This window comes from Phascolarctos cinereus, unplaced genomic scaffold (assembly GCF_003287225.1).
Source record: "Phascolarctos cinereus isolate Bilbo 61053 unplaced genomic scaffold, phaCin_HiC Scaffold_8;HRSCAF=390, whole genome shotgun sequence".
Taxonomy (NCBI): domain Eukaryota; kingdom Metazoa; phylum Chordata; class Mammalia; order Diprotodontia; family Phascolarctidae; genus Phascolarctos; species Phascolarctos cinereus.
Window position 1 is genome coordinate 7,215,824 of NW_027556291.1, and position 72,089 is coordinate 7,287,912.

General features: G+C 42.9%; 1 pseudogene; it reads right to left on the reverse strand.

Annotated features, from left to right (window-relative positions):
- Window positions 1-49,397: 49,397 nt before the first annotated feature.
- LOC110192350 (transcription factor E2F6 pseudogene) lies at window positions 49,398-50,188 on the reverse strand (annotated as a pseudogene).
- Between the last annotated feature and the right edge of the window lie 21,901 nt (window positions 50,189-72,089).

The following is a 72,089-nucleotide window of genomic DNA, read 5'->3' on the forward strand; positions in this document are numbered from 1 at the left end:
AATTCCATTCAAAAGAACTTCAAAATGTATCAAATATGTGGGAGTACTCCTACCATGACATATTTAGGACACATATAACTACAACTACAAAAAACTCTTTAAATGAAGGAAAACAAGTAATTGGAGAGATTTTAAGTGTTTGTGGTTGGGCTATGCTGGTATGAAAAAATGGAGAAAACTATCTAAATTAATTTACAAGTTTAGTGCCATACTCATCAATCTACCAAAGGGTTACTTTATAGAGCTATATGAAATAACCAAGCTCAAACACAATTCACCTGGAGAAGCACAAGGTCAAGAATCTTAAGAGAAATAATGAAAATAGAACTTATGAAAGGGGGCTAGCAATATTGCTAACTATACTAAACAGCCATAATCATCAAAACAATTTAGTTTGGTACTGGTCAAAAATACAAAAACCTCTCAGCTTATAGCACGGTCTATCCTAGCTCCCACTGCCTGAAGAACAAGTATGTTACACTTCACCTCTCCCTCTGGGTTATCCAATACACTTGGGGGAGGGGATGGGGGGTTGGTAGTGTCTAGACTCTTAACCAATGGCTCCAGCTCCCACCAATGGTGTCCCCTCGATTTTAAGGGTGGTTCCTTACACCTCAATTCCATTTAACATCTAAAAGTCAGATCAGCTTTTACAGAGGAATATTTACTTCAAAGATATAGGCGCCAGTCTGCCAGAAACTGTTTTCATTTATCATATTATATGTGCAACCCATCTGTAGCCTTATTCTAGGGACAAATGTCCCAATTGGCACAGTGGCTCCCCATTAGCCAGGCCGTGAGTCTCTCTCCAAGAAGATTTCAGGTATCATTTCTAGGAATCTTGAACAAGCAAAAGATCACAATATGTAAAAATATAGTTTGGCCTAACATTCCAGAATTTGTCACCATCCCATTCCCTCAGGAACATCCCTTCACTCTTAAGAGTGAAACAAAAGGATCTCCTTCCATACATATCTTCATCCTTTCTCAATGGAGTAAAGGGAGTGGGGTGAAGAGGTCCCAGCACTTTTCACTTAGAGAGGCTGAGGAAAGAGACTCAACAACCCAAAAGCTTTGGGTGGGGGGAAATAATTATCTTAGCCAGAGGAGAATTCACAAGATTAAGAAGTGCTGAACTTACTGAAAAAGAACAAACTGTATAAACATAGGGACCACTGTATTTGGGGACTGTCTCCTTATGGAGAATAATGGCAAGCTTCCTCTTCAGACATCATATTAAAGTTAAACAGCATTCTCTTAAAACATTTGTCCCACTGACCACCATGCCAATGGCTGCCATGTTTGTCCCCTGCAGAAGCTAAGTTTCTTGGAAGAGATCCTTCAGGTTCAGGTGATTTAACTGAGCATAAAAGTGTCTTTGAAGAGGTGCATTGCCTTTCATGGTATTTGATGCCTTGTATCCTCTTGGCTTTAAACTTTTTTAAAAATGGGCATCTGGCCATCAAGGATGACCCTGTTCCATCACCACCAGGAGGAAAAACCCACTACTACTGGGCTCCACATTGTCATGTGGCTGTAAAGGTAACTGCCACTCCTAAAATCAGACAGATTATTACAGAGGAGTAGGTCCTGTACTGTATTTAGAAGAGAGCTTGCTTTAAGCAAGCATAATATTTGAACAAATATTTGAATTGCCTGAACTTGAATTCGGCTGCTAAAAATTAACCTTTTGATGTTTATGATGAGGTTTAGGGTATATTGCATGAAAGAGCTAAATGTAAACCATATGCAAACCATATGGTTTAATGCATGTGCAAATGAAAATTATGTGATCTTGATTAAAATATACACTCCAGGAGGGAAAGGACTATTCCACATATATGCTTTCTTAATTGCTTAGGATCCTAGGCTGGGGGTGGGAAGGGGGAATGTTAATAAATGTTTTCTGACTACTAAGAAAAAAAAAACTATAGAGATTGAGAGGTGGCACAGGATTGGCTTTGCAGCCTCTGCTCCACCTGTGCCCCCCACCCCACCCTGACTTGGATGCTTGACACAGCCCTAGAAGGGGTGGGCCTGGAAAGAGATGGCCAGGAAGCACCTAGGAAAGGACCTCCCGCATTATTAGCAGGGCTGATCAGGGGCAGCAGCCCCCGGGGCACCTCACTTCCACTTCCCTCTAGGGTGGGGTCTCTGGCCTGGCAGGCGGCTCAGGGCAAAGCCTTTTTTTTTTAAGCAAAGCCTTTGATAAAGCCCTCCCCCCCCTCCTCCTCCTTCTTCTAAAGGACAAGAGGAAGCCATGTTGGCTAGAGGGTAAGACTGGTGGTGGATTGATTTGCTCCTGGCACCTGAAGGGTCGTCCCAGGTCCCCCTGGCAAGGGGTCTCCAGTTGAGTACCACAAGTATCAATCAGGGTTGTACCCACCAGCCGGTGATTCTAATATTCGCTGCCCTTGGCTTCTTTTTGTGGGGAGGGGAGTGTGTGTGGAGAATTTTGGGCCCAAGTCCGAAGGGAGGGGTGCACGGTGTGTGTGGGGGGGGGCATGGAGGGCCTAGTACATGGATGCAGACCGAAACAACGATTCCTGATGGCCCCTGCAGCTACCCCAGTATCCCATGGTGCCTTCAGGGCAAAGAGGGGCACGTGACCACAAGGCTACGTGATTAGAAGGGGTTCCCTCCCCCACTCCCCCCAACTCCTGCCAGACCACGTGATTGGACTACACGGGGGTTTCCCTGAAGGGCCCCTCCTGCCTCCAGATAGGTTTCTGGCTAGCCCCAGGGCACGGGGTTTTCCAACGCCCCTGTCTCCCGGCAGTTTCCAGGCTGGAGGAGCCGGAAGGGGCGGGGTGCTGCTTGGCCCTGCCCTCTCCCCCCACTTCCTTCCTGCCTCGTGGCACTTTCTCCTCACAAGCTTTCGAGGCGCCACAGGAGGCTGTTGCACCTTTGGGCCCTCCCGGGCTGGGGCCTGGCCCGCCCCGGCCCTCGGTCCCTGGGCCTTGGGGGCCCGATCCCCTCCCTCCCCCCACTGTGGGTGGCTCCCTGAAGGCCCCGGCCCCCACCCCCCAGGGCCTCCGTGGCAGGGCTGGTGGGTCCCTCAGACTAACAGGTAGGCCCAGGAGGTGGGGGGGGGAGTGGGGGCCTCCTGAAGGTGGGGTGGGAGTAGGGACGTTCTGGAGGTGGGGGGGAGTGGGGGTCTCCTGGAGGGGGGGGGAGTGGGGGCCTCCTGGAGGTGGGGGCAGAGCAGAGAGCTGGCTCGGGCGTCGGGGAGAGTGGAGTCGGCAGCTTTAGGTCGTTGGGGGAGAGGCACCGCGGGCGGGCGGCGGCCATTTTGTCTGTGCTTAGGCCCAGGAATGGAAGGGGGAGCCAGCCCCCCTCAGGCACCGGGCCTGGGGTTGTGGTGGTGACCTTGGCGCCCTCGGGCCTTGGGGTGGGGAGTATCAGCCCCCTGTCCCCCTCTGCCATGAGCCAGTTGTTGGGAGGGATGAGGTGGGGGTAGGGGGTTAGGTGATCTTGATTGTTCCTGGGCCTCAAACCTCTTGTTGTTTGTGGGTACCCTGAGATCGGGGCGACCCTTGGGACTTGAGTGGGGGGGGGTTGCGGTGGCCAGCCATCGTGGCTGCCTTTGTGGCTGCCCTGGAGTGCTGGGGACAGGCAGCCATCTTGGCTGTGCTGGGGCCTTGGGAGGCGGTGGTGGGCAGCCATCTTGGCTGCCTTTGAGCCCTGAACATAGGGTAGGAGGGGGGGTGGGGTGGCACCTTTGGCAGCTTTTGAGCTCTTGCTTTGACTAGGGGGGAGAGGGGAACAAGATTGGGCCGTTTTGGCTACCTTCCAGGCTTGGACTGAGGTTGGGGGGAGGAAGTCCTGTCCTTGGGGCTTGGGCTTGGAGGGGTTGGGCAGCAACTGGGGTGGAAGGGGAGAGACCACTCCCCTTGGGGCATAAGCCTGAGGTTAGAGGAGTGGGTGGCTTTTGTGCTAGGGGCCCTGGGGTAGAGGTAGGGGCCTCCTGCCCTTGGAACCTGGGCCTGGGTTTGGGGTGACTGGGGCCCTGAGCCTGGGATTGGCCACCTTTGCTGCTCTTGGCTTTGGGTTGTGAGGGAGGGTTCTGTCTTGGGGGCCCCCCTCTCTTTTGCAGGTGCAGGTCTTCTGGATGTCACCTCTGCCTGCCTTTCCTCTCCTGAGGCTCCTCTGAGCGTTGACCTTCTGTGGCGCTGCTTTTCTGAGGACCCAGACGGTCGACCCTGAGTGGGAACCCAGGGCAACACCGGGACACCCACAGGACCAACCTCCCCGTGGATGAGGAGCAGGAGAATGAGCACCAGCAGAATTAGCAGAAGCAGTGTACTGGGCCCCTCCCCATCTCTGTACTTGGGAGTTGGGGGGGCATTGCTTCTCTAGCCCACCCCCTCCTGTTGTGGGACAGGATATGGGGTGCCCTCCCCCACATCTCTGCTTTTTTTTTCCCCTTCCCTGCAGGCCTGGCAGCAACTGTGGAGGTGGTCTCCATGCTGTGTCTCTGTCGTGACATTAGGAAAAAAGTCAACCTGGACCTTGTGTCTCTGACAGCCTGTTAGGTCAGTCCAGTGCCCTGGGCCTAAGAAATGCTAAGAACCTGAACCAGGGATCCTCCAAAGAACATAGAGCTTGGGGCTGGAAGGGTGGGGCCTGAGGCTATGACTAGACTTGTAGTTTGCATCTTTCCCAAGGAGGGGTTGGTGGGGAGCAGAGGGGGTTCCAGGAGGTCATATTTCCTCAGAGGGGTTGATGATACCTTGGGATCCTTGGAGACCTAGGGTCACTTTCCCCTTGTTCCTCCCCTGTTCTTAGGCAGTATCTGGGAGAGACCTGTTGTCTCTTCTGCCTCCTCTTTGTTCTTCCCATGCTTTCTCCTGCCTTTTCTCCCCTTGCTGTTGATGTAGAGGTAAGTGCTTTGTGAGGTTGCTCTCCCAGTCCAGGTAGCCATAGCTTTGTTGCTTGACCTGGCTTGAGTCAGTGGGCAGCCTGAGTGCACTTGAGCCCCACATTTCCAGCCTGAAGAAGCACAATGGGGAGTCCGGCAAGCAAGGACCTCCTCTCCCCCCCTTCTCTCTCCTCCTTGGGCCCTTATTTTCTTCCTCCCCTCCTTCCTTCGTCGCCAAGATCCATGGCACCCAGCCTTCTGAAGTTGCCCAGAGGGGCGGCTTGTACCGAGGGACCCCTCTTTCCTGTCCTCCCATGTGCTGTGAAGTCAGGCCTCTTGGCTAATCCTGACCTTGGATAGCATTTTCATTGGTTTACATACCTTAGAACTGGCTCTTGAGCATGTCTTTTCTTGGAGGGGTCACTGTTTGACTTTCCTGTGTTGGGTCTTCTTCCCCAGCTAGACTCAAGGCTTGTATGCTGTTATTTCCTTGGCTTCCTCCATATATCCCTCATCCCCATTCTCTACCCTGCTCCTTCTTATTGCCGTCTGTAATTGTTGCTAACTTAGCTTATGCACTTCTCTTCATTTTGGCTCTCTTCCTTGTGTACTCCATCCGTTGGTTTGCAGGCACTAGAGGTAATGCTGCATGTGTAGACCAAGCCTGACAAGTGCCTTCCATCCCTTGCAACTTCCTCTGGGGATGGGAGACAGAGTAAAGGAAGTATCTGGGCTGGGAATGTTGAATCTTCCTCTCTAAACCACTGTTTAGATGTTGAAGTCTGGATGTTCCATAGGCATTCCAAAGTCTTCATGTCCAAAATGAAATCGGCTCTCCTCCCTCCTGCTGTCCAACCCCTTTCCAATACTTCACTTTGTCCATGGAGGGTACCACTGTTCTAGTCTCCCAGGGTCACATGGTCACCTTCCTTTACCTCATCTTACTTCTAGCTTTCTGGATGCTGACTTTTTGTCATTTACAGCTGTCTCCTTTTCACTACTCATGGCCCATCAGACTAGATGACATTCTCATGGTTTGTTTTCTGGCCTATTGTAATGGCCTTCAAGTTGGTCCCCTTGCCTCAAGTCTCCTCCTCTTACCCCAGCACCCCCTTGCAGGACTGGACAGTGATTTTCACTCAGTGTACTTTCCTGCTAAATCTAGTTGATGCATATTAATTAACACTCAATTATTAATTGACAATCTATATTGCTTTTAGGATATTAACCAATTGATCGATAACCAAGTGTTTATGAAAGATTACCATGTGCCAGGACCTGTATTAGGGCCTAGCAAGTCTAGTACAATAAATGAAACTGAATGAATGAATTCACTGTGTCAGAGAGCCTAAATTCAAATGGGGGAGATCACAAGTGTCCTTGTTAGTCTTTAGAGAATAAATACAGAGAGAAGACAGTACAATTAATACGGTAAACTGTGAGCTCCCGTTTGTATTTTAAAGCACTTCACAATGTGGCTTCAACTTTGCTTTCCAGTATCATAGTAGTAATAAAGTTGCCCAGCTTGTCTCCACCTGAACTTCTCTTGTCTAATGTGTATTTTAAAATGTTTCTTCAACTTTTCCTTCTCTTTTTTTTTTTGCATTACTTTGATATCTTGTCAATTGACTTGACTGTTCAGTAGAATGCCTTACTTTGCACTCAGTGAGTATTGTCAAGCAAATGCTCACAAAGCCTGTATCTGAAGATGTTTCATTCTGTCTCTTAGGTTCAAATCACCATGATGCCAGGGATGATCCTTTTCAGGCAACCTTGACCACTAGCCTTTCCTTGGCATAAGACTGGAGAGTCATGAAAGAAATTTGAAGCCTCCCGCTGTGCACCATTCTCCTCACCCTGGAAAAATGCTTCCCTTCTGAGGGGAAATATGCTTCAGGTATGGTAGAGAGCTATATGATAGATAGTAATGGCGTGCCACAGTGCCACTTCAGCAAGCTAGAAAGGTTTGTGATCTGTTAGAAAATCCTTTTACTCTGGGACAAATTTAACTTAGAGAAACCAAAGGACAGTAGTAGTTGACAAGAAGTGTGTAGCAATGGCTGGCCCCCCAAATGATGTCCAGCATTACTGAAAACCCCTTTGCCCAGCCCACCTCTGACAAAGTGGCAGAGGAGCAACCCCCAATGGCACATGCCAGAAGCCGGAGGAGAAACGTCAGTAACCTCTTGATTGTCCTTCCCCCCTCCCCACAATTCACGAAGGAATGTAGGAGAGGTTCTTGTATGGGTTTGAGTAGATGGCCCCCTATTCTTTTCTGATTCTGTGAGTCTGATCATTTAGCAAAACCACTTAAATGAAAATTGCTCTGAAAGTTACATTAAACTGTCCTACTTGCGTGAAAGGGCAGCCAGGTGGCATGGTAGATAGAGCTTTGGGCTTGGAAGCAGGAAGCTGCATCTTCACGAATTTAAATGCGGCTTCAGACACTTAACTAGTTGGGTGACCCTGGGCAAATCACTTCACCCTGTTTGCCTCAGTTCCTCATCTGTAAAATGAGGTGGAGAAGGAAATAGCAAATTGCAGTACCTTTGCCAAAAAAATCTCAAAAGAGGGTTGTGAGGGGTGGGACACGACAGAAGTGACTGAACTACTTATCTGAGAATACAGATGCCATTCATTAAAAACGTGTAGCCCCGTGTGGGGGAATAGTTCAGTTACGGGCCATTTTAAAGGATTACTTTGTTTTGGCATTCCGTATAGCAGGGGTTCTCAGCTGATGGGTCCTTGGTAGATTTGAGGGAACCCAAGAAATTGGGTGGGGAAACCACTGTATCTTTATTTACACTAATCTCTGACATTTAGCATTTCTTCCAATTATTTAAAAATTCTGTGAAAAGGTCTCTAGGCTTCACGACACTTCAGTGGGGATCCGTGACACGAAGAAGGTTAGGAACCTGTCTTCTGTACATTGTTTGAGAAGGTAACTATTTTCTGTCTGTTTTGTTAGCAAAAAAAAAAAATCATTTTGTTAAGAAGTTATTCACCTTCTGGTACTTGCAGATTTGGAAAACGTAGCCTGCCTGGAACCATAGCTTCAGATTGTAGCTGGATCATGTGAAATGGCCTTGTCTGTCTGGGTGTGTGGATGCATGTGAATCTCAAGAGGCAGCTGGTGAGGTGGATAGAGTGTTAGACCAGGAAGCACTTCCATCACTTGGGCGGGTGGAGGGGGGTGTCACATCCCAGCTCTAGTACTCGAGTGCTCTGTGACTGTGGGCAAGTCAGCTCTCAGAGCCTCAGTTTCCTTATCTATAAAATAGGAATAATGATGCTTATAGGCCATTATCTGTCTCCATAGGATGGCCAATGAGCTAATGTATGGAAACTGCTCTACAAATTTAAATGCTTTCTCCATGATTGTTAGAGAAGTATAGGAAGAGGAACGAATTATAAATGAAAACTTAGAATCCTTATTTAAATGTGAGGTTTTTGCAGGTATAAAATGCATTTCTTTAGCTTTTTCCCTGAGAAGATGAGATCAAGGACTGGTCTTTGCCTATAGCCCAAGGTGTTTCTTCTTCCGTGGTTAGTTCACATTAGAAGAAACTTGGTCTTAAGAATAAAATGAGAAAATGGGGGGGAGGGTTAGGAGGGGGCAGTTATGGAAAAGGAAGAGAGCCTTTGCAAGATTTCCCTAAGATGCTCAAAATTAGGAAGTTGGTGAACGGGAATTTTGGGGGGAAATCCGCCAAATGATAGGTGTTTTTGCTGTCTTAGTTTCCAACGTCTCTATCAAATGAGTAAATATTGGATGGGCAAGTTAACCCAATAAGTTGCTAAAAGTAACAATCTGTAATAAGATAAAAGATGACCACTGTCCCAGTCTGGTCCCAGCCAGCGTTTCCCAGCTTACTTCATGTGACTTCATACAATCTTCGCTCATCCCAACTGGCCAGCTAACTCCTAACTGCTCCCCGCACTTCACATTTGATCTCCCATCTCTCGGTTTCCCACAGATTCTGTTTCATGGCTGGAATATACACCTTCCTCTTAGGCCTACTGGAAACTTTCACTTCCTTCAAGGTCAGGTCAGATGCCAATCCTGCCTGGCTTCCAGGTTCTCTCCAGTTGCTAATGCTTCCTTCCTCTAACAACCTTCCATTTATTTACCTGTGCACATGTCATAGAGACACATGGAATGTCAGCTCCTTCAATTGATGGCCTCCAGATCGAAGCATACTGTTGCTTTTTTTTTCCTTCTGTTTTGTTTCTTCCTTCTTGTGGTTCCTCCTGTTGGTTCTAATTCTTCTTTACAACATGATTAATGTGAAAATATGTTTAATAGGAATGTATATATAGAGCTTATATCAGATTGCATGCTGTCTTGGGAAGGGTGGTGGGAAGGAAGGGAGGGGGAGAAAAATTAAAACCCAAAAGCTTATGGAAGTGATTGTTGAAAGCGAAAAATAAATTTTTGAAAAGATAAATAAATTAAAAAAAAATTGATGGCCTCTAAGGGCCTTCCAGCCATGAGCCTATGTGGGCAGGGACAGTGCTGGGTAGTTCACCTCGGCTCAGTTCTGTGTGAGGAACATGAGTGCCACATGTGCATTGATTGCACTGGCTTCATGCACTATATTTTGTTTCCTTTTATATAATTATATTGAAATAGAAGGAATACTATATTTGAAGTCAAGCAAAACAAGCATCTACTAAATGCCTACTATGTGCTAGGCACTGTACTAAAGACGGGATACCTAGAAAGAAAAAAAAACAGTTCCTACTCTCAAGGAACTCAATTGAATGGGACAACGTGCAGACAACTATGTAGAAACAAGATCTAGAAGGCATAAGGAGATAATTCTGTAAGGAAAGAACTAGCATTGATGGAGACTGAGAAATGCTTTTTCTGGCACTTGAAGCCAGGGTATAGAGAGGGAGAGAAACCCAGGCACAGCGGCCAGCCAGTGAAAAGCCCCAGGTTTGAGAGATGGAGTGTCTTGTGTAACATCCAGCATCACCAGATTGTAGAGTATGTGGAGAGGGGAATAAAGTGTCCGAAGCCTGCGAGGTAGGAAGGGGCCAGGTTATGGAAGATTAAAGAGCCACATGGAGGATTTTCTTTGTGACCCTGGAGATAATAGGGAGCCACTGGAGTTTCATGAAGAGGGTGTGACAGAGACGACCACATTGGGAAGAGCAACTTGCCAGGTGAGTGGAGAATGGACTGGAGGAGGGAGAGGCCTGAAGCAGGTCGACCCCCTGGGCATGAGGTGATGAGGCCTGCACTAGGCTGGTGGCAGTTACAGGAGAGGAAGGAGCGTGCATGAGAGATTTGATGAAGATAGCCTTCCCCGGACTGGCAGCTTTTATTTAATGAGAGGGGACAGGATTTGGGGAGATGAGAGACAGTCACACAAGACCTGGGTTTGACTCCTAGTTACAATTTCTCTGTGACCCAGGTTAAATGACCTTGGCTGCCCAGACCTCCCTGGCCTCTCCTATAACATTGAATTATTTCACAGGTTCTTAATTTTTTTGTGTCTTGGACCAGTCTGACAGTCTGGTGAAGCCTGTGGACCCCTGAGAGGAGTATGTTAAAACACATCAAATCAGGATTACAATGGAAGCCAAAGGTTAGTGAAAATAAAGATATTATTTTTGCTCATCTAAGTTCGTGGACTTGGTGAAATCTCTCTAGTCCCGCTCTCTAGGGCCCCAGCTTCAGAAGCCCTGGACCATGTGATCTCCAAGAGACTTTGCTGCTCTGACCCATGGCACTTCTTCAGTGCTCTTCCTGTGGTGGGCAGAGCTTGCTGCTAAGACAGATTCTTGATTCCCTGATATCACCTTCTGTTCTAATACAGAATTCAGGGTTTATGGCTGTTTGGTGCAGACGTAGATTACGTCTTTGGTGATCTCTATGTAGCCCACAGACTTGGAGCTGGAAGGACCCTCAGAGTCAGGATCATAGATTTACAGCCGGAAGGGGCCTTGGAGATCACGCAGGCCAAGCCCTTCATTTTATGGAGCAGGCAGCTTGAGGCTCAGAGAGGGAAAGTGATTTGCTCAAGGTCCTCCAAATACAAACCTAGCAGCCTTTGCGTTGCCCATTCACTTCCTTATCTAGTCTTTAACTCCGTCATTTGACAGAAGAGGAAACAAGACAGAGAGCTTCGTTGTGGCCTGAGGCCACACAGCTAGAGAGCAGCAGAGCCAGGGCTCAGGCTCCTGTCCCTTGGTTCAAAGTGTTCCTCCTACTTTCTCTGCTGCTTCTGAATTGACAGATGCATATTGGGGGTTTTTGGATACTCGCTATTATTCTCCCCTGAGTCTGCCTAAAAGTGTGGCTCCAAGCTGAGTCCCTCATGTGTCTTGCTAACTTTCCTTTTCTAAGAATCCTATCCTGAATGCTTGTAAACATTTTAGGAAACGTTAAGTAGCTACTATGTGCAACTATGACAGGCTTTTAGGATACCAAAGTAGTGCAGTCCTTGACACTAATGAGGGTGAGGTGAAGGGGGTAGAAACAAATAACTGGTAGGAGAGAAATGCAAAGGAAGAAGGCAGGTAAAATGTCTGGTGGGAGTGGGGACTTTTGGGGGAGAATCTTATATTTGGAGGTGTAAGGGACCTTAGTTGTCATTGGTGTTATGGGAAGTCCTTCATATCGTTGTCGAGGGTATCACCATCTTCCCAGTTCTTCGGGCTTGTAACCTAGGAGTCATCCTTGGCTCACTCACTCACTCTTCTCTCATCCAGCCATATGCAAGTTGTTGCCAAGGCCTGTTGATTTTACCTTTATAACACCTCTCACATATGCCCCTTCTCTCCTCTGATAACTTCCACCGCTATTGTGTAGGCCCTCCTCACCTTACATCTATAATCTTCTTGCCACTATTTTATTTAAAATATTTGCATTAGGGAAATTGGTCTATAATTTTCTTTCTCTGTTTTGGCTCTTCCTGGTTTAGATATCAGTACCATATTTGTATTGTGAAGAGAACTGAGTAGGACTCCTTTGCCTATTTTCCCAAATAGTCTATATAGTATTGTAATTAATTGTTCTTTAAAAGTTTGAGAAAATTAACTTATAAATCAGTCTGGCCCTGGAGATATTTCCTAGGGAGTTCATTGATGGCTTGTTCTATTTCTCTTTCTGAAATGGAGTTAAGTATTTTATTTCCTCTTCTGTTTATCTGGGAAATTTGTATTTTTGCAAATATTGATCCATTTCACTGAGATTGTTAAATTTATTGGCATACAATTGGGCCCAATAGCTTCTAATTATTGTTTTGATTTCCTCTTCATTGGTGGTGAATTCACCCTTCTCATTTTTGATGCTGGTATCACCTCACATCTAGATTGTTGAAATAGCTGCTGGTGGGTCTTCCTGCCTCAAGTCTCTCTCCACTCCAGTCAGTCATCCACTCAGCCAGCAAATTCAGCCCCCTCCTACCTTTCTCTTTTTCTTACACCTTCCTCCCCTACATGTGTCTTCAATCCACCGACACTGGCCTCCTGGCTATTACACGTGCAATATGCTCTATCACTTGGCTCCAGGCCTTCTCTCTGGCTGTCTTCCACTTCTGGAGCACTCTCTCTTTCTTCTGACAGCTGAATTCTCTGGCTTCCTTTTAAGTCCCAACTAAACTCCCACCCTCTCCAGGAAGTCTTCCCCAACCCCTCTTCATTCCAGGGCCTTCCTCAATTCTTTTTTCTTTATCCTGTATAGAACTTGTTTTGTGTATATTTGTTTGCATGTTGTCTCCCCCAGTAGATTATAAGCTCCTTGAGTTCAGGGACTGCGTTTTGCCTCTTTTTGTATCTGCAGAACTTAGCACAGTTCTTGGCACATAGCAGGCACTTAACAAATGTTTATTGATGGATTGAGTCCATTCCAGGTATACAGAACAATGTGAAAGGAAAGAGATAGAAGAAGAAAGATAAGGCAGGATGAGACTATGGGGAAGAGAGGATCATGGGATTTAGGGTTTAAGAGAACTTGTAGGTCATTGATCATGGCCCACCTGTTTTCATAAAACTGCAGGCCAAGGAAAGGAAGTGTGACTTTTCTCATACTAATGATAATGGTGTTCCCATTAATACCAAATCATATATTCTGATTTAGACTGGCCTTCAGAAATCTAGTCCAATCCATGCCCAACCAGGCATCTCTCCTATGTCACTGCCAGTCACTGTTCAGAGAAGCCTCTGTGCTGCAGTCTCCAGGGAAGGGGAGCTCAGTACTTTTAAAGTCCATCCATCCAACTTTTGGAAGCTAAGGTCTGCCTCTGCAACTTCCTCATTGTTCCTCATCCTACCCCTGAGACCAAGCAGAATAAATAAAAGCCTTCTACTGGACATCTCTACACCAGACAGACCTTCCAGCATTTAAAGGGACCTCCTAGTGAAGAAATGTCCTCAGTCATGAGAGCAGCCATTTCTTGTCATAGATGATTGTTTGGGGGCACGGGAGGCGTCTGGGACATAAGTAGCACTTGGAGCTCAGATCTTCTAGACTTTGAGGCTGCCTTCCAAATACTCTCCTGGCCTCTCAAGTCCTCCCTTTGGCTACACCGTGCCATGATTCCTTCAAGGCTGCCTTGGTAGGCTGTAGGGCTGGACAGATAAGTTGGAGTCTGAATGGCAGAGGTTGGAGTTCGTGCTTAATTTTGTAGGTAACAAAAGGCCACACAGGTTTGTGAATAGAGCAGTGACGTTATTGTTGTATATTTGGAAGCATACTGGTGAATTCTGGGAAGGTTAAAAAAACCAGCATCAAAGTTAGGAAGATTTTTACCCAATACCTGGGAAAGTGTGATTAAATATGGCATCACTGCTCAGAACTGTAGATAACACTTGGAATGCCCCTTGCATCAAAAGCTTCAGTTAAGTATTTGGCAAATCGCTTAACCTCTTCAAGCCTTGGTTTTCAGTAAACCAAGGGGGTTGAATTCGATGCTCTCTGAGGTCCCTTCCAGCTCTAATGAGCCCCTGGGTTCTGTCCACTCTGTTAGGGTCTGATAATACAAAGACAAAAATGAAACAGGCTAGTCTGTCTTCAAGAAGCCCACATTCTACTGTTAGGGAGTCTTCTAACTCAGGTGTCTGAGTGGGGCCAGGGAAAAAGCACTAGCTCTGGATTTGGAGGGACTTTGGTTCAAATCCTGCCTTTGATGCTTATTACATATATAACCTTGGGTCAGTCACTTACCTTCCCTAGGCCTTAATTTTTTCATCTGTAAAATGAGGCAGCTGGTCAAGGTGACTCTGAGGTCCCCTCATATCTCTAGAGTTAGGGTCCTATAATCTCTATGAGCATTCAGGTCAGGTTTCATGCCAGCTTAGAGAACTCAGTGATATTTCAATGTGTCCAAAACGTTGGTACTGCTTTGTCTTCTGCCCAAAGTAGCTGTAACACTGAAGTTTGCTGGCATGATGATAGAACAGCCCTTTCTAGCCCGCTCTGGAAAGGATGTAAATCCTTTACTGTCCCTTCCTGAGTCAGTGGCCAACAAGTGAAGCTCCCTTTTTGTCCTAGATCTGGGCTTTTGTTGGTGTAGGAAGTGCCCAGGTGAGGAAGCTCCTTTACCAAACTAAATCATCTTGTGTTCTGTAGTATATGGTTCTGATATATATATATAGAGCTGCCTGTAGGCACCAAGAAGTGGGAGTGCTTCCTGAGATTCCCATAGTCGGTATGTCGGTATGTATCAGCAGAGGCCAGGTTGTCCTACACACCATTCCATGCTGCAATTCAACTAGGGTACGTGGAGCTAATTAATAAAATGGGGCCACCTTCAGACTTAAAATTAGTGTTAGGGTTTTTTTTTTTACTTTAATTTATTTTTCGACAGTATGTCTTGAAGAGAGAATTGTGAACTCAAGGAGAGCCCAGGATTTTTGTTCAGCATTCTCAAGTGATTGCTTTGAAGCCATTAGGAAATCATGGTTCGGAAACCTGTTCTCTGTGAATCTGTAGATGGGGGGGAGCAGGTGGAACCATTCCAGGTGAGTTTCAGCTGGGTCTTGGGAGTGGTGACCTCCTTAATGTGGGGCTCCAGGCGGGCCTGTTGTGATCCTTCCTCATGTCTTAGTAGCATGGCAATGTAAGTTCCCTTCTGTTCTTGGTTTTACATTCTCTGTACTGTTTGAATGTAACAATGAACTTAACAAAAATCATTATCCATGGAATTTATAACTTAAGGTGTTCAATGTGGTATTTCCATTTGCTCTCTCAGCCTGGCACAAAGTAGGTGCTTGAGCCTTTCAATAACTCTGTGATACGAGTAAGGTGGTATAGGCCATATAGTGGTTTTATTGATAAAGAAATTGAGGCACAGAGAAGTGTGACTTACTAGTCATGTGACCCTAGGCAAGAGGCAAAGCTTGGATTCTAATCCAGTGTTTTCCACTATACCAGGCTTCCTTTCTAGAATTTCTCCTATGTAATTGTACGTGTGTGTATCATGGAACTGGAAAGGACCTTAGAGAGATTGGGTTTCTTTTTTTTCTCTCTCTCTTTTTTTTTCTTTTGGTAAGGCAGTTAGGGTTAAGTGACTTGCCCAGAGTCACACAGCTAGTGAGTATTATGTGTCTGAGGCCTGATCTGAACTCAGCTCCTCCTGACTCCAGGGCCGGTACTCTATCCACTGTGCCACCTAGCTGCCCTGAGAGATTGGGTTTCAATCTGCTTATTTTACTGAAAAGAAAACTGAGGCCCCACAAGGTGAAGGGACTTGCCCAGGGCCTCACAATAAATAACAGAATTGGGATATGAACCTAGGCCCTCTGATGTCACATCCGGAGCTGTTTTAAGTCCAGCATGCTGCAATGACAGCATTTCCAAGTTTATTGTATAAACTGGCCCAAAATGGAACCTTTTATTTGAAAAGATTTTTATATATAAGACTTTCCATTTTGAATCCAGGTTGTCCTTAGGCTCCATTTGCAGGAACTGATAAAGTTTATCCAAATGGAGAATTAAAACAGAGAGTTTATACATAAAAGCTTTGAAATTTTGGGTGTTTTTGTCTGTCACTGATACACTGGTGGTTTCACTGAAAAGCTGAAGTCCAATGACAATTCAAACCAGTGTGAATGTATCTTATATGTTTATATCTCTAGTAAAATGTGAGCTTCCTATGGGCAGGGACTGCTTGTTTTTTCTCTTTGTGTGTCTGGCACCTAGCCATAGTGCCCTACATATAGAAGATGCTATGTTGAATTGAATAAAGTAGTAACTCACGGTGTGTTTTCATGTCAGCCTTATGTAGAATAGTCTCACAAACCTGGCACCCACTGAGGCGGCCAAGGAAGCAGTGTTTGTCAAGGAGATCATTGGTTCTCTTAAATCGGCAAGTGCATGACAGCCAGAGATCCTGAGGGGACTCAGGCAAGTGTCTGTGTTCAAAGAAGTTTGAATGTGGAACAGTGCCCATTCTGGCTGGGAGATCCTGCCTCGCAAGAGGCAGCTGGAACCTCCCAAAAGAGATTGTCCCCCGTGTTCTGTTTCTATTTAGAGGAAAGGCAGGACAACTCTGGCTTCCTGTGCTAAGTGATTGGTTCTGTGCTCATGACAATATAATCTAAGAACTAGGTGATGGGCATGTCAGTCCATAGTTTTCCCCTAGCAGTATGTATGTGTTTGCAGCAATAGGTTTCTTTATACCTTTTGTACCTTGCTTTTGTAGGTCATGATCACTCATGCTGAGGTTCTTTCTAAGTTTTCCCTCTTCAAAGAAAAGCAGTCTGATGTTTTCCACTTAAAGAAGCAGGGTAAGAGCAATCTATAATATGCTCTGATTTTCAGTGTACAGTAGTTACATAGCATGTGAACCTTAGACTTGGCAGTGTCTTGTGGACCTCGAATGGTCCTCTGCTTCTAACATTCTCAAGTTCCATCTCTCATGCTAAGTAGGTAACTGATTTACCTATACGTTTAGTTGTTGAAATCATGTTATTTCAATTCACCATTTCATTTCTCCTGCTTAGTAGCTAAGAGAGATGGTATGGTATAGAGGGCCACCCTTGGAATCAGGAAGACTCAGATTCAAATTCTCCTTCTTAGACATATTAGATCTATGGTTTTGGGCAAGTCAAAGTGACCTTTTTTGTGTCCCAGGCAATTTTTGAAGAGTGAAGTTACAGATCAGTTACTGGTCTCTGTCAGTGGAAGGGAATTTCCATACCAGGGTTTCCCCATGCCAATGAAATCACAAGTCTGGATGAAAAAACAATTCAACAATCCACACCCAGTAGAAGAAGCTTATTTTATAGTTTACTTCTTTCTCAGGGAAGAGTTGGAATGATTGCCAAATTATATTCTGTTTACATATATGTGTATGTACACATGTATACATCATACATACATACATAGACACATATAATAGGTTTGCAAAGGGCTCTATGTCCATCCTCATTTGATCTTCACTATAGCCCTAAGAGGGAGGTGCTGTTATTAGCCCCATTGCACAAATGAGGAAACTGATACTCGTAGTGGATAAATGACATGGGCATGCAGCTGGGAAGGTAAGACTTGAGAGGTAAGATTTGAACCTGGGTCTCTCACTAATCCCAAACTCTTTCCACTATACCATGCTGTTACTGCACATTTCTGATAAAGTATAATATAGAAAAAAGGTAATTCGGGAGGCATTTCATGTATGCTTCAAATATATTTGAAATGTCTGCACATTATTAGTGAGTTTCAGTAGTTCACTGAAGCCGTTGAAAATGTTGAGTACTCAGTATCTTTGCAGAGGTTATCGGGACAAAAACTGTATTAGTCATATTTTAAAATTTCTCTGCTGGTATATTTTAAGTACATGGTGATGCTGTTTCCGCGTCCTGCTTTGTGAATGAGCCTTAGCCTCGCACCGTTTCATTCTATGAAAAGAGAAATAAATATTTCTTGGCAATGAAAATGGCTTAGGAATAATCTGAGAAATTCCAGTGCAGGAATCATCAGAATTTTGGAAGTCTTCTGCCTATAGTTGCTTTTTATAGCTGCACAATTCAGTTCAGTAAGATAGCTCTGCTTTTTTGAAATCACTTAGAACAGTGGTGGCAGACTTAAATAGAAATGGGGCCACCAAACTGTCTATAAGGATCCTTGCAGGTCACATATTGACTTAGAGATCCACATATTAACACGATCTATGTTCTGTTCCATTTTTATTTATTTTATTAAATATTTTCCAATTACATTTTACTGTGGCTTTAATCTGGCAATGTACCTTGTGTTTGACACTTCTGACCCAGAATACACAAGCTTGAGAGCCATGAAATGTGTTTTAGTGTAAGAAATTAGAAGTCAGAAAGATTGTCCATTTGCCTATTCAAGCTGGAAGTGGATGGTTATTGTAGCCTCCCTGCCCAAAGCTCACTGAAGCCTCAGGGACCACTTTGACAATTACATTGAGAACTTATGGATTGTTATGTTCCTGTATTTCTAATTTCTCTAAACTTAATTTCTGAGTGTCATTTCAAAATTGGTTAGAGCATCCTTGTCTCCAAATAGACTGTGCAGCAAACCTAGCCTGCCGTTGTTGAAAGATTCTTGAGATATTGGGCATCTGATGGAACAATATTTAAGGATAGGCTTTCGGTGATTTTGTAAAATCTTATACAAATGCAATGACCCAAAAGAGAGACTAGTCAAGTCCTCCTTATAATCTTATGCTCTTGGATGGCTACATTCCATTAAATTGTTACTTGGAAGATCATTGTTCAGGAGATGTATAAGTTATGATGGTTCTAGAGAGGACCCAAAGAGCTAGAGGGAACTGAATCTCCTTCTCACAAGAGGAAAGCGCTGAGAACAGAAAAAGTCATTGCATCACTGAAGCCTTCAACTAGCATAACTGTATTGGGGCGGAGGCAGCATGCCTTCTGCAAGACCCCACAGCACATCTGCTTCATCTACTGGAAGACTTTTTTAAAGGCAATAAGCCTGCGCGTAAGTAGGACTCTGATGTAATGTCATTAGATTTGCAGAAGGCTGTGACTAACATTCCAGTCCAAAGGCATTTTAAAAATCAGAGTTATAGGGAATGTTTCATAGTGGCCAGGAGTTAATAGAAAAATAAAGGGTATGTGGGTACTGTGAATGTAGAGGCCCGAACCCTGTTCTAAGTCACAGAATCACAGAATTGGAGAGCTGGATAGAACTTTAGAGTGGCCATGTGGTCCAACATGAAAAGACTCTAACATACCTGACAAATGGTAGTTAGCCTCTGAATACCTCCAAGGAGGGAGTAACCCCCCCATCTATCATGGATTGGGTGCCAGGTCAAAGCATAAAGGACAGGCAGAGATTGCCGAGTCTCAGGAGCTCTCTTGGATGGGTTAGTGAGCATCGTTCCTTAGACACCCATCTCAGTAGCAGGGACATAAGCAGAATGTACATGCAGTGAGTATTATTGTTAGAAATTGTGGGCAGAAAGGCATGGGAAGAAGTGGAGACTGTGTATATGGGCAGGAGTGAAGATCAAAGTTTCTTCTGGCCTTCAGGAAGCAGGTGAAGAGCAGAATTGGAAATAGCATGGCACACATTGATACAGGCCACATAACAGCACAACCATAGTTATTATTGACTCTGAGACAGTGATTTTTTTCCTCTACCTTGGTTTTAGGCACTCTAATTGGGAGGTAAGGACTAGCACATGTTAGATATGGTTCCCTAAGTATTTATGTTTCTTGATCACACACAAGAAAAGGGCCATATCCTTTGGAAAAGTCTCACAGTTCAAAGTTAAGGGTTTATTTCTTCTTGGCCAAAAGAAGCATCTCTTGAACTTGGCATTACTTCTGGATGCTCCAAGAGTGGCCAAATATGGTATGAAAACAGCATTCTCCAGAAGTCGTTTTGCGTGTTGAACATTATACATCCCTTCCAGCTCCTCTAAAGATAACTTTCTCCTGGGGGCAAAAAGTCAAATGTGTTGTCCTCTCAGGGTGACATGCTATGGGGCTGAATTTGTGACCAAGTGTGACTCCTGGCTTTGCTATTTGTGCCTCAAGTAAGTCACTTCACTGCTTTGAGCCTCAGTTTCCTTATAAGATAAGAGTATTTAATCTGCCAACCCTCAAAGTCCAAATCAAAATTTCTGATCTTGTTATTGAGGGCAGTTATTATTGAGTTGGTTATTACTGTTGCTTACTTTCTCTTCTGACCACCCCATTGTAAGTGTGGCAGGCTCAGTCTCCTAGGGGTCTCTCTGCCCTTTGTCCCAGGACTCTTGATTTTCCATCAGTATTTTCTTTGGCCTTTTTGTTGGCTCAGTAGTTCTCTCTTTCAGTCCTTCTCAAAGTGACCATATATGAACCAAGTCTTTGTTATCCTAGTACCGGCATAGTTTTATGTGGTTGAGACTTGCTGAAGTTACTGAAGGGCTGGAATTTTCTTTATGTTAACATAGCCTTTGCTAACATTTTTATTTAAAATTTTTGTGTCAGTATTTATTAGAGATAGTGGTCTATAGTTTTCTATCTCTGTTTTGTCTCTCCATGGTTTTTGTATTAAGACCGTATTTGTATCATTTGGTAGTATTCTTTCTGTTCCTATTTTTGCAAACAGTTTATATAATATTGGAATTACTTGTTCTTTGAATGTTTCACATTACTTGTAAATCCATCTGGACCTGGAGTCTTTTTCTTTGGGAGTTTATTTATGGCTTGTTTGACTTCTTTTTCTGATATTGGGTTAAGTTCCTTATTTCTTGTTCTGTTAATGTAAATAGCTTTTATGTTTGTGATTTATATTTATTTCATTTAAATTGTCAGTTTTATTGCCATGTAATGGGACAAAAGAGTTTCTAATAATTTCTTTTATTCTTCATTTGTTGTGAATTGCCTCTTTCTCTTTTCGTGCTACTATTTTTCCTATAAGAAAAATCAAATAACTGGATAGCTAATAAATGATTAACTCGTGTTTTTTGTTTTGTTATCGTTTTTCTCAATTTCTTCCTTAGTTTTCAGTTTCTGTTTTGGGGTTTAATTGGGTTTAAGAATTTTTGTTGCTACTCGGTTTTGTTTTAGTTTCATGTTCATTATTCTTTTTTTCTTTTGTTAATGAAAGTGTTTAGAGATATAAACTTTCCCTTACATACTACTCTGGCTGCGTCCCCCACGTTTTTGAATGTTGTTACGTTATTGTCATTATCTTTGATGAAATGACCTGTGGTTTCTATGATTTATTCTTTCACCTACCAATTCCTTAAGATTTAAGTATTTAGTCTCCAATTAAATTTTAATCCCTTCAATAGCCTTTTACTGGATATACTTTTTATTGAACTGTGGTCAGTAAAGAATATTTAATGTTTCTGCTTTTCTGCATTTGTGTGGTTTATGCCTTTATTTTGTTAATTTTTGTAAAGATGTCATGAACACCTGAAAAATACATATAGTCCTTTTAATTTTCATTCAGTAATTGCCAGAGAGCTATCATATCTAACTTTGTGTGTGTGTGTGTGTGTGTGTGTGTGTGTGTATAAAAAATAAAAATGAGTCCCTTCCAGCTCTGAAACTATAATCCCATGCTTGTGATACTATGGTCCCATGGTTGTGATTCAGGGAGTGCGTTTGGGTTTGCAGAGTCTCTGGTAACTCCAGCCTGACTCTGGATTATCCTCAGTCTAGAAAACACCGGGTTCTTTTGGGGTCGGTTACATTGGCCCAAGCCTGGATGACTTCTACTCAAGCTTCCCAACCAGAGTTGCTTGACTGTGGACCAGCTGCAAAGACTTCAAGCCTTCTATCCCCCCCCCCCCCACCTCCAAGCTAAAGCAGAACTAACAGTAGTGACATTGGGGGAAGGAGGGAAATGGAATTACTGAAAGACTATAAAAAAGAAAGGACTTTCGCCCTGTAGATACTAAACAGTGATCACAGCTGTTGGCTTTAGAGAACACAAAACAGGAACAGGATCAAAAGAACCTTGAAAGCACACCTGTTATGGAAGGAGACCAGCCTTTGTCAACACGCAGCTACACCTTGGTGATGATTTGTTCCATGCGGATTTTAAACTCAGAGCCATATTGGGGGCATTGTTTCTATGTGTTGCTTATTAATAATGTCTTTAAAAAGCTTTTTTCATATTTATGCCACACTTGTTTCCATTTATCCTCCCACCCCCATTGAACCTTTCTTTATAACAAAACATTTAGCAAAGCCATTCAACCCAGCAAACAAATCCACTGATCTCTACCTATTCTACATTGCTAGTCCCTCCTCTTCTGAGAATAGGAAGGTCGATTTCCTTATTAATTCTCCAGGACCAAGTGAAGTCAACAAGCAAGCACCATTTAAGTGCTTACTACATCATCTCAGATGCTTGGGGTACAAAGAAAGGCAAAAACAGCCCCTGCCCTCAAGAGGCTTCCAGGCCCCAGCAGCCTCCTCACCCTGGAAGATCTTTCAGCTCCTGTGGCTTTCTTGAACTCTAGAAGATCCCTTTGCCACTGTGGGCCCTTCTTTTGCTTGGTCATTTCCTCCCAGAATCTCCATTTTAAGGAATGGCACAGGCTAGCCATGTTTACTCCCTCATTGTTCCCCGGGGTTGGCTCTTTAGTCTCCAGACTTCTTTGTCCCTCGTACCCCAGAGTGGGCACCTCAATTTCTGTGTCCCTCTTTTCAGCTTCTTTTTATATGTTGTCTTCCTCCATTAGAATATAAACGTCTCAAGGTCGGGGACTAGCTCCTTTTTACTAGTATTTTTGTGCCCAGCCTGTAACACAATGCCTGACACGTAGCAAACATTTAATACATGTTTTGTTAACTTGATCTGTTAAGAAAACAAGATACATAGAGGGTAAATTGGAAATAGTCTCAGAGGGAAGGCACAAGTTTTAAGGGGGAACCAGGAAAGGCTTCTTGCAGAAGTGGGGTTTTAGCTGAGACTAGAAGGAAGTCAGGGGGTAGAGACCAGAAGGGAGAGCATTACAAGCATGGAGGATAGCCAGGGAAAATTCATGGAAGTCAGAGATGTAGAGTTTTGTGCAAAGAGCAGTAAAAAGTCCTGTGCTACTGGAATGTAAAGTCTGTGGAGGGGAGAAAGGTGTAAGAAGACTGGAGAGGTAAGAAGGGGCAAGATTATGAAGGGCTTTAAAAATGCAGGCCTTTAAAAGTCAAATGGAGGATTTTATATTTGTCCTTGGTAACTGATTGTGTATGGGTAGAGAGAGAATGAGGAGTCCAGGATGACACCTCGATTGTCAGCCTGGGTGACTGATGAGAGGATGGTGGTTTCCTCGGCAGTAATAGGGAATTTAGAAAAAGGGGAGATTTTGGGGGAAAGATGACAAATTCAGTTTTGGACATTTTGAGTTTAAGATGTCTACAGGACATGTATTTTAAGATGTCTAGTTCGAGATGTCCAGTAGGCTTTTGGAAGTGTGGGTCTGAGATCAGGAGAGTGGTTAGGGCTGGTTAAATGTATCTTAGAATCATCTGCATAGAGATGATATCTGAATCCATAGGAGCTGATAACACCAAGTGAAAAAGTATAGAGAGAGAAGAGAAGAGGGCCCAGGACAGAGCCTTGGAGACATCTGTGGTTAGCAGGCATGATCTGAATCAAGATCCAGCAAAGGAACCTGAAAAAGATCGATCAGACAGCTGAGGGGAGGGGGCGGATCTGGGGACCAGAAGAGAGATTGCCAAAACTTAAAAGAGAAGAGAGAATCAAGAACAGAGTAATCAACAGTGTCAAAGGTTAAAGAAATGTCAAGAGGGATGAGGATTGAGAAAAGGCCATTTGATTTTGCGATGAGGAGAGCATTGGTAATTGTAGAGAGAGCAGTTGCTGTTGAAGGATTGGGTCAGAAGCCAGACTGAAGAGAATCAAGAAAAGAGAATATGTGGGAAGGAAATAGAGGCACCAGTTGTAGATGAGCCTCTCAAGGAATTTAACCATGAAAGGATGGGGATGGAGAGATCAAGAGATAATTTTTTGAGTTGAGACAGCAGGGAAGCAATCTGTAGACAAGGAGAAATTGAAGATTAGTGAGGGGTGCAGCTAGATGGCACAGTGGATAGAGGGCCAGGCCTGGAGACAGGAAGTTTCATCTTCCTGAGTTTAAATATGTCCTCAAAAACTTACTAAGTGACCCTGGGCAAATCACTTCTCTCTTTGTCTCAGTTTCCTCGTTAGTAAAATGAGCTGGAGAAGGCAATGGCAAACTACTCCAATATCTTTTCCAAGAAAATCCCAAATGGGCTCACAAAGAGTCAGACAGCTGAAAAATGTCTGAACAACAACAGGGATGATAGAGGGGGCAGTCTGCTAGAGAAGACAAGGTGGAATGGTATCACTTGTATTTGTAGATTACATTCCTATTCCATGGTTTGGTCAGCCAATCCTGAATCAATGAGCACTCATTTTGTTTCCAATATTTTTCTTTTTTTAGTAATTTCCTTTTTTACATCATTGTAGACCAAGGAAAAGATCAGATACTACCCAAAGGACATGTATCTTTTAAAAACCCATGTGTATGAAGGTGGGCATTTTAGGGAAGAGAGGATTATTGAGCTTCTAACCAACAAAGATGTTATTTCCTGGTAGAAAAGTTCTAGTTGCCACTGAATGTTGACTGGAATGTTGACTAGTGAGATTACTAGCCTGACTATAATAATAAAAGAAATGTGTCATTTTAAACCTTGGCCTGCCAGACCTTCAGGCTAACAGAAATACTGTATGGTGTTTCTGTCAGCTTTGGAGTGAAGTTTTTAGATTCCTAAAATAAGAATATGATCTAATTTTTTAAAAAAAGCAATGTCTACAGACTATTAAAATATTCTAATTAGGGGCAGTTAGGTGGCGCAGTGAATAGAGTACTGGCCTTGGAGTCAGGAGGACCTGAGTTCAAATGTGATCTCAGATCAGATACTTAGTGACCTTGGGCAAGTCACTTAACCCCAATTGCCTTGCCCCCCCCAAAAAAAATTCTAATTAAAAATGGAAAATTCAGCCATACACACACATACATGCACATACAAAAGCACGTATGAAACCACAGGTAGGTTTATCTACAGGACTTAAAATAGATATTTAGGAACCTCAAAGAAAGCAACTTAACTTTTTTAGTTTTTATGTACTTGTTTGGCATTGATCCTATGGTTGTAGCCAGAGAGTTATCTTTTCTGCTTAGTATGGGAGAGATCATTGACATATGAATGGGAAAAATAAGTATAAAGTGTATTAGCTCAGGGTGTTTTCACATCCAGTACAGTGCTAGGCATTTGTCCTCCTAGCTACAGCATGGAGACAGGCCTTCTTTGGGATCCTCCCCTGTTCTGGTGTTGAGCATCTCGGCCCCCACATGACAGATTTGGAGCTAGCAGAGACTTTAGTCCAATCTTCTCATTTTATTGATGAGGCCTGAGAAGATGAGTGGCTTGACCACAGTCACACAGTGAGTGACAGAATCCGCATTTGAAGCCATGTTTGCTTATTCCAGATCCAGTATGCTTTTTACTGTACCATGATGCTTCTCAATGCAGAAAAAGCAGAGAATTTCCTAATGGCCCCTTTGTAACCAAATGGCTCGTAGTATTTTGAGTTGACAAGACTCAGGAATCATTGTGGTTCTGTTTTGTTTAGGAAGAAGAGTATTGTTAAAGCATAGTTAAAACCCCAGTGGCACAAATGCTGGGTCTTACCTAGGCATTCTTCAGCCCAGTCCTGTCTAGGTTATACAGGGCATTATGGTAATGACATGCCAAGCAATCCATCGTCAAGGATTCATTAAGCTACCATGTGCTGTGCCAGGTTCCAGGGATGTACAGTGACCAAAATGAAACAATTCTAGCTCTTCAGGAGCTTGCAGTCTACTGGGGAAGACAATATATGTATTGAATAAGTACATGGTAGATTAGGACACTAGCAGGTAGAGGATCAGTAAAGATTTCATGTAGAAGGTAGTGCTTGATTTCTTTTAATTTTTTTCATTTTTTTAGTGTCTTAAAAAAGTATTCTTTATTTTTTCTTTTTTTAAAATTAATTTTTTAGTTTTCAGCATTCATTTCCATAAGCTTTTGAGTTATAAATTTTCTGCCCTTCCCTCCTCGCCATGTCATTTTGAATTGACAAACATGTATTCCCCCATTCCGTTTGAAAGAAAAGAAAAAAGAAAAACAAAGCTCTTGTAACAAATAAGTATAGTCAAGCAAAACAAAGTCCTATATTGTCCATCATTTCTGTCAGGAGGTAGGTAGCTTAGATCATCATCAGTCCTCTGGAATCATGGTTGGTTGTTGCATTGGTCAAAGATCTCAAGTCTTTCAGAGTTGTTTGTTTATACACTCTTGTTTTTTATTGTACAAGTTGTTTTCCTAGTTCTCTTCACTCTGCATAAGTTCATACAAGTTTCTTCAGGTTTCTCCGAACTCATCCCTTTCATCATTTCTTATGGCGAAGTAAGATTCCATTGCATTTATATACCATAGTTTGTTCAGCCAATCCACAACTCCCTTAGTTTTCAGTTTTTACCACTATAGAAAGTGTTACTGAGCTGAATCTTCGAAGAAGTGAGGGATTCTATGAGGCAGATGTAAGAAGGGGGTGCATTCCAGACATAACAAAGCCCCAGAGGCAGGAAACGGAGTGCCGTGTGTGAAAACAGAAAAAAGGCCCATGTGACTAGACCAGAGAATGCAGAAAGGAAAGGGCTATATAATGAACAGTAGTACATGGAGGTATAGTCTAATGAATGGTATGGAATGAAAATGGGGCCAGGCTGTAAATGGTTTTAAAAGCTAAACAAAGGCATTTCTATTTTATCTTATAGCTAGTAGGGAGCAATGAAGTTTCTCAAGTAGGACAGTGACATAGACCTGTGTTGAAGGCAAATCACTTATATAGCTATATAAAGGATAGATTGGACTGGGGAAAGATTTGAGTTGGGAGACCAATTAAGCTATTGCGGTAGTTCACACAAGAAGGACTGAATTAAGTCTGTGGCTGCCTAAGTTGAGAAGGGAGATGTTGTAAGGTAGAAATGGTGAAATTTGGCAATGGCTTGATGTTTGGGATGAGGGGGATTGGGGAGTTGAGTATAGTGCTAAATTTGGGGAACTTTGGAAACTAGAGGGATGGTGGTGTCTTCAAAGAGATAGGCCTGTTTAAAAAAAGGGTTGGTTTGTATCAGGTTTTTAATGATGACCAAGAAGGAAAGTTGTAAATTTTGGATGGACGTGTAGGAGAGATGGTATACTAATTCACTCATGGTGGAACTGTGAGTTGATCCTAAAGGTATAGCATTTCAACATTGATAAGTAACTGTGCATTCCCTTTGGAGTCAGTGATAACACTTTTAGGCATATATTGCAAAAAGATCAAAGATGGAAGGAGAGAGCCAGTATGTAGAAAAATATTTATACCAGTGCTTTTGGTTGTAGCAAAGAGCTGAAAACAAACTGTATGCCCATCATTTGGGGAATGGATGGAGAAATTATGATGTGTGAATATAATGAGGTATGAATTAGCTGTAAGAAATAACATAAGGAAAAATGCAAAAGGGATAGTTTTGATTAAATCAAAAAGGTTTTACACAAAGCCAATGCAGTCAAGATTAGAAGGGAAGCAAAAAGCTGAGAAACAATTTTTATAGCCAGTGTCTCTGATAAAGGCCTCATTTCTAAAATATATAGAGAACTGAATCAAATTTATAAGACTACAAGTCGTTCCCCGATTGATAAATGGGTAAAGGCTATGAACAAGCAATTTTCAGATTAAGAAATTAAAGCTCTCTATAGTCATATGAAAAAATGCTCTAAATCACTCTTGATCAGAGAAATTAAAACAACTGAGGTACCACATCACACGTATCAGATTGGCTAACATGACAAAACAGGAAAATGATAAATGTTGGAGAAGATGTGGGAAAATTGGAATACTAAGGCATTGTTGGTGGAGTTGTGAACTGATCCAACCATTCTGGAGAGCAATTTGGAACTATGCCCAAAGGGCTATAAAACTGTATGCAGTTTTGATCAGCAATACCACTACTAGGTCTGTATCCTGAAGAGATCACAAAAAAGGGAAAAGGACCCCACGTGTACAAAAATATTTATAGCAACTCTTTTTGTGGTGGCCAAGAATTGGAAATTGAGGGGATTCCCATCAATTGGGGAATGGCTGAACAAGTTGTGGCATATGAATGTAATGGAATACTATTGTTCCGTAAGAAATGATGAGCAGGCAGACTTTAGAAAAACCTGGAAAGACTTACGTGAACTGACACTGAGTGAAGTGAGCAGAACCAGGGGAACATTGTACACAGTAACAGCCACATTGTGTAATGACTGATTTTGATACACTTAGCTGTTCTCAGCAATGCAGTGATCTAAGACAATTTGAAAAGATTCATGATGGAAAATGCTATCCATATCCATAGAAAGAACTATGGAGTCTGAATGCAGATTGAAGTATACTATTTTCTCTCTCTCTCTTTTCTCTCTCTCTCTCTCTCTCTCTCTCTCTCTCTCTCTCTCTCTCTCTCTTTGTTTTTTCTTTCTCTTGGTTTTTCCCTTTTATTCTGATTCTTCTTTCACAACATGATTAATGTGGATATATGTTTAAAATGATTTTACATGTATAACCTGTATCAGATTGCATGCCATCTTGGGGGAGAGGGAAGGGAAGGAGAGAGAAAAATTTAGAACTCAAAATCTTATAAAAGTGAATGTTGAAAACTAAAAATAAATAAATAAAAATGAAAAAATGATATAAGGGACAGATTCAAGTAATTTTGGAAGATCTACATGGATCGATGCAGAGTAAAATGGGCAGAACCAGAAAAAAACAATTTATATAATGATTACAATAATATAAAGGAAAATACTCTTGAAAGACTTCAGAATTCTGAATAATGCTGTGACCTGTCATGACTTCAAAATGCTAATGATGAAAAATACCTCCCTTCTCAGGTCTTAGGGTTGTAGGATCATAGCTGTGGATCTGCAAGGGATAGTAGAAGCCATTTTGTATAGCCCATTAATTTTATAGACCAGGAAGGTGAGGCCCAGAGAAGTAAAATCAGTTGCCCAAGGTTATACAGGCAGTAAGTGTTAGAAGTGGGATTTAAACCCAGGTTCTCTGGCTCCAGAATTAATGCTCTGGACAGAAGGGGCAGAAAGAGACCTCCATTCTCAAACATGGCCAATGGGTAGATTTGTTGTAAGGGAGGGATTCTACTTAGGGAAGGACAGCTTGTGTGTGTGGGAGAAGGTTCATGGGTAGTAATTGTGAAAAACAGGAAAGGAAGAAAAGCATCAATGAGACATTAAAAATACACAAAAAGGGAGCAGAAAGATGTTTAGAAGGATACACTGTCAAGCAGGGCAGTGCTAGTATGTTAAATGTAATATATACTTTAAAAATTGATAGAAATTCAGTTTCACATATGTGAAATCCTCTTTTTCTGTTCTTTGCATATTGAAATGTTCATGTTTGTGAAGTTCCTAATAAAAAGGAGAGTGGGTTTGGGGGAAACAAAAGTGAGTTCTGATTGGGACAGAAATGTGGTGGCTGGATGTAAGTCTGTGGGGAGCTGCCTTGGCTCCCCATCTGCAGGTGTATGCTGGTCTGTTCCCCATAGGGGAAAATCAGACTGGTTAGTTGGGATTCAAGAAGGGCCCACAGGGTGCCAAGTACTCTGGAACATAGCACAAAGAATTACATTCTCTTCCCAGAGAAGAGGAAGTACATTTTCAGGGTAAAGTATCCCCAGGGGGCCCAGATATCGTGCCTGCATTTGTCTGAGGACTGATCCAAAGGGAGAGGTACTGAAGACTTATTCTTTGAGTTTAATGAAAAATCCTAAAGTATGTGAATTTGGGGGCTCATGCAGCTCTTTGAATTCATGTGCCCTGTAGCAAATTTGGAGTTCAGTTAGGATGGGCTCTCCAAAATGGCCTTACACCCTTCAAATGACCCTCCTGAATCCTGACTGAAGAGAATGTAGGAGGAAGAAGGAACTGGAAATGCTGTGCCAATGGTTCTGACAGATGTGAGAGACAGGAAGCAGGGGGCTATAGCAACTCACCAGAGAAGCAATTTAAAAAAAAAAAAAAGGGGCGTGAAAAGGAGCAAGCTGTGGATTCTTTTTCATTGGATTTCTTCCCAACCATGAATTCAAGTCAAAAAGATCTCATTGCAGACACATGAATCTCTTTGAGACAGAAGAATGACATAGTGCTCATTTCCTAGGCCTGGGCTAATAATAGTGTCTCCCTCCTCTTTTTTTGAGGGATTTTGTGTCTGCCTGACCATCACTGGATGGAACCACAGAGCTGGCAGGAGATCAGGCCTCCGGGAATCCATTAAAGACAAAGAAGGAAAAAATCTTAAACCTTGGTTGTACATCAACAGACTGTAACATCCAAAGGCTTTGGCAGGACTACTTGAGGATGATCTCCTGAATTCTTTAAGTTAGAGTGCAAATCCTGATTTTCTACCATATGTTGGATTCAATATACCTGTACTAGAAGGGTCACTTACTCAGCAGAGCTATGCTACCTCAAAATAATACCAAAGTCTTGAGTGTTCGTGGGTGATCATGTTTCCCTAACAGTACTTACAGTAAGGAAAGAGCGTATACCACCTGACTCTATCCTAGAAGTCAACGCTTTTGTGGGCCAGGGGTCGTCAGCCCTATGGCATGTGGGCTGCATTTCATTGGCTGTCAGGCTGATGGCAGCCACCATATCCCTTTCCACACCACCTTCAGGATCTGGTAGGTGGGTGTTTGCTCCACATGTGTGACACACAGCTGGACAGGTAAATAATCAATACAGCGGACAGCCTCCTCCCTTCCACTCCCACTGTTTCTCACCTCCACTCCCTAGCAAAGCCAGAGAATAAGGATTGTAATCTTGATGCTCCTTTGAAAACATTGCCAACTCTTATTAAAGGCATTGCCAGTCTTAGTAAAGGGATGGCATTAATAAATCAAAAAGCATATATTGATACCTGCTGTATGTTTGGGAACTGTGCTGGGTGTTGGAGATGTAAAAATGATTAAAGCGGTCCCTGACCTTGAAGAGCCTACAGTCTAGACAAAATGTATGTATATGGTGATATACAAACTGGATACAAGGAAGTTTGGAGGGGGGAACGCTAACAGCTGTGGGGGTGGGGGTCAGGAATGGCTTCACAGAGAAGGTAAGCACTTCAACGAGCTTTGAAAGAAACTTGGGGTTATGAGAGGTGGCCACAAGGAGGGGATTCATTCCAGGTAAGGCATGGAAAAAGGAGGGAGCAAGAGTGGAATCAGGCTAGCTAGAAAGGCAGGTTGGAGCCGGATTGTGGAGGGCTTTAAATGCTAAACAGAGGATTTTAGATTTGATCCTTGGAGTAATTGGGAGCCACTGGAGGTTCTTGAGTAGGGAGGGGAGTGAGAGTCAGAACCATATTCAAGGAAAATATGAAAAATCACTTTGGCTGCTGAGTGGAGGATAGGTTGGTGGTGGAGAGCCCGGAGGCATGGAGACCAGTTAGGAGTCTAGTACGATAATGTAGATGAGAGGTGATAAGGATTTGAAATAGGATGGTCACTGCTTGATTAGAGAAGGAGAACGTATGTGGGAGATGTTGCAAAGGTAGAAACAAGATTTGGCAACTGATTGCATACAGGGGCTGAGAGGGAGTGAGGAAAAGGAGATGGCTGATGTTAGGAATCGGGCAGAAACAAGATGAGTTTGGGAAACAAGCTAGTGTTCTATGTTGGACATATCAGGTTGCCTAGGGGACATCCAGTACATGTGCAGTAGGTAGGTAGGCTGGAACTCAGGACAAAGCATCGCATTTTGATTCAGAGGACCTGGGAAAACTGCTTCACCTTCTTGGGCCTCACATTGCTTTTCTGTTAAATGAGGGAACTGAGCTAGATAGCTGGGAGGTCCCTTCCAGCTCGGGACGTATGGTCCTCGCCATGGATCTGGGAGTCATGAGCATGAGGATGATAATTAAACCGATGACAGTTGATGGAGTCACTGAGAGAGTGAAGAGAGAAGAGGGCTCAGGACAGAGCCTTGGGGTTAAATTTCCAAGAGATTTTTCTACAGCTTCTGAAATTTCCCCAGTGCTCACAATGAAATCATAGATGTAGAACTAGAAGGAGTCTTATCTAGTCCAATGCCCTTATTTTACAGATGAGGAAACTGAAGTACAGAGGAGGGAAGTGACTGCCTCAAGATCATACAGTAGCAGAGCTAGCATTTGGACCTAGTTCCTCTGACTACGAAGGGAGAGATGAGACCATAGGTTCCCAAAGTGGATGATACCACCCTTGGCGGGGCACTGGATCCAGGAAGGTGGTACCTTGACTACGATTGGAGAGTGTTGAATAAAAATAATGGGGTGAGGGAAGCATAAAGAAAGAAGAGAAGAAAATTTTGAAAAACTATTCATACGTGTTTCATCTGTTGTGTAACAGTTAAAGTTGTGAGTACATTATTTTTCAAATAAACACACAAATGCAAGTTATAGCCAATCAATAATCAAGTCTGCTGACAGGCCTTAGTAAGTTAAGTGTTGGCTGTTGTTGGGAAGTCCCGCGTACATCACGCTGTTTACGATACGATACTCTGGTTACGTGACACAGTCTTTCATCATCAAAATTTCAATACACGAAAAAGCCCACAAGTTTACAATTATTTATTAAATTTAAGATGCATCATTTAAAAATACATTTGATATGTTTTTAAATGATGCAGATTTTAAGAAAAGTTCAAGGTTGAAGAAAGTAGATTTCCAGGGGGGCATTAAGTAATTTTTTAGAAAGGGAGTGGTAGGCCAAATAAGTTTGGGAACCTCTGAGTAAGACCAAGGTGTCAGTCTGTGAAAATATAGAAAGATATGACTTCTGGCTAAATCTGTAAACATGGCAGATGAGCCTCAAGAGTATGGAATCTCTTATCAGAGCTGTGGCTTTTGCCGAAAGAGCTGTAATCTCTTAGCAGATCAGGAAGGGACTTTCTAGGCTTCCCTTCAGAGCAACAGCGTGGCTGACTTGGTGAGAGCGGCACCTGCTCATTTGGTGAATGATGGCCTGTGCCAGTGAAGAACCCTGGTTTGGAGAGATTCTTCATCTAGGAACCATGAGTGGTATACTTGTGAGATATGGGGAATTCCTCTTTGTGCCAGTCCTTCGTTTTCCAAATGAGGAAACAGAAGCTCAAGATAGATATCGTAGAATATAAGAAACAGCCAGACGATGCTGGCCAGTACAGTGCAATCACCCTGAGTTTGTTAGGCAGGAAGGGGCTGCAAGTACAGGAGATCTTAATTGGGGTTAAGCACCAAAAAAAGTGTGACACCAAATCTGTCCATAGGAGGGTATTTCCATATAAGAATAAGATAAACTCATTATCACTGGAGATGGCATCAGCCTTGCTCCTCATACCTCATCAATACCTTTTGGTGCCTCTGTCCATTTGATTAGAAGACGGGAGGGCAAGCCTCCTCCCATGGCCTCCCATTAAAGAGGATTCAGAAACCAAGTCTTTGTTTTCCATGAGCTTCTCTGTTGGGTTTTGATTCTACCAGCACCATCATCATCCCTGCTACCCTGCCTCACAAAACCTATCTCCCTTTTGTGTGTTATCTTTGCTTACGTATATGTTTGTATTTGATTATAGCCTTCTCTGGAGTGGGGTAGGGAGGGAGGGAGAAAAAAAAGTGCACAGCAGAGAACAAAAGAAAACTTAGAGGGAATCACAGAAAAGCAGGGTATATTTAAAAACAATGTAATATTTATTCATAGGTTTTTTTTTAAATGAACAGGCCGAAATGGCAATCCCATAGTTTTACATTGAATTCTCTCTTTATGTTATGCTGTGTATGTGAAAATACTCCTTTTTTTTGTCTTTTTGTGACAGTAAGCAATTTGATGTAGGTTATATGTATGAACACAGGTTCAGCAGTTCGGTTGAACATACACTGATTTTGTGCCTGCTGTGTGCAAGGGTTTCCTCAGATGTAAAATGAGTTGGAGAAAGAAATGGCAAACCACTCCGGTCTGTTTGCCAAGAAAACACTAAATGGCGTCACAAAGAGCCGGATGTGACTGAAACGATGGAACGATATAACGGGAACAAAACAAACGACAGTCTCTACCCTGAGGGAAGCGATCTGTTCCTTGGTGTTGTATTCCTTTTTAATAGACTGCTGTAGTTATGTTTATACCAACTTAGCTATTTTGGGTCGTGGTCATGGTAGCAGTTTTCTTTCCTGATAATGTATAGGTCGTTTTATTCCAGAACGCTGGTATCGGCCCGTGAGGCTATGGTGGCTCCCTACCCCAAAGCACATCTTAAAAGTTATTTGTAATGTATTAGCACATATTGATGTGCTCCAACATACTTCCCAACAATTACCCAAACTCCGCTACAAAGTACATTCCTGTAAATGGTTCCCCATAACTGCCTCCTAGTGAGATTTTGACAGACTCTATGGAGTTCCTTTCTGCTTTTGTCGTTTATTGTTCATTAACCAAAACAGAGGGAAGAGTTTTACCTTTGATGGTATATATCAGACCATCCTTGTCCATTGCCTCAAGTCATTTTCTGCCGCTCCCTAGAGGGCCTTTTTCTGAAAATTGGAGCTAATATTTCTGTGTCATTTTCAGCTTTATAAAGTGTGAGGAGGCTCCAGAGAGGGGAAGTGACTTGCCCAGGGCCATACATAATCAGAAGTGGGGTTTAGACCCAGATCCCTCCTGATAACCAAGTCCACTGCATTTACCACTTCTGTGCTCTGAGTCTGATGGACATGTCTCTTTGAAAAGAAGCAAAGATTCAGATGGAAACAGATTAGTGTTAAGAAGCCATGTCATTTGAATTTGAGACACCCATGTTAAATATTAAGTTGGAAATGATTCAATGGAATTTTAAAGGTAAGCCACTGTTGATAGCAGGCACTACTAGGGACTTCGTCCAAGAAGTGTAGGAAGAATGAAGCTTTAAGAATGGCAAAGAGAAATGTGAAAAAGAGGCATTGCTCTAGCATTATGGATTGAGGGTCTGACAGTGTAAATGGGGAGAGTTTTTATGTTTGCTTTCTCAATAAGGTGACGAAGTGAAGTGTGGGGAAATGCATACAGGGTCACAGCTGTACCAGGAGTTTGGCAGGTGAGTAACTAAATTCTGAAGTAGCAGACCTGGCAGGATCAGGTAGCGGCCTTTGGTTAAAAGCAAGACGAGCAGGTCCAGGAGGAGCAGGAATAGGACAAGGCTGGAGATGTCAGTTGAGACAGGAAGGTAGCATAGATCTAGGCAGGGGCCAGAGTCCAGGAATGTAAAGAGTTGGAGCTAGCTTTGGCCATATCAGGGCAGTTAGCTATCAGCTGCCTTGTAAACACGTGGGGTGATCCTCAAGAAGATTGTCAGGCAGAGGCTGTTTGCCAAGCAGTGGTCAGAGTGGCATGTGCCCTGCTCATAGCTGAGATGCACACACTGTCTCTTTTGGCAACAGCTGTACACAGACAAGGGGCCAGAATACCAATGACATCTCCTTTAGCTCTGCTGTGTTGTGATTTCTGCTGAAAATGTGACTTTTACTGCATAGCACTATGGATTATTAAAAGAATAAATGGTCTTTATCTCCCGGCTTTGACAAACCTTAGGAACTACTTTTGAAGATTTTTGACTGCAGTAAACGTTAATGGCTCAAGGAATTTGGAGTTACGATCTTTCTCACTTTGGCTTCAGAATTCTCTTAAGCATCACACTGTGCACGTGAGAATGGAGCCATTGTTTAGGAAGGAAGGGAACTGTTTGCTCTTTGGGAGCCTCAGTATTGTGGTATTCTAGAACATCGGGTTCCTGGGCTGTTTGCAGTAAATCCACCATCCCCTCCCTCTGCCAATTGATTTCCGCAAATCAAAAGCGATTCTACAAAATGGGAGACAGGACAGTACTGTAGAGCAAACCCTGGCTTCAGTATCCAAGGATTGGAGTTTAAATTTAGCTCTGTTTGTTAGTGGTGTGTGACTTGACAGTCTCAGCTTCCTCATTTGTGAAATGAAGGGAAGAGACTAGGTTTTATACCAAATTCTTAAAAATTCTAAACTTAACAAACATTAAATAAAATTAGTATTTCCGTATGCAAAGTAGAACAGAAAAGGAGGATTATATATGAAACTGAATAATCGGTTAGAGTTTGCTTTTCCCTTTTTCCTTTTTTTTAATAGTATTTTTTCCAATTACAGGTAAAGACAATTTTTAACATTCATTTTTTTAAAAAATGTTGAATTCCTAATTATCTCCCTTTCTCCTTCACCATTGTCTCCCTAAGATGGTTAACCGTTTCACATAGGTTATGCATATGTTTGCTTTTTCTTTTAATTGTCTAATAAATCTAACAGTCAGTCAGCAAGCATTTATTAAGCCCTTACTATGGTGCTAGGCAGTGAGCTAAGTGCTAGGGAGACAAAGAAAGGTAAAAGCTTTCCCTTCCCTCAAGAAACTTCTGTTCTAATGGGGGAGGCAACATGTAAGCAAGTAGATACATATAAGATACAGACAGGGTACGGCAAAGTAATCTCTGAGGGAAGGGCACTCGCAACTGGGAGAACAGAAGAGAGCTCCCGCGGAAGGTAGAATCTGAGCTGAATCTTGAAGTTGGAGTGTTATGTGCAAGATGCATCAAGTAGCTCAGTGCAGCTGCATAGGAAAATGTATGGAGGAAAGGAAGTTTGCAAGAGGCCTTGTCATGAAGAGTTTTCAAACCCAAGCAAAGGAGTTTATAGCTGATCTAAGACATCTGTCCAGCCCTCCTGGGCTGTATTTTATAGTGTTTTGCATCATGGAATCCTACCCACGTTTCCTCAGAGCTCTTTGAACATTCTTTGTTGTTGTTAGTTTTTCTCAACAGCCTCCAAACAGTGAGAGCGTTCCTGAGGATATTTTTAAGTGACTGTGCTATACTCTTATGGTTGTACCTGGCCTGGCTCTAGGAATATAGAGAAGGGGACATATATGAGAGATGTTGTGGCACTAGAAATGACAAGATTTGGGAGCAGATGGAATATGTGGGGTGAATGAGGATGACGAGTTGAGGATAATATCTAGGTCAGGGGTGGGCAACCTGTAGCTTCAAGGCCACAAGTGGCCCTCTAGGTCCTCAAGTGTGGCTCTTTGACTGAATCTGAACTTCACAGAACAAATCCCCTTAATGAAAGATTTTTTTCTGTAAAACTTGGTCTCAGTCCAAAGGCACCCAAGGACCTAGAAGGCCATATGTGGCCTCGAGGCTGTAGGTGCTCCACTCTTGATCTAGGTTGTAGATCTGGGTGATTGAGAGGATGATGGTATTCTCAACAGAAATATGGAAGAAATTCAGAAATGGGGAGAGTGTGGAGGGAACCTAATGAGTTCAGTTTTAGACATGCTGAGTCTGAGATTTGTATGGGGCATTGAATTTGAGATGTCCAAAAGACGGTTGGTGATACATGACTTTAGCTCAGGAGAGAGACTAGAGCTGGATACATAGATCTGGGAATCATCTGCATAGAGATAGTAATTGAACCATGGGAACTGATGAGATCACCAAGTAAGAGAGTATAACCAGGTTGTCTCTGGCCTCATTCTTTCAGGGCCAGAACCTTTATATTTTCTTGATCGCCAGCTCCCCCCACCCCCACCCCCACCACATACAGTGTTCTTAGTTTTCAGTCACTGAGAGGGAGGTGGTTGGGGATTCTCTCATTTCTGCCATCGGCTTGGGTGCTGCAGATTGTGTTCACTTTGGTTTTGGGGTCCCAGTGACTAGCTCTCTAGTTCCATTTAACCATTCAGATCTATTGGATTATCTTTTACAAAGGGATATTTACCATAAAGTTATGGCAAGAACCAATGTAAAACATTTCCCCCAACACTTTGGCAGCTCAATTTTTCATACCACCTTGGTATCTGGGCAGGAGAGGAGGGTTAGGCTCGCCGATTATCTCAGTTTCCACATAGTATTAATCCCAACAAGTTCAAGTCCAAAGCCCCACTGGGCAAGCTTCCTGTAACCCTGGACTCCTGTATCCTCATGGCTCTAGTTCCTGGGTTGGAGGCTCCACTCCCTGTACCTAGAACTGAAAAGGACAAAGGAAAAACAGAGGAGAGGGGAAGGGGTCCATTTAGCGATGGGGGAAGGAAGAATAGGGGTGAATGAGGTTCTGCATGGAGTGCTTTCTTATTTTTAGTCCAGACACGGCACTGTACTATTTATTGATAACTTTGCTCACAGGTAGAAATACAAAGAGCAGCCAAGTAGCCCCTTTGTTGGCAGAGGGTTCCGTGTCCTGTTCCGTCAGGTCATTTTACAACTACCCAAAGTTAAGGGAGTTCTTTTGGGAATTTGTGCTTTGAGATACATAATTGAAGCTTATATTTTTAAGGATCAAGGGCTGGCGGATTTAGGCAGAAGTCACAGAAATTTCCCTAAGTAACCAGTCTGTTTCCTGCTCTACAAAGTGAGTTGGACTAGATGATAGCTAAGAATATTTCCAGTTTGAACATTCTGTGTTCTGTAAATGAGCTTGCTTCTCTGATTTTGTGCTGTCTCATGTCCCCTCTCTACTCTCTATGAGGAAGCCATTCTAGGCTGGAGGACAGCATGGAGGGAGAAACGAGCTTGGCAGGTGTCAAGACTGTCAAAAAGACCTGGTTGATTAGAATAGAGAATGTGTTCTGGGGAGTAGTAAGATACAAGTTTAAATTGTACTATAGGGCCAAATTATGGAGAGCCTTGAAAGGCAGGTAGAGGAGTTTGGAGATTTGTAGTGTGGTGGCAAAAACCTTGGTTTTGGAACCAAGGAGATGCAGTATTTTGTATGTCTAGTGTTGGACTTGAAGTCAGGAAGCCCTGGGTTTGAATTCTGCCTTAGATACTTTCTGGCTGTGTGACCCTGGACAGATCACTTAATCTCTCCTCTCTCAGTCTCGATTTCCTCATCTGTGAAATGGAGATGATAATAATAGTACCTACCTCCCATGGTTGTGGTGGGGATCAAATGAGATACCATATGTTAGCCTTAAAATGCTATGTAAATGCTATTATTAGTAATAGTAGTAGTAGTAGTCACTGTTTTATGTGACTTTGGGCACTCACTCAAATCAAAGACTTGCAAGTCATGGCATCATCTCCCTGATGTCATGGTCCTCTTTGAGAATGAAGGACAAACACAAATAGTTACTCTTTCTCTTTTGGACAGCAAGTCTGAGGGTCTTCCCCCTCACAGTTTGATTTTTTTTTTTTAAAGGGCCATCCCTTGACTCACGTCTTAAAGAGGCCTATTCACTGAATGGGCGTTAACCTTACTCAAAGTGAGAACCTGAAAAACCCTTAGCTTAAAATGACCAGGGTCTTTCATTGCATCCTGGGCCAACTGCAGTAATCCTGATGAATATCTGGCCACTGGATCTAGATGGCTCTGGAGGAGAAAGTGAGGATGGTGACCTTGCACAGCCCTCCCTCATTCAAATCAAAGTCAGTTGCAAGTCATGTCATCATCTCCTTGATGTCATGGTTGTCTTTGAGAACGAAGGACAAACACAACAACACAACAGTGACTTTGGACAAGTGACTTGACATCTCTGGTCATCATTCTTCTCATTTAAAATATGAGAGTTGGATTCCCAAGACCCCTTTCATCTCTAAATCTATGATCCTATAACCTTAGTTCCTTCTAGGTCTAGCCCCACCAATCCTAAGGTATATCAGTACCTAAGTGGCTTTAGACAAGTTATTTCCCCTCTTTATGCCATCATTGCCTTATCTGTAAAACGAGGGGGTTAGGCTGGGTGGCCTCCAAGGGCAAGGCTTCAAGCAGGGAAGTAACATGATTGAATGGAGTGCTTTAGGAAGATGTCAGTGTAAGAGACACTAGAAGCAGAAAGCCTAGCTTTGAAACAGGTGCAATAATCCAGCCATAAAGTCCTGGCCTAAGGTAATGTCAGTGAGAGTGCAGCAGGAATGATCCAGTGGGACTTGGTGAGAAATTAGTTATAGGGAGCAAAGAAGAAAGATGAGCTAGGGATAACTTGAGCCCGAGTGATTGGAAGAATGGTGCTGCCATTGATATAACTTGGTTACTTAGGAAGGAGATTCAGTTTTGGAAGAAAATTATATATTCATGTTTATGCATGTTGAGTTTGTGGTGAGAGATTGGCAGAGTCATTAGCATGGAAGTAATCATTGGTGCCATGAAAGCTGATGAGATCTCTGAGAGAGAGGGTACAGAAAGAGTACTTGAGGGGCAAAAATTAAGCTTTAGGGAATGCCTACAGTAAATGCTAGGAAGAATTAATAGGAATCCACAAATAGTACAAAGAACAGTCAAAGAAGTTGGAGTGTTACAGAAGCCAAAGAGAGAGAGTTTCAAGGAGGAAGTGGTCAACAGCATCTAATGGCACAGAGAAATCAAGGAATGTGAGTCTATTAATTTGTCTATTAACACTAAGCAGATGAGCTCCATTGTTGCACAAAACTGCATTGTGCCAACATAATCCAAAGTAAAGTGCCATTGGTGATGAAGCCTTTCAAGTTAATGAAAGTACTATTTAGTATGCTTTCTCAGTAGAGAATCATTGATTAATGGACTGTCAGTACTGAGACACCTTAGAAGTCATTAATTCAAACCCCTCGTTTTAAAGATGAGAGAACTGAGGCCCAGTGAAGGGAAGAGACTTGCTCAGTTACACAGCAAGCCATCAAAAGAGCTGGCATTGGAACTCAGATTTCCTGCCCCTCTGCCTGGTATTCACTCTGCTGTGGCTGTAATTCAGAAAGTTTTTAGTCTAGTTCAGGGCATTGGTAAGTTTAGAGATTCTTAAACTAGAAGAGTCTGTGAGCTTTTGGGTTTTCTTGATAACTACGTTTCAGTATGATTGGTTTTCTTTGTAATTCTCTCTGTTTTTCACATTTAAAAACATGATTCTTAGGAGCACATAGGCTTCACCAGACAGCCCAAGGGGTCCAGAACACAAAAGAGTTGAAGAAACTCTCCGCTGGTCTAGTTACTTGAAGATGATGATGATGTTTTGTATTTATCTAGTGCTTTAAAGTTTGCAAAGCACCTTAAATATACTTTATCATTTGTTCTTCCCTCCAGTCTGATGAGGTAGGTACTATAGGTACCATCATCCACATTCTCCAGGTAAGGAAATAGGCTCCAAGAGGTGATGTGACTTAACAGTGCTAGTACGTGTTAGAAACAGAAGTTGAACCTTCCTGTTTCCAGCTCCAGAACTGTCTAAGTCTAGGACATGCTTTAGACACAGAGAGAATCAGGTTGGGTTTTTTTAGTATGTATTTTTTTCTCTTTTGACTGAAAATTTACAAGGGGTGAATGGAAAGAAAACACACTTAAAACAAAGAAATAATCAAATTCTTGATCTAAGCCAAGCATTAAGTAATCCAGAAAGTACGCGTGGTTGCACATTTTAAAATGCTAGACAGAGTAACTGTCGGCAGCACGTATCTTGATGTTGCATAACTCTGTTCTAAGAACCGGAATGAACTCTAAGGAAAGGCAGCTATCACTGCATCTTTTTTTGGGTGGAGGTACTACACAGTACCCAGGCCCTCGTGTGGCCTCACCTTCAGCATTCAAAGTAGCGAGACAACTCCACATGAGTGCTGGCTTTCCCAAAGCAGGCAGCCATTTGCTTCAGATGGACATTTATTCTAATGAGGCTACCAGTGGTCCAGAGAGTTTTGGAATTGTTGGAGCATGTTTACAAAACAAACGAGAACGGCTGTCTCTTTACTTTATTGTCTGGCCTCAACTTTAATACCAAACAGTATTACTCAGCTAGTTTCTTCACCTTCTTCCCTAGAATGACTTTGGGCTATTTCAGGAATCTCAGTCATACCCTCAAAGGATGAAGATTGGCCTCTATTGTCTTCAAAACAAGGCTATGCCCAAAGAGGAGTGCAGACGTGTTTGGAGTACTGGTGGCAGTGCATGTCCTCCCAAGGAGATAAGTCTGAAGGACAGGTAGCACCCCACCCCCCTGCCCTGTGCTCACCCCCACATAGGGACTCCCTTTCCACCTTTGCTTCACAGAATCCCTGGCTTCCTTCAAACCACAGCCCAGGTATCACCTTCTGCAGGAAGCCTCTCCTTGATTCCCATCATATGCATCCTCATCATCACCTCAGGACATTTTCCGTTCTGCTGATGCTGCTTCGCCACCCAGACCCCCAGAGATAGTGCATGAGTGAAGCTAAAGCCACTTGGCTCAGCATTCCTTGGGCCTGTGTGTCTTCATCTTCACTCTGGCCATTTGCAGCTCTGCTACTATCTCTTGTTCTAAACTCTAATCAAATCAGTACTACCATTGCCTCTGAAAGGGATTGGTCAGTGAACTGCCCTTACTGCTCCACTTATCATCTCTGACTTTCCCCTGACCACCGCTTCACCATGTAATGTTTCTCCTTGCTTTTATGTTAGTATCCCAGCTCTTAGCGTATAGTAAACATTTCATAAATGCTTTTTCGTTCATTTTTTCCCTCTTGAGGTTATTCTGTATTGACTTATCTGTATTTTAGTTGCCCCCCCCCAACAGAATGTAAGTTCCTTGAAGGCAGGTACTGTCTGCTTTTTCACAGAATCCCAGAATTTGTGGATTGGAAGGACTCTCTAGTCCAATTCACGTATCACCTGTCTCACAAGTAATTGTCCCAGCCTCTGTTTGAAGTCCTACAAGGATAGGGAGCCCATTCAACTTTGGGCCAGCTCTCATTTTGAGAAGTTGCTCCTGGTTCTGCTCTCTGGGGCCAAACAGAACAAGAATGATCCCTCCTCCTTCTCCTAGCCCTTCATGTACTTGAAGGCAGCCGTCATGTTCTTGGGCCCTCTCTTCTCCAGGTCAAATATCCCCAGTTCCATCAAATGCTCTTCAAATATTAATATGATTGTACATGTCGAGCCTAGATCAGATTGTATGCCGTCTTGGGGAGGGGGAACATTTAGAACTTAAAATCTTATAAAAGTGAATGTTGAAAACTAAAAATAAATTAATTTAATAAAAAATGCTCTTCAAATGATGAGGCCTCTAGGCCTTTCTCTAAGCCTGGTTGTTCTCCTTGGACACTCCCCAGGTTGTCAATGACCTCTTTAAACTGTGTCACCCAGAACTGAACATGGTACTCCAGGTGAAGTCTGATGAGGGCAGAGGGCAGTGGGGACCATCACCTTCCTATTCCTGGAAGCTTTGCCTGTCTCAATGCAGCGCAAGACTGCATTAACTTCTTTGGCCACCACTTCACACATTGCTGACTCATGTTGAAATTGCAATACACTAAAACCCCCAAAGTCTCTTCAGCAATGGATAGAGCTGGGAGTCAGGAAGATCTGAGTTCAAATGTGGCCTCAAACATTTACCAGCAGGATGACCCTGGGAAAATCACTTAACCTCTGTCTGCCTCAGTTTCCTAATTTGTAAGTAATAGCATTTATCTCCCAGAGTTATTGTGAGGCTCAAATGAAATAATATTTGTAAAATGCTTAGCACAGTGCCTGGCACATAGCAAGTGCTTAATAAATGCTTAGTTCTCTCCTCCCTTCGTTCCTTCCTTTTTTCTTCTTTCCTTCCATCTTATACTTGTGAAATTGATTTTTGAGGAGCAGCTAGGTGGCGCGGTGGATAGAGCACTGGCCATGAAGTCAGGAGGACCTGAGTTCAAATTGGCCTTAGACCAAACACTTGACACTAGCTGCGTGACCCTGGGCAAGTCACTTAACCCCAGTTGCCTTACCCAAGTGCAAGACTTTACATTTATCCCTATTGCATTTCATATCTTTAGATTCCTACCAGTGCTATAGAACAGGAATTTCCTCACTGCAGTCCAAGGGCCGTATCTGGCCTACTGCCTGTTTTTATGGCTAAGAATGCTCTAGACCAGGGTAGGGGACCCTGTGGCCTCAAGGCCACATGTGGCCCTCTGGGTGCTCAGGTGCAGCCCTTTGACTGAATCCAAATTTGTTCAGCAAAGTTTGGATTCAGTCAAAGGGCCACACTTCAGGACCTAGAAGGCCACATGTAATCCTCAAGGCCACAGGTTCCCCACCCCTGCTCCAGACCATCAGGAGCCTTTAGAACACTGAGGCTGTCAGACAGTATGGTATCTAGTCCTACCAGCTTTGTGTCTTCTGCCAAGCTGAGGAGCAAACCATCTGTGCTTTTATCCGAGTTATTGATAAAAATGTGGAAACAGCACAGGGCCAAGCATAAATCTTTGGAGTTCTCTATTGGGGACCTTCTGCCACACTGACATTGAATCATTAATAGTTATTCTTTGAGTCCAGCCATTTAACCAGTTAAGAATCTGTCTAGCTTGTTTATTGTTGTCTCTGTCTTTGAATTATATGTCTTTGTATCACCAGTGTCTTGCACAGAGTAGGTACTTGGTCACTGCTTGTTGAACTGAGACATTCATTTGGACGGGGAAGTTCTAAGCTCTTTCCAAGGTGTATTTGGGAAACCAGTGACATGACTTTATGGTTGTACTTCACTGCTGGTGTCTGCTTTAGCTGATGAACAGAAATCTTCCAATACCTTAATGTGACTCTCAGATAAAGGCTCCTAAAGGGGAAATGTGGATTGGGCCAAAACCAAAAAGGAAAGGGGGTGATGGGAAAGCTCTTCCATCTTTAAAATAAGGGCTTTGGACTAAATGATCTAGAAGGTGACTCCCAGTACTGACAGTCCATCAGTCAGTCATTTTCTGCTGGTAGAGGGTACTAAACAGAACTTTCACCTCACCAACTGTGCTTTATTTAGGGTTATGTTGATATAGTGCAGTTCTGTGCAGCAACTCAGGTAACTTAATTAGTGTTGATAGTCAAATCGTGATCACTCATACTCCTCCTCTCTGTAGTTTGCCATTGTTGACTGCTTCCTCCTTGAAACTCTCTTCCATTGGTTTCTGTGTTTGGTAAATAGAGCTCCAAAGAAAGGTAAGCTTTGATGCATGACTAGAACAGTAGAAATTGGGGATAGTACAGATCAGATGGGCAAAGAAATGAGGTTCTGCAATGATGATTCCAGTAAATAACGAGTTAGCTTCACTTAAGTGGGTTGGCATTAAAAACTTTCAAGATTTAAATTTTAGACATTAAACTTAATTGTGTTTCATCCCAGTATCTGCAGGTTAATATTCCAGCAAGCTGCTGTTTGGTATGATTTGGCTGACCATAATCTTAACATGTTCCAATTAGTATTGGCTGGGCTCAGAGCACTCTGAGACCATATCTCACCACCCTCAGTTGCTGGAATCTATCCAAAAAATCCTAGTGGAGTCCAAAGCTGTCTTGTGTGGTGGCTCTTGATAAGAGACTACCTTAGAAGTCCATGAGACCCCGGAGCGGGCAGAAAAGCTTGTGTGTACCCTGTACAATGTCAGATACTACAGTCTATCATTGTCATATTTTGCTTAATCTTATACCTGTTTCTCTTATGCTCCTTCCATCTTCTAGCATGTGTGGTGTCCTTGTGCTCCTCTCCCACAGTGCCACCCCCAGGTCACTGCATCCCTGGCCGTCCTTGGCAATATTGGTTGCCCCTTCTTTCTTCGTCCCTAACACACTGGTCCTGGCTGCAGAATTAGATTCCTCCTTGTTCCCCATTACCACTTGCAGACTCTCTCGGCTGCCATCACTTGACATTCTCTCCTTTCAGATTCACTCTGTCCATATTTCTGACTCAGTCTGAATTCTGGACAGCTAGCTACCAGCTCCTAAGTCATTCTGTTCCACAAAGCCTGACAGTATTTTTGGCTCTCTTGCAACCTTTCTCAAAGAGTTACAGTGTCTGGGTCATAGTCTTCCTTTCTACAGGCCTACTTCATTTTATTGAGCTTTCCTTTATTGTGCTTTGCAGATACTGCGTTTCTTACAAATTGAAAGTTTATGGCAACCCTGGCTTGAGCAAGTCTGTTGGCACCATTTTTCCAATAGCATGTGCTCACATCATGTCTCTGTGTCACATTTGATTAGTATTATATCTGCTATGGTGCTCTGTGATCAGTGATCTATTGTACTTGTTTTAGGATGCCAACAAACTGCTCCCATGTAAGATGGTAAACTTTATTGATAAATGTTGTATATATTCTGATTGCTCCATCAACCAGCCATCCCCATCCTGCTCCCTCTTTTTGAATCTTCCTATTCACTGAGATACAATAATATTGAAATTAGGCCAATTAATAACCCTACCATGACCTCTAAATGTTCGAGTGAAAGGAAGAGTCAATGTGGCAACCTTCATTATTGTCTTATTTTAAGAATTGCCATTGGTACCCCAGCCTTCAGCAACCATCACCCAGATCAGCCAGCAGCCATCAATATCGCGGCAAAACCCTTCACCAGCAAAAAGATTGTTACTCGTTGAAGGCTTACATGGTGGTTAGCACTTTTTAGCAATAAAGTATTTTTAATTAAAGTACATACTTTTTTAGACATACTACTATTGCACACCTAATACTACAGTATAGTGTCAACATAACTTTTATATGTGCTGGGGAACCAAAAAATTCATGTCAATCACTTCATTGTGATATTCGCTTTATTGTGGTGCTCTGGCATAGAACCTGCAATATCTCTAAGGAATGCCTGTGCTCCATGTCCTTCACTTAGATTAGAAGACTTCAACACACTGATGATCCATCAACACCCTAATCTCTAGTTCCTTAGTCTCTGCAGTTCCCATGACCTACTCCTTCACTGTATGGTCATACAAATTTATGGTCATACGTTTGATCTGGTCATAACTCACAAGCTTTGCGTTTCCATGATCAAAAATTCTGTAATGCCTTCCTTTCATTCCATGTCTGTCTGTGCTTTACTTTTCCTAAAACTGTTCTTCATCTTCACTGGGACTTCCAGGCCCTCCACCCTTCATTACTCTCCCAGGCTATCAACCATGCTCTAGCTTAATTTTTCTTTTCTCAAAACCTTGTAGTTAACCAGCTCAGCTCTACACTGTCCCCTGCACTCAAACCCATCCAAACCCCAACCTTGGATTACTTCTGTCATCTGCTTCCTCTCCTGTCCACTTGCTGTCCATGTAGCTAGAGGAAATCGTACACTGACTGGATCCGCTTCGAATTTATGTTATTTAATCTCACCTGTCATTGCACCAAGACAATGCTTTGAGTCCTCCCTAATCGATTCCCTATCTCATTTCCCAAAGCAGCCGTTTCAAACCTTCTCTCTTCAACATTACCACATTACTCTTTCCCTCTCCCCCTGCAGGGGATTTTGCCTCAAACTTTACTGAGAAATATAGGCCATTTGCCTTGAATTTCTTCATCTTTCCTACTCTGTATCTCAAAGACCATTACAGAATCCCACACTCTCTCCCCCTTTACTCCAATCTCTGATGTAGAGGTTGTCTTCACCCAGTCCCAACTGGCTACTTATATCTATTATCCCAACCCTGACCATATCTTCTCAGTCACGTTGCTTCCACAATCATGCCCCTCTCTAATCTTCAATATCTCCTTATCAACTGGCTCTTTCCTGGCCACCTATAAACGTTCCAGGTGTTCCCCATCCTTAAAAATCTCTTGCTTGACTCTTATCATTCCTCGAAGCTATAGTCCTATATCTTACCTCTCTTTCACAGCTAAACTCCTAGAGAAAGCTAACTACTTTTCAGCCTTTGGTGGTCTGGCTTCTGACCTCCTCACTCAACTGAAGGTGCTTCATCCAATGTTACCAGCAATCTCTTAATTGCCAAATCTGAGCAGTCTTTTCTTAGTCCTCATCCTTCTTGACCTCTTTGCAGCATTGAATATTGTTCACTACCTTCTCTCCTGGATACTCTTTCATCTCTGGGTCTTCATGATGTTCTCTCTTGGTTCTCCTTCCACCTATCTGACCTTTCCTTAGTTAGATATCCTATGTGCTCTGTCCCCAACTGTGGGTGTACTTGGAGAAGTTTTTTTAGGTCCTCTTCTCTCTCTCCACACTCTTGGTAGCCTGATCAGCCTCCATGGGTTCGCTGACTCTCCTCTACCACCTCCTCTCTCTTTTCTCTTTCTTCTTTCTCTTCTCTTCCTCCCTGCTGCCCACATCACCAACTGGCTAATGCCCATTTCAAATAGAATATTTCACAGGTTTCTCAAACTCAAAATATCCCAAATAGGGCTCATCATTTTCCTCTCAAAACCTCTAAAAAAAAGTCCTTTCAAACTTTTTACCGAGGTTACTACCATCCTGCAAGTCACCTAGATTATCAGTCTTCTACTCCTCACTGCCCCTCCCCACATGTATCCGATCAGTTGTCAAATCTGGCCGCTTCTCCCTCTACAACAGCTCTTACATTTCCCCTTTTCTCTCTAATCACACAGCCACCCCCTATATCAAGCCCTCATTATCTTTTGCCCAGACTCTTGCAGTAGTCTTGTTGTAGGCCTCCTTATCTCAAGTCTTTCCTGTCCAATTCATTCTTCAAACAGCTGCTGAAGTGATTTTTCTAAAGCACAGTTCTCGCCACATCACTCTCCTGCTCACTAGACTCCAGTGGTTTGGTATTGCCTCTAGGACAAAAAACAAATTCCTCATAAACCAGCTCCAGCTTCCTTTATTGGCCTTTCATGCACACAGGGCACTCCATTTGTCATCTCCATATCTTTGTACAGGCTGATACCCATACCTGAAAGGCACTATGTTCTTACTTTTGTCTTTTAAAATTCCTTGTTCCATTCAACCTCAATTTGTACCACTCTTATCCCTGAAATCTTTCCTGATTCCTACCCCCTAAAATATTACCTTGCATTTATTTTGTGTTTCTTTCATAAATATTGTATATGTACATATATACATACATATATATATATATATATATACATATACACATATACACACACACACACACTCTTTTATGTACACATTGTCTTCCCCATCTGGACTGTAAGCTCCTTGAGAACAGAAACCATTTAATTTGTTTTTGTTTTCCTAGTGCCTGGCATGTACTAGGTATTTGCTTTTTACTTTTCATATTTACATTTTTTTTGCTGCACAGAGTGGAAATTTGATATATGCGTCATGTTTTTTATGAGCTATTTCAACATTATACAGATACATACAGGAATATTCACATTCAGTTTTATTATGGACATCTTTACTATTAAAAAAGCTGAATGCAAACAATGCAAACAGTACTCATGATAGAAAGCATCATTTCACTTGGTATATATGGTCTGCATTGTAAAGAAAGAAGTTAATGGCATACTGTGTTCTTCAACTTCAAATTAATCCAAATATTTTAGTAGTAACAAATTTATGCTCTAAAAGATTGTTTTCATGAAATTTTTTTCAGCATGGAACATCCTCACTTTACTTACAGAAATGCCAAATTGCATTGTCATAATTATTTATAAACCAAGCCATTTTCTACAATATAAATGTATACAAGAGGACTACTAAAACTAGTTGTTTTGATGCTGATGTCACACTGGACATCAGCTGGTGTGTGTGAGTGTGTGTGTCTGTGTCTGAACTGAAAAAATGAGCCTGACCACAGAGAAAATGAAGCCAACTTGACAAAAATTGCTGAAATCATTACGGTTTCATTGTTCAAGATGATCCAGGTCGTTTTTCATTTGATTCACTCTGCTGTAGATTTCCTTCTTGATCGGGATGAACTGTAGACTTGCTGTTTCAGATAAAATAGTCCCCATGTCTTCAAATATTTTGGTATTTCTGTTATTCTGTTCTGCTTCACACAATAAACATCGATGGCTCTCTTTGTTCTCCTTATACCGTGGTTATACAGTCTTCCTTAGGAATTAGCACTTGCAATTTGGTTTCTTCTGGGGCCTTGACTGCAATGACAATCTGTTGGTGGAAAGCTTGAATTCTATAGATATTTTGATAGGTCACATAAGCTAATCTTTCATTTACTCTGTCATCTGTTGGTTCAAACAGCTGCTGAGCAAATTTTTAACTCATCTAAAGCCTTTTCCATTGCTGTTAAATCAGTATGTTCGTCACTTATCTCCTTTTGCTGAGTTAACTTTGTTCCAGTGCCACTAAGATGACCAAAATCATAATCCATTAAACATGATTCTTAGATCTTTTTTGAATGAGGTCATTTCCATCTAATACATTGGTGGTGTCATACATTCTTCATTTCCATACTCCCAATGTTGTTGCAACTTCACTTAAGTCAAGATTTGCTCCAGCAGGAGCAGATTTGATGAGTTCCGTGAATTTATGAGTTAAATTAACTCTGTCATAACAACGTGCTTTTCATGGCCACATATTGTATATTCTCTTCTAAATTATTCTTTATTCTTGATGGCAGCAGGCTCTTCATGTGAACAGACAGGCGGGGACTCCAGCTTCTTCTGGTGGGCATCTAGTCTGCTGTGTCAGAGTCCCCAGTAGACTAGCAGTCTAGTGGGTTAATAAATGTTTGTTGATTGATTGAAGCAGGACATATTACATGCCTCCTGAACTACCCAGAACTATTGGGCTCAGACCCCAGATGCCCCAGATGATAAGGGCAAGCATTGTCAGTTTTTTTGTCAGTATTTGTATTCCCAGTGCTTAGCACAGTGTCTGGCACCAAGCAAGTGCTTAATAAATGCTCTCTCTGTCTATCTGTTTGTCTGTCTGTCAGTATTTACTCTCCATCTTAACCTCTTAGAACATCTGCACCATCCTTTACCCCAAATTTCACCTGAAATAAAGTCCTTAGAGTCAGGTAACTAAACAAGTAAATGTAAAACCCTTCTTTACATGTCACAAGCTGGGTTATGATCATGCAGTTATATATAAAAAGATTTCCATAGCTACTAGGTTCTGGAATGTGCAAGACTTCCTTATGGAATATAAGTCTAGAAACACTTTCTTAAGGTTTTTTAGTAAACATTGGAGGGAAAAGCACATTGTTTAGGTGATGGAACTCCTTTACATAGACAAAATCAAATCTGGAAATAAGAACCAAAGGTCTGTAGCATAGCAAAAAGAGCACTAAATTTGGGATCATGAAACCTGGGTTCACATCCCTTGATGTGCTGCTACCAGTGTGACCTTAGATAAATCACTTAACACCTTTGATTCTCAGTTTGCTCATCTATAAAATAAGGAGGTTTTACTAGATGATCTCCGAGGTCCTTTCTAGCTCCAAATCTGTGGTCTATCCTTTTTGAGATGGAAGGGAAGGAACCTCAAGGGAAAATTTGGCCCAGCTCCTGCCTTCAGACAGGTAAAAATGTTATTGCCTCTAATTTTATAGATAGAACAACTGTTATATTATTGGAAAGGTTCTTTTTCTTTCTTTTTTCCCCTTTGATGTGGTGGTGTCTCTCTAACACTGTAGAGCTAAAATGATCTTAGTTCACTTCATTTTGACCTGTATCCTGAAATTAATTTCTACTAATCAACACCCCTCCACACAAAAAATTAGCATAAATACACAGGAAGATATGTCACAGGATATTAATTTAGAAATAAAGGGGACCTGGGAAGCCGTCTAGTCAAAAACCCACCAAATTTGAATGTTGGTCGGGATCTCAGCAGCAATCTCTCCAATTCATACATGAAAAGAATACCCACTCTAACATAGCTGTTAAATCCAGCCTCTGTTTGAAGGCTTCTGAGGTGAGGGGCCCTCACCACCCCAAGGTCATCTGTTCCATTCTAGGACAGCTCCCATTGCAAAGTTTTCCCTGATGTGGAGCATGACTTGGCCTCTTCGCAGCTTCCATCCGTTTTTCCTGGTTCTGCTCTTTAGGTCCCTTGGCAGAGAGAAAAGAGAAAGGCAAGATGAGGATGGGAGTGGCTCTGTCCTCTCTTTGTTATTAGTGTCGTCCCATCTACTCTGTGTGAAGAGCCTCTCTCTTCTCGAGTCCTCCTTGTTCTCCTAGAGAGCTGCCACAGCAATAACAGTAAAAACTTCCCAGGCCCTTTGTTGTTCTTAGCTTCTTTCCCAGCCTCATCCCGTTCTTAACTTTGTCTGTCTTTACAGGATGAGACTGTGCTCTTCTGTTTGTCTTCTGTTTCCTGGCCTAGCTTCCATCTTCTATACATTTCTTTTTAAAATTGGTTGGTGAGTGCTGTCTGCATCCACGTTGGTCTCTTCATACAAGTCTCGTTTTTCTTTCTCATTGCATCCCTTTGTGTCTTTTAAATGGCCAACTCCTTCATTTTATACTTGAAGGCACAGACCCAGAGAGGTTCAGTAATTTAATCAAGGGTAACGCAGGTAAGTGGCGGAAGTGGGATTCTCTGAATCACCAATCTCACAGACCACTAGTACACTAATTTTGCATCAAATGAAGTAGGCATGTGGCAGCTTTCTGATGAATTGGGACTATGTAGGAGGCAATGTAGACAAAGGGTAGTGTTTGTCGATGTATGGATGTGGCCTTAATGTAGTTAGATTTCAGAGAAATTCAGACCAGAGGAGTTGGAATTTCATTCTCACAATAAATGACAGAGTCTGGTACCTCTGAGTTTCCATTCCCATTATGATGTGGAGTCCCTAAATGATCTGGTCAGTACATTATAGCTGTTCCCCTAGGTCAGTCTGTCCTTTGGCAGAATCTGGACAAAAAGGCAACATAATCTCCCTCTGGCCTCTGTAAAAGCAATATACTTGGCTGTTCCAAGACCAGCAGCAGTGGGTGTATTACTCCAATCCTGTGAGTTGCCAATAAAGAGGCAACAGGCTTATTGGCAGCATTCCCTCCCCCATCTCGCCACCACTCCCCACCCGTGAGCCAGGTTTACTGGAAATCCAAAGGACTGAAGTGTGAACCATAAGGCTTAATTTCCCAATAGTTCAGTGTTATGGGTAGAGGTTGTTAAGTAAGGTAATGAGCAAGATCAAGGTAACTGAATGAATCTCTTGGCTGGAGTAGGTGGGGGAAGGCTTTGAAAATGAAATTAGTTGTTGTAGCAAATATGATCCAGATCCCTGTTGCATTGTCATCTACTAGGCCTACCTGAAGGTAGGGAAATGGATTAGATAAGGCCTAAAGACCTCCAATTTTTGTGACTACGGTACTCTAGGGATAAACTCATTCCTTGTTTTTTCTTTGTCCTGTTGAAAGAGAGAAATGAGTTTCCTGTACCAAGAGGTATGGGAAGTGGGAGCCCTACATTTAGTAAGGAATACTTGGGAAATAAGCTGCTATTGCTGCCACAGTTTGCCTTTTAAAAGACACTTCTTCTTTGTGACCAGTCCAGGGGCGGCCCACATTTATTCAGGTTATAATTTCAAAAATCAGCCTTCCTCCCTCGGCCTTTTATTTTAGAATTTAGTCTAAAACCTGCAATATACTGAGTGAAATGAGAATGCCTTATCTTGCTTGTAAGAATAACCAAATGAAGAGACCAAAACTAACATGAGTTTGAACTTTACCTTGGAGCACGTCCATAAAGAACAAAGGAAGCCCGATTAATCTTTAAAAAAAAAATAAGAAGACGTTCTCTGTGTTGCGTTTTTATATCAAAGAGCCATTAACACAAGTAATTCAAGATTTTTGAATTCTTTATTTTAACATGGATGTAAGCTGCTCACCTGTAGCATTTTGTGCATGCCTTCCCTCCTTCTTTTCCAGTTATTTCCAGAATTGTTTTACTTCATGCTTACTCCTAAACCTTTCAAACCACATTCACTAGGAGGATGAATTATGGACTAAATGAGGTATACAGTCAGGTTGAGTCTGAAGAAGGGACATGGAAACCTACGCTGGTACAGATCATTGTGAGGTATTCCTAATGAATAGCGTTAGTGAGAGTTTCAGTGCCAGCCAAACCTTATAAAACTAACATGTTTTAACCATAAAATTCAGAAATAGCTCTTGTAAGAGATTCTGCTTAAGCTGACTCTCGCTGTGTTTTTGTTTTGAGAAATGAAATAAAGGCAGATAGTGATGGCTTAGCCTTTACACAACTCGATTATAATGCGGCCATTATAGCTATCTGCCCAATATAATCTCAGGTCACCTGCTAACCCACGTGAAGGAGGAGGCCAGGAGGGCCTCGCCACCTGCCCATTGCTACCTAACCGTCATCATGTGTTACGTTGGCAGCTCTGGGTGAATCAGTCATTTTAATTGTAGCTGAATATAATAAATGATATAATTGCTTGCATGTGACCCCACACATGGATTTTTAATCATGTAGCCCACAACTGGAAAACGTGGCTCCTTCTCCATTACGATATAACACCTAATTCTGGCATTAACATCCTTTCAAAAATGAGGTGACAGCTTGATCTCATTTCTTCTGGGAGGAAAGTGGAAGGAAGCAGACAAAAGGCATGCAGGTAATACACTCAAACATACCATCCCTTCTGTTTTGTTATTTAGGTTAACAAGCATTCCCAAAGCCCTGGGAGATTTAGGCATCTCTGTCATTCAATCCCTTCCTTTAATCAGACAGTGAGCCAATGCCTGTATTGCTCTCAGGGCATTGAAAGAATGAGACTTGATTGGGAAGTGAAGAAGAGGAATTTGGAAGACCCAGGGAGAAGGTCCCTACAGGTGGGGAATGAGGGAATGGTTTTGCGACAGCCAGAGACTAGCCTGAGTTCAGAGTTCACTGGGAGGTGAAGGGGTAGGGAAGAGGAGATTCCAGGATGGTGGAGAGGTAGGAGAACATCGGAGGGAAATTTGGCTTACTGTGCGTTTCTGACAAGGACCCTGGGGGGCAGCCATGGGCTTCCGACCTCTGACAGTCTTACCGATTCCTGTTGGCACTTGGGCTGATGCTTAACCTGTGCCAGAAGAGTAGATGTTCCAGAAACTCATTCGTTTTCTTCATCTTATTCTCAAGATGCATTGTACAAATAGGAAAAAATTGTGTTTTACTCTGGCAGGAAAGTTATAGTTACAGATCTGATGCTCACAGCAAGTTTCCTGAAACACCCAGGGACCTTAGCAGGAACTCCGTAAGTACCATGTGCTATGGAATTTAAATCTTCCTCCAACTCCTGAATGTGGCTTGTCCAGCTGGGCAGCACTTTACACCGTTCTCTTCTGTTCTGTTCTGTTGAGGGCCTTTTCAAACTCATCCCTAAGTATCATTCACTTACTGAAGCATTTCAGAGGTAGGGAAATTTCTTGAATCTCTGTAGTATTTCTCTTTTTTATCTATGATAGAAACAGTAGTAAGACTGGGTGCCTTAGTATTTGATTCTTCTGCATTTTGCAAACAGTTTTTGACAAAGTTTTTATTGCTTTTTTTTGACACACCAGATGTTTCCCAAGAAACACCTAGACAAGCCTCGCTACAAAGTACAGTCCTCCGAACTACCTCTTATCACAGTCACCAGTGTGATATGGCAGCCGACACAGCTAATGGTCTTCTGTGCTGCATTACCAAAGGCTTTCTGTCATCATGTAATGAGACAACAGAAAGGGAATAGAAAAGCAGGGAGGAGATGGGTCCTTCCATCACCCGATTCTGGAACTTCTGTCAAGTTTTTCCTATCCCCTCCACCCTCCACCAATAGTAATGGAACACCATTGAGGCTAATTTCTACTTGTTGTTACACTGGATGAGTTGATGGGCCTGCATTTCTCTGAAACCAGGCATTAAAATCCCATGGGACATTCAGCAAAGCCTCTTTTCAGGGAAGTTTTCCAGGAGTGGAAATGAGGGTCAAGTTGCAGCGTAGAAATGACTGCTCTAAGGTGATTTTTGCAGATGACACGTGAAGTCATGGGGAAAGTAGTGATGGAGTCTGATGGGTCACATGGCTTCGGAGAGTTCCAACTTCCCTTCCTAGCCCTAGAATCTTGTTTTAGAAGCATCTGTTGGAGTGCTAGCCTCAGGGAGCCAGTTTATCCTTGCTGCTTTCAGCTCCACGCAGAATCCTTCTCCCTTCCCAAAGCTCTGCAGTTCTAGATACTGCACACCCAGCCTGTCTGTCATGTGCTGTGGAATTAGAAGTGGCAGAGCTGGAGCTGCTTGCTAGCTTTAAAATACAATTTCCTAAGCCTTTAAAATCACAAACTTTGGTGATCAACCATAAAATAGAATTTGGTTTGGAATAAATGTGTGTCATTATCAATGGTGAAAGGACCATTTATTGTAACGGGCGGGTTCACTGTTGAGAAATATTAGCCTCCTGAGCAACAGCTGACATTTATGTAGTACTTGAGAATATGCCCAACTTTACGTGTAGGATTTCAGTTGATACACATATTATCTCAACTGAGACTCAGAACAGTCTTGGGAGGGAGCCTCGTTTTATAAAGGAGTCGCTGGAGATCCAGTGGTGTCACTGCTCACACAGCTGGTACGTGTTTGAGATGGGATGTCACCTTTTATCTGCTCCAGAAGGATTAGTACAAGGAGAAGCCAAGAAATACTGGGCCTTCCTGCCACCCAGAGGGATAGTTTCACATAGTTAAAGAAAAGGTAAAGAAACAACTGTACTTAGAAGCATTTAGCAGCCTAGCTGCAGCCTGCCAGGCTAGGTTTATTCCATATGACTCCCCTTCACACACGCTAGCCAGCCATGGGCCAAACTGGCCTTCTTACTCTTCCTCACAGAGCATTTTCTCTCTTGCCTCCATAACTTTCCACAGGCTGATTTCCAGGCCTAGAATGCACTTCCTCCTCTCCTCTACCTTTCAGTGTCCCTAATTTACTTCAAAGCTCAGCTCAAGCATCCTCTCTTATATGAGGCCTAGCCGGATCCCTTCAGCTACCTACCAATGCCCTACCCTCAGAATTACTTTGGTTTATTTCCTACATATTTACATATCTACAGATTGTCTCCCCTGACATAATGAAAGCTCTTTGAGGGTGGGGACTGTTGTATCCCCTGTAACCAGCACAGAACCTAGAATATAGGTTCTTTCGCCCAAACCCTCCCCACTGCCTACCTTCCCTGTTACTGTCGAGACCAACACTGTCCCTCAGGTTCACAACTTAGGAGTCATCCTGGACTTCTTGCTGTGTCTGACCCCCCCCCCCCAATATCCAGCCTGTTGCCAATGCCTACTGATTTGATTTTAGTAATCTCTCTCACATACGCCCCCCTTCTCTCCTTTAATACTGCCATCACTCTGGTGGAGGCCACCATCACCTCACTCTTGGACTACTGCAAAAACCTGCCGGGGGGGGGGGAAGGGGGTCTGCCTGCCTCCAATCTCTCCCCACTCCAGTCCATCCTCCATTCATCCAACTAAAGTGATTTTCCTAAAGCATGGACTCTACCATGTCACACCCCACCCCTACTCAGTGAACTCCAGGGGTTCCCTGTTGCCTCCAGGATCAAATACAAAATGCTCTGTTTGGCATTCAAAGCCCTTTATAACCTAGCCCCCTTTTACTTTTCCAGTCTTCCTACACTTTACTCCCTGACACATACTCTTCCATCCAGTAATGCTGGTCCCCTGGCTGTTCCACAAACAAGATATTCTATCTCTCATCTTCTGGGCATTCTCTCTGGCTATCTCCTGTACCTGGAATACCTTTTCTCCTTAGCTCTGATTACTGACCTCTCTGTCTTCTTTTAAGTTCCAACTAAAATTCCACCTTTTATAGGAAGCCTGCTGTAGCCCCTCTTAATTCTAATGCCTTTCCTCTGGTAATAATGTCCTATGTATCCTGTATATAGCTTCTTTGTACATTTTGTTTGCTTGTTGTCTTCCCTATTAGATTGTGAGGTCAGGAGCTGTCTTTTGCCCCTTTTTGTATCCTCAATTTTAGCACAGTGCCTGATGCATAGTAGGTGCTTAATAAATGTTTATTGACTGGCTGACTAGCTACTTATGAATGCTTAATGGATTGGTTCTGTAAAGTTTTAATTTATCCTGGAGTCATATAATGTCAGAGCTGGAATGGCTTGGGACCTCACTACTGCAAGGTAGACCTTTTCTTCCTTCCTAATTGATTCTCTATATCACTCTCCACTCCACAGTAGCTGATCTGAACTTTCTCCTGGAGACATTGACATCGCTCCTACCTGCTCTTAGCCTTGTCTCATGCTTTTACTTCAAAGATGGCAGCCACTTGCCCTGAGCTCTCTCATCTCCCTACTCTGTATCTTAAAACCTCTTCACTTCAGTCTCTGATGAGAGGAAGCCTTAGTCACCAAGGCCAGCCCCTCCACTTCATCCCGTCCTTTCCCATCTCATCTGGCAGATTGTCCCCTACAATTGTTTCATTTTTCTAAACCTCGGTCTCTGTTATCTGGCTTTTTTCTGTGTGCTTACAAACATGCTTAGGTCTCTTCCATCCTTAAAGTCTCATTTGACCCTGAAGCTAGCATCCTAGGTTTCTCATCTCTCACAGCCAATCTCCTAGACAAAGCTGTGTACTGTTGTTGCCTCTGCTTCCTCTCCTCTCACTTTTCATACCATTGTGATCTGACTTTTGACCTCATTACTCACTTGAAACCACCCTCTTCAAAGTTACCAATAATCTCTTAATTGCTAAATTGCTTTTTCTCAATCTTGTCCTTCTTGACTTCTCTGCAGCATTTGACCCTGTTGACTATTCTCTCCTTTCTGGGTTTTTGTGATATTGCTGTAAAATTAAACATAATTACACACAATTTGGGCCTTTGAAGGGACCTTAGTGGCCATCTTGTCTGACCTATACATGAAAGAAATCCTGCCAAGTGGTTGTCCAGCCCCTACTTGAAGACCTCCAGGAAGGGGGAGCTCACCACCCTCATTCTCAGAGTGACCAGTTCCACTTCTGGAGAGCTCTATTTTTAGGGAAGTTTTTTCCCTGACATCAGGCCTGTAGTTGGCATCTCTTGAAGATGGCTAGTGAGGAGACTTAAGAAAAAGAGATCAGTTAGAAGACTGTTGCAAGAATCCTGAGGAAAGGTGACAAGGACCCAAACCAGGTTGGCGGCTATGTGAATGGAAAGATGGGCTGCATGTGGGAGAGACTGGCAAGGTTGCAGTGGCAAACCTTGGGAAGCTTCTTGGGTGTGTGGGTGAGTGAGGGTGAGGAGTGGAGGGTGATGCTGAGGATGTGAACTTGAATGAATTGGAGGATGCTGGCACTTTCAGGAGTGATAGGGGAATTCAGAAGAGAAGTTTTGGAGGACAGAATTACAATAGCTAGCTTTTACATAACACTTAAAGGTTTACAAAGCACTGTACGAAAATCATCTCATTTGATCCTCAAAACAACCCTAGGAAGTAAGTGCCATTATTGTCATTTAACAGATGAGGAAACCAAGGCAGACAGTGATTAAGTGACTTGCCCAAGGTCATAAAACTAGTAAGTGTCTGAGGCCAGATTTGAACTCAGTTTTTCCTGATTCTAAGTCCAGCACTCTATCCATCGTACTACCTAGCATCTATAAAAGGTACAGAGTTTTCTTTTGGGCATCTTGAGTTTTATGTGCCTGGAGGAATCAGTAACCATTTATTAAGCACCTATTATGTGCCAAGCACTGAAGAAAGTTCAAAATGTCCAAAATGCATTAGGACATATGTCTCAGAAGAAGTATTAGGATTGTATATATAGATCTGGAAACCTCCTGCATGGAGCTAATTGAAGCCATGGCAGCTGATGAGATCACCAAAGGAGCTAGTTTAGGAAAAATGAGAAGAGAGTCCAGGATAGAGCACTGGGGGACACACATTTAGGGAGTGTGATAAGGATGAGGAACCAGCAAAGGAGACTGAGAACAAGAAGGAGCAGTGGAGACCCAGAGAGAAGAGTGTATCCAATAACAGGAGGTGATGCATGATGGTAGATTCTACAGAGATGTTAGTAATGTTAAAGATTGAGAAAAGGCCATTAGATTTGGCGATCAAGAGATTGTTAGTAACTTTGGAGAGAACAATTTCAGTTGAACATTGATGTTAGAAACCAGATTATAGAGTTTAGAAGAGAGGAAGAGGCACCAAGTATAGATAACTTTTTCAAGGAATTTAGCAGAGAAAGGAAGGAGGACCATAGAATGCTAGGTAGCAGGAATGGAAGGGACAAGTGGGAATTTTTAGAGGATGGGGGGGGAAACATCAGTGAGTTTGTAGGCAGCAGAGAAGGAGCCATTAGAGAAGTATAGAGAAGGGGGAACATCGAGGGAGAGAGGGAGAGATCAAAACCTTGCAAATAGCCATCATACTCCCGCTAAACCTTCTTTTCACGCTAATCCCCCTCCAATTCCTTCACTTGATGATCATACCATCCTGGTTGTCCCCCTTAGGACATTCTCCAGTGTATCATTGTCTTTCTTGAATTGTGGTGCCCAGAACTGAACTGACAGGATCAAGGCACAGGGTCATTGGCACCTCCGTCTCTTTTAATGCAGCCCAAGATGGTATCAGCTTTTTGGGTTGCCAGATCACACACTGTGGCCTCGTACTGTGACTGAAGTCAACTAAAACACCTGAATCTTTTTCAGAACAAGTGATTACCAATCGTTTCTACATCATTTTGCATTTGCAAAGTTGTTTTTTCTTTTTTAAACTGAAATGTAAAATTTTACTTTTCTTCCAGTGGAATTTCATCTTAGTAGATTTAGCCCAGTGCTATAGCCTCACTATCAGCTTCTTAGACAGCTTACACTGGATGTCCCATAGGTACTTCATAGTCAACATTTCCAAAACTGAACTCATTATCTTTCCCCAAAAACCTTCCTCTCTTCCAAATTTTCCTAGTTCATTTGAGGGCACTACCATCCTCCTAGGTACTCAGGTGTAGCAGTAAAGTTGCCAATGAAAAAGAAAAGAGAGTGATTGAAGCATTTTTTTAAAGAATGCATGAGACAGTCAGGTGTAGTATTATACTCTCGTAATCCTTGCTACTGAGGGAGACTGAGGCTGGTGGATCCCTTTAGTTTAGGAGTTCTGACCTGCAGCAGGGTTGAAGCCAATTGAGTGACCACGTTGTCTGGCACCAATATGATGAACCCCCAGGACAGGAGGGCCACCAGGCTGCCTGTGGAGCCATGAACCAGCCTAGGTCAGAAGAATGGAGCAGGTTAAAACTTCAACAGCAGTCAGCCTTGAGATCAGGCACATGAATAGCTGATGCACTTCCAAAAATAGGAAGACCTAGTCTCAAGAAATACAAATTAAAAAAAAAAAATTAAAAAGAATTCCCAGGAAAGAACAGAAGAAGGAAGGCCAGATGGAAATACAAACAAGCAAACAGCTTTGAAAGCCACTTCATTTTCATCTATGTTATTAGACCTACTAAATATGGCTATTCTCCAAGGCTGTGTACTGGGCCCTCTTTTCTTTACACTTTCTCACTTGGTGATCTCATCAATTCCCATGAGTTCAGTTACCAGGACGTCTATGCAGGTGATTCCCAGATCTACGTGTCCAGCCCTTGTCTCCCTCCTGAGCTACAATCCTGCATCACCAATTGTCTTTTGGAAGTCTTGAACTAGATACCCCATAGGAATCTCAAATTCAACATGTCCAAAATTTAATTCATTATTTTCCCTCCAGACTTTCCCCTCTCTTCCATATTACTGTTGAGAATACCACTATTCTCTCAGTCCCCAACGCCCACCACCTCAGTGTCCTCTTTAGCTCTTCACTCTCAGTTAGGCCACATCTTTAATCTGTTGCAAAATCTTGTCATTTCTAATCCAATCCAACTAATAACATTTATCCAGGGCCTGCTTTGTGCCAGGCACTGTGCTAAGGGGTTACAATTAATGAAAAGAAAGTGCCTGAACTCATGGAACTTACAATTCGATGGGAGAGACAGCACACAAAAGGAGGTGGGAAAGAGTTGGGGGTTGGGGAAGGTAGGGGAGAAAAGGGGATGGGACACCAAAGGGCATCCACAGAGTTGAAAGCAGGGAAAGCCGCAGATGCAGAGTGGCGGGAGCTGAGGGAGTCCAGCTTCTGCCCTCTATAAAGGAAGGCACTGGAAGGAGTGTGGTATCCCACCCTCCAGCTCTTCAGAGGGGAGTTGGTGTCAGCCAAGGTTTGAGTTGGCAGCATGGTGATGAGATTTGAGCTGATGGGCTCCTTTACAACATGTCTTCTATGTGTCCCCTTCTCTATACTTACACATCTGTTCCCCTGGTCTGGGCGTTCATCCCCTTTACCTGCACTAATGCCATAGCTGCGGGTTGGTTCCCTTGCCTCGGGTCTTTCTCTTGTCTGATCCCTCCTCCATTCAGCTACCACAATGGTTTTGTCTAAGGTGCAGGTACAACCGTGTTACTCCCCCCACTCTCTCCCCCCTGCTTGCTGCTCATTGAGCTCCATTGGCTCCCTGTTACCTCCAGGATCAAATATAAAACTCTTCTGCTTGTCTTTTAAAGGCCTGTATTACCTGGATCCTTCATTCTCCTCCACTTACTCTATGATCCAGATGCAGTGGCCTTCTTGCCGGGTTCACTCCATCTCCCGTCTTTGCAGTGCCTTTGCATTGGCCGTCCCCTATGCCCAAAATGCTCTGTCCTCTCACCTATGCCTCTCAGTTTCAGACTCAACTTGAAAAAAAACACCAAACCCAAACTGACTCAACTTAAATAACACCCCTGACTCCTAGTGCTTTCTTCTCCCACATAACCTTGTGCTGATCTCTATATATCTGGAGATATCTCATGGACACCTACTTATGTGCATGTTGTATTTCCCCATTAGAACATGAGTGCCTTGATGACAAAGACCGTTTTCGCTTTTGTTGTTATCTCTAGCCCACTACTTGGCACATTGTCAATGTTTAATAAATACTCATCGGCTAACTGGCCAGCCTTCCAAGATCTTTTTGAATATTAGTTATCCCCCCTAGCTTAGTGTCATTTGAAAATTTGATGAGTACATCATCTTTCCCTTTATCTAAGGCACTAAAAGAACTGGGAAATAGGCCAGGGCTAGCACAGATCCCTAGTGCACGCCACTGGAGATCTGCTGCTATGTTGACGATGGTTTGAACATTATTGACTGCTCTTTGATTCCAACAGAGTCTTGCAACCAGTTCTGAATTCATCTTAGTCTAGGATTCTTAACCTGGAGTCTATGAACTTAAAAAAACATATTTGGATCATTGTATTTCCTTTATAATCCTATGTATTTTATGCTTTTAAAAACATTACTCTGAGAAGGGATCCACAGACATCACCAGACTGACAAAGGGGTCCAAGACGCAAAAAGAGGGAACCTCCCATCTAGTCCATGTCTCTCCACCTAATTCATATGAATAGGATGGGAGAAATTAACCCAAACTTTCTTAAAATCTAGATGAATTATAAGCACAGCCTACCCCTCATCTCTTAGTTTAGTAATCTGGTCAAAAACGAAAATGAGGTTACTGTGGTATGGCCTGTTCTCAAGGAAGCCCTGCTGGCTCTTTGTGATCACAGCTTCCCTTTCTGGGCATCTGCCCACCTTCTTTTTGAGGCTCTGTTTTGTAATTTTCCCAGGAATCAAAGTCAAGTTCATGGGCCTACAGTTTGCCCACTCTATTTTCTTTTCTTTTCTGAAAATTAAGACAGTATCTATCCTTTGTCAATCTTGTGGCATTTCTCTTGTTTTCCATGAACTTTCAAAAGCTCACTGATAGTAGCTTAGCCATCACATCTGCGAGTTCTTACAGTGCCTGTGGAAGTCGTTCATCTGGCCTAGCTAACCTGATTTCATCAAACGCAGCTCCCCGTTAGTCATTTTTGTGATGTCATTTCCAGTACAAATGTCATTCTCCACGGTAGAGAACACAGAAGTGAAATAACAAGGGAGCTGTTCTGTTTTCTCTCTGCCATCAGTTACAGTTTGTCCTGTCCAGTGGGAATGAAGACCTCATCCCTTTTGGGATTCTCCTTGTTCTCCCAATGCAGCTAAACAAAGAGCTGTCTTTGAGGTCCTAGCTATGCTCACTATCTCATCTCATTCTGAACTTTAGCATTCTGGATGCTGGTTTTTAAAAAAAATTTATTATTTATTTGTTTTTGGTTTTCAGCATTCACTTTTATAAGATTTTGAGTTCTAAAGTTTCCCCCCTCCCCCCTCCCCAATCTGATGTAAGTTTTCCATGTATAATAACTTTTTAAAAATAATTTTCAGTTTTCAAAATTCAGTTCCATAAAATTTTGAGTTTTAAATTTTCTCCCCCTCCTCCTCCTTCCACCTCCTCAAGATGGCATGTAATCTGATATAGGCTCTATTTATACATTCATGTTAAGTATATATATTCACATTAGTCATGATGCATAGAAGAATTAGAACTGATGGGAGGAACCACAAGAAAGAAGAAATAAAACAACAGAAGAAAAGGAGAGCAAATAGTGTGCTTCCATCTGCATGTAGATGACGGTTCTTTCCCTAGATGTGGATAGCAATATCCTTTATGAATCTTTTGGAAATGTCTTAGATCCTTGCATTGCTGAGATAAGCTAAGTCTATCAAAATCAATCATCACACAATGTGACTGTTATTGTGTACAATGTTCTCCTGGTTCTGCTCACTTCACTCAGCATCAGTCCACATAAGTTTTTCCAGGTTTTTCTGAAGTCTGTCTGCTCATCATTTCTTATAGCACAGTAGTATTCCATTATATTCATATACCACAGCTTGTTCAGCCATTCCCCAATGGATGGGCATCCCTTCAGTTTCCAATTCTTGGCCACCACAGAAAGAGCTGCTATAAATATTTTTGTACGTGTGGGTCCTTTTCCCATTTGTATGATCTCTTTGGGCTACAGACCTAGAAGTGGTATTGCTGGATCAAAGGGTATGCACAGTTTTATAGACCTTTGGGCTTAGTTCCAAATTGCTCTCCAGAATGATTAGATCAGTTCACAACTCCACCAACAATGCATTAGTGTTCCAATTTTCCACGTCTTCTCCAACATTTATTATTTTCCTGCTTTGTCATGTTAGCCAATCTCATAGGTGTGATGTGCTACTTCTCGATGCTGTTTCTCAAGGATTATATCATGCTCTTACTTATCTTTTGTTACCTGGCCTTGTTTCTGTCTGCATTTCTTTTAAAAATCTGAGTGGGTGGGTGAGTTAGCTGTACATCTACATGGAAATTACTTTCTTCCTTTTTGTCTTTAGAATTTCATTCTGGAGAATCTTCCACCCTCTTGGGGGGGACTTCATCTTTAGAATGGCAGTTCAAGGAACCCAACCTCTCTTTTCCCCAAACCCTTTGAAAACTGTTTTTTTTTTCCCTTCCTGAAGAAGAAAAAGTCTCTGGTATCTGCCAGACTATACACAGATTTCCTTTCCTTCTCTCTCACAAACCCTAGGAGGGAGTGTCTACTTCCCTCCAGTGGATGGTTCCTCCCTGTGACTAAGAATCAGATGTAGAATGGAATTTCCCCTTTTTAGTTTTTCTGCCTTTGGAAAGAGGAAATGATAACTGAGGCTGAGGATGAGCTGCTTTGATTTTAGCAGACACAGAGCTCTGGCAGATGACTGGAGGAATGGAGTCCTTCATTTTCCAAATTTCTTATCTAAGGTTCTTTCTGTCTGGGAATTGTATATCAGATTCTGAAGACAATATCACATTTATTTCTCTGTCCATGGGCCTTTATTCAAATACCCTCTGCCATGCTTTACCCCTATAGTTTCTGGATCTCCTTATAAGAGTGGACCTTTTTAACAGGTGATGTTACTCCCCCTACCTCATCTACCCCCTTTATCTATCCTGCTTCTTTTAAATAAGAGCCATAGTCGTCATGGGTATCATCCTCCTGCATTCTAGGAAGTCAAATGGGCCTCTTTCCATGAGGACTTTGAGTTCCTCTTGCTTCTTTGGGTCTACTCTTTCTGGCATCTAGCTTGCATCTTACAACAGTCTTCTCTCCTCCATTCTTTTTTAGTTTAAAGCCCTTTCGATTAGATTTGTAAGACACCCAGAAAATACGTTTTACTGACTTTAGTTAGATGTATTCCATCTCTAGCAAGAGATGTGTCATTCCTATACTTGAAGCTGTGGTCCAGAAGTCCAGATCACATTCTTAGCTAGCTGTTCACTTTTCAAATTAATTTTACTTTGCTTTGTGGCTAACAGTGAGGAAAACACAAATTGTGCCGTTATGGTCCTCAATTCTTCGCCCAAGACTTCATAATCGTTGGCAATACTTTTCAGCTTCCTTCTGGCAGTGGTATTCGTGCCTACATGCATCACCAGAAGTGGGGAGACGTCTTCAGAGCCTCTCTGTTATGTCCTGGATACGTGCCCTGGAACCTCTCTAAGATTGTTATTTCGGCCAGAAACAGCTGCCTCATTAGCCCTGAGCAAGGAATTACCAGCAACTATTGAACCTCTTCCTTTGATCCTTCCTGGATGAGCTGTCTTTTGAGAGCTTCTGGGGCTCTATTATAACATTCTTTGGAGGATAAGCAGATTCCTCCTCCGAGGAGCGCCTAGCTAGCTCCCTCCAATTCCAGAAAAGTTTTTTATCTGCTTTTATGCTCCAATTGGGTAGTGCCCTTTTCCTTCCTTCTCCTCTGTGGAATGGGCTTCCACTCTCCAATAGCCTGACAATGATCAAGTCTCCCCTTCCTTCGTGTCACGTTTTTTTTTTTTCCTGCCATTGAGGTCTTGCTTCTATTTCCTTTAGGAAATCCTTTGTCTCTAATAACTTAGAGTGTGAAAAGGTGTTCTGATCCTTTCTGCCTTCTGCTCCAGGAAGGAAGTCGCCCATATACACTTGGAATACAGATAACAGTCACTCACCTATGGCAGCAATGCAAACATCATGTACTAGATGCCAAGCATTGTACAACGTATCCTATTCTCTATTTGTTAAAATGGTCAACTCTGACCCTAAGTACCTGGTTAAAATTTAAACAACCAATAATGACCTCAATAACTAGAAAACTCATTCAACTTACCTTTTAAAGTTTCAGTGACTGCACCACCACATACCATGTCTCTCTCAACCTTGCCCTGGAGAGGTAATGGGAAGGAGGTTGGGTTTAGCACCAGATGACCTGGGTTTCAATGCCAGCTCTGTTGTACAAAGCCTTGACCTTTGTGACAAATGAAAAACCCAAAAAACAGAGTTTCTGGGTAATTAATAATCAATTTATTAATTAGGCTAGCTAATAATCAATAAATTGATGGCCATTGGTTTCTCTCAGTAACCAAAGAGAAAACCATGGAGACACTGAATGGTTTCAGTACCTTTGAAAGAATAATTAATGAGGGGGTAGATGTTTAAATGAGGAGGTGGGCTAAAAGTCTTCAGTTCCTCCTGCTGAGAACTTGGCTCAAGAATGAGACTCCAAGAGCAGTCTGTACAGAGGGCAGACCACTCTGGTTGGTCTTCTCCTTCATGAGTTGGGGCATCCTAAACTCCAGTGGAGGGGTGCAAGGATGTGGGCTTATTCCCTCAGGGTGAGAATTTACCTAGATTAGATTCTGTTTACACTTCAAACAGAAGTAAGGTCTCCTAGTTGAGTGGAGTCCTACCCAAGATGGAGGAGCAGGGACCCACAGGGTCAGGGCAGTCTCCCCTATCGGCCATGCCCTTCAGAGACTGGCTGACTGACCTACAGGGGCTGGTCCCTGAATGAGGAAATACAAAGCCTGGATCCTAATTAATAATAGGTTATTAATATGATAGAAAATAATCATTTCTCCCACCTTGGTACAATCACTTACACTCTCTGTCCTTCATTTTCTTCAAAATTTGAAGACTGACTAGATGACCTCTAAGATTCTTTGCAATTCTGTGTTTAAGATCCTGTGGTCCTGTTTGTTTCACCAGTTGGCCCCACCCACTGATCCTCTCAGTCACCTCAGCTCACATATGGTCCCTTATTCCCCTCCTGCCTTTCCAGTCTTCTTACACCTTACTCCCCAGTACTCTGCTTTTCCATCCAGTGACACTGGCCTCCAGCCTTTGGCTCTGGGCATTCTCTTGAGCTGTACTCCAGGCCTTGGAAAGCTCTCTCTCCTCTGCTCTGATTATTGATCTCCGTGGCTTCCTTGAAGTCCCAACTAAAATCCCTTCTACAGGAAGCCTTCCCTAACCCCTCTTAGTTCCAGTGCTTTCCCTTGGTTCATTATTTCCTATTTATCCTGTATGTAGCTTGCTTTGTATGTTTGTTTGTATATTGATTTCTCCATTAAATTGTAAACTCCTTGAGGGCAGGAACTTCCTTTTGTCCCCCCCTTTTTTTTTTGGTATCCCTAGAGCTTAGCACAGTGCCTGGCACATAGCAGGTCCTTAATAAATTCTCCCTCCCTACCTCTCTTCCTTTCTTCCTTCCTTCCTTCTTTCTTTCCATATTCACAGCTCCAGTCTTTCTCACTTCCTTTCCTCTTCCTCTCACAGAAGTTGCAAATAGAACCACTGCACTATCTTGCTGAGGAAATAGAACCAGAGAGTTCAAGAAGAAATCTGATCTGCTCTCTTTGGGGTCAGGCTGCCCAGGATTGAAATTGGCATGTGTTAGTCCAGCACTGGCCAGGAAGAGGGATTTCTTTTTGTCTCTGTCTGGAAATTACCTACGTGACTGTTTTGCTTTCCCCCAGGTTGAGCTTTGGAGCTGTGGTGTTAACAAACAGCTCCAATTGAAATCTCAGTGGCAAAAATGGAAGAAGGAATCCTTTGCTGGTGGCTGACATTCAGCCACTGCTTGCGGTAGGAATTTTCATCAGCCTTGTTGATGAATTCAAACTGGAAGGGCCCTTGCCCATTAGAGATCATGAGTCTCTACCTGCAGCTGTGTGTTCGTCACATCCTAGAAGCAGATCTCTCTTCTGGAGAGGGTCATGGAGAGCCTCTTGGCATTCTCCATTTTATCCAGTGATCATGTGATCACTTCCTAGGTCTTCTGGTACAGCTCTTCATTTACTCCCCTGCCCGCAGTGTCAAACACTGGTCTAATTGGCTTGTGGTCACAGGTCTTTAGTGCCACATGCCTTTGCAGTTCTATTGAGTAATATTCCTGGGGCAGCTAGGTGGTGCAGTGGATAGAGCACTGGCCCTGAAATCAGGAGGACCTGACTTCAAATCCAGCCTCAGAGCAAACACTTGACACTTACAAGCTGTGTGACCCTGGGCAAGTCACTTAACCACAATTGCCTAAAAAATTTTTTTAAAAAAGAAGAATATTCTTGCCCTTCCACAGGCAAGGGTTCAGGCCTTCTCCCTGAGGTCCAACTTATCATGGCCAGTGTCATATTAGATGAGCTGGAAGGTAACTCAGCCTCTGTGCAGCCTCCAAAGACAGTATCTACCTATCTGTGATCCTGCAGCTGGGTGCAGTATGGGCATGGAGTCTGAAATGGCCTTTTTCTACCTCAAGCTCTTCTCTCCTATAGTTGAGAGGTTCACCAGTCCATGGGTCACATCCATGCTTCATGATGGGTGGAGATGGAACATTTGTGGAAAATGCCAGTGCCAAATCCAAACCTGCCCACCACCCTTCCTTTTTTACCTACAGCAGGCAGAGCACCTCTGGGACCCCACCCCCAAGTCCAGAATTTGAGGGGTAGGGTGGGGGAGAAGCTAATACAAGTTCGCTGCTTCCTTTCTTCACCCAGCATTGATGAGGTGTCTTGGTACCAGGGACTGTGTTGGGCCATAGGCAAAGACAAAAATAAAGCAACTCCTGCCTTGGATGAGCCTACATTCTACTGGGCTGCTATCCCGTGTGCACAGCTGGGTAGAGGATATATACAGAATCAATCCAGAGTTACTGAAGAAATCTGGAAAGGTTTCTTGAAGGGGAGGGAAGGGCCTGTGCAGGAACCAGTAAGTTGGCCGGTGGCAGTAGAATAGAGGCGTAGACAGAGTCCTAGAAGGTGGGCTAGAGCCAGGTTGTGAAAGGCTTTAAAATGCCAAGCAAGTGAGTTGGTAGGCTTTTGTATTAACAAGCTAGTTCAAATAATAATGACCTTGAGACAAGCCAGGCTTGGCTTGAGTTAAGAATCAGAAACTCCAGTGTAGTCCTGGGAGTACCAGCCCCAAATGTGGGTAACAATAGCAAAGAGAGCTGTGACCCCCAAACTGATGAAGAGAAGTTCTTAGGAAACACCAACCTGCTCCATTTTATTTGGGCTTCTTGGCTATCTTGGTGCTACCCAATATCTAGGGGAGCCTTTCCCTCATGCTGCTGACAGATGCATTGGTTTACACACAGCATACACAGCATATGCTCCCTGTTTTCTGTCTGCGCTAAGCAGGCCTCTGCTCATCCCTGAGACAACTGCCATGTTCACAGACACCAGATGGGAAGAGCTTAACAACTGGCAAGCAGCCCTGGGCTAGAAAAGTATCATGGGCTGCCAGCACCAGAGCACTGAGTGCTGGACTGGGCCTTTTGGGCCATGTAGTATGGCCTCCTCATTTTACAGATGAGGAAACTGAGGCCCAGAGTCATACAGTTCTAAGAAGTAGAGCTGAAATTTGAATTAATTTCCTCTGACTGAGTCCAGTGTACTTTCCACTCTGAAGAAAAGCAAACGTTTTCAAGTCTAAGACTTAGTAGATGGTTTTGCCAGAGCACAGAAAAAAGAGGAGAAATAATTAAACAAAACAAAATACTGAATGTAAGCCTTCGTGCCAAACTGGCCACTTTGCTTTTATGACACTAAAGACTAGGGCAAGAAGACCCCCCCCTCTTCATGCCTTGAGATTTTCTCCTTGCATTTTTGTGCTTTTTTTTTTTTAACTTTCACTTTCAGTTCCTACAAGTTTTCATTTTTAAATTGCAAGTATTAAGAGTTTCCCGAAGCCTGCATTGGGATTCCCATCTCTTGGCTCCCAGGATACCTCAGTTTATTTCCATCTTGCCCTTGGTGAAAAATCTAAATCCAAATTAGGCTCATTTGGATTTTCGGCAGGCCTGCCCCATTTTAGTCCCCTGTGGCAAACCACAGAAGGCTGCAGCCACTTTGCCTTTCTGTTTTCTTATCTGGGGTAGCTGAATCACCATAAAATGTAACCAACAACAATAATAATGATAATAACAGCTTGTAATGCTAGAAGAAGAACTCAGATTTATATTTACATAGGCTAACAGGGTTCTGAAAAGAACCTCAGAGGTTGGAGCAGCAGAGATTTAAAGGTAGAAGGGCCCTTATAGATCATCTAGTACAACCCCTTCATTTTCTGGAGAAGAAACCTGAGGCTCAGAAAGGAGAAGTGACTTGGCCATGGTCTCATGCGTGGGAAGTGACAGAGCCTGGCTACGTGTCTCAGTGCTCTCTGACTTAGAAAGTACTTTACAAGCATTATTTCGTTTGATCTTCGTAACAGAGGTTAAGTAACTTACCCAAAGTCGGCCAACTCTGAAGTGGTAGAACAGGATTTAAAGGTAGGATTCCACCCCAAATCAGCCCTTTTTCCTCTTGAAAGGGGCAGCTGGTGGCTGCACTGGGCCTGGAGTCAAGAAGATCTGAGTTCAGATCTGGCCTCAGACACTTATAGCTCTGTGACCTTGGACAAGTCAGTTAACCCCTATTTGCCTGAATTCCTCATCTGTAAAATGGGTACACACTGGAGAAGTAAATGGCAAACTAGTCCAGTAAAAATCCATTTAGAGTTGGTTACCACTTAATAGCAACCACCTCTCAGAAATCTACCAGGCAACATTAACAAAATCTATTTTGCTCTAGAGCTGAAAATGATGTAGAGTACAAGTTGTTACTGAATCTTATAATCAAAGGGGCCTCAGAGGCAGGATTGAGTCTAACCTCTACCCAGCCAGTGACACTGACTATGACGCCTCTGTTTGAAAGCCAGGCAGTGCTCCCATACCCCTGGGAAGAAGAGGTCCCTCCTCCAGTCTCCATCTTTGAGGGAGTAGGTGACCTCTGCTGACCCTGGCCAATAGGAAGGTCACTGGGATAGCCATGGTTTGGTGGTAGGTAGAGACTAGCCCATATTTGGTGGTGAATATTAGGGGGAGGACAGGAGAGGCTGGGAGACAGGATGTGCTGTAGCCCTTGGCTCTCCTCCTTTTGTGCTGTTGTTGCACACATACCCATTGTGGCGTGTTGGGCTTTTCATTGGCACCTGTGCAGTAGTGTGTGGCTAACTGTTTAGCAACTGGTTTTCTAGAGAAAAATTGTGTGGATGCCATGCTTTTTTGAAGCTTGAATTTGCAGGAACACTTTCTCCATAACTTTTTTAAGTCTAGAAAATCTCCGAAAACAATCAATCAAGTCCTGATTTGCAGCATTTGCTTATTTCCCAGGTGTAAATGCTCACACTGCACATTGAATCTTTGGCTCTCACAAGCAGTACGAGCTGGCTCCAGCTGTACCCATGGGTACTCCCTGTACCCATGCCATGCCAGGTCCAGGTGTTCAGGTTGCACCATTCCAGTAAGAGATGATGCTCAGAAACCCTGCCCGGCTCTACTTGACTTGTAGGCATTGAACTT